Source organism: Bos indicus, chromosome 13 (genome assembly GCF_029378745.1).
Source record: "Bos indicus isolate NIAB-ARS_2022 breed Sahiwal x Tharparkar chromosome 13, NIAB-ARS_B.indTharparkar_mat_pri_1.0, whole genome shotgun sequence".
NCBI lineage: Eukaryota > Metazoa > Chordata > Mammalia > Artiodactyla > Bovidae > Bos > Bos indicus.
The window spans coordinates 73,930,494-74,002,582 of record NC_091772.1 but is presented as its reverse complement, the minus strand read 5'-3'; the positions used below and the strand labels follow the sequence as shown (position 1 = coordinate 74,002,582).

General features: G+C 42.9%; 1 protein-coding gene across 1 annotated transcript; it reads right to left on the bottom strand.

The window, feature by feature from the left end:
- Positions 1 to 11,624: 11,624 nt before the first annotated feature.
- LOC109567707 (trophoblast Kunitz domain protein 1-like) lies at positions 11,625 to 39,211 on the bottom strand. Its single transcript, XM_070800673.1, is given in 21 exon segments — positions 11,625 to 11,830; positions 13,179 to 13,277; positions 14,493 to 14,564; positions 15,906 to 15,989; positions 16,494 to 16,592; positions 17,843 to 17,914; positions 18,999 to 19,082; positions 19,574 to 19,672; positions 20,863 to 20,906; positions 24,054 to 24,082; positions 25,167 to 25,196; positions 25,198 to 25,250; positions 28,011 to 28,109; positions 29,313 to 29,384; positions 30,604 to 30,687; positions 31,193 to 31,291; positions 32,478 to 32,549; positions 33,630 to 33,713; positions 34,215 to 34,313; positions 35,355 to 35,426; positions 39,118 to 39,211. Coding segments are annotated over 21 exon segments (1,746 nt in total).
- Between the last annotated feature and the right edge of the window lie 32,878 nt (positions 39,212 to 72,089).

Below are 72,089 nucleotides of genomic sequence, written 5' to 3'. Positions count from 1 at the left end.
TCTGTCTGTGGTCTCGTGACAACACAGAATGTGATTCTATGTGTGGAATTCTGTCCAGTATGGTCACTCAAGGGGCATTCTGGCACCCAGAGACATGCATGGCACATGATGGATGGTCTGTGAGTGGATGAGAGCAGACTAAAGAACTCTTAGGTGACCAGCAATGTGTTAGCCCAGGTCCTCCTTTACATGCTCATCAGGAGACTTTTATCTACCTGTCAATGCTCCCCCTCTCACATTAGCTCCACTTACATCAGAAGACAGGTATGACACAGGTAAGCTTCCTGCAGCCACTGTGGCAGCATCTCTACTGGAACACACAAGCTCTTTTCTGGCACTGGTTCAAAGAGATGTTGAGCTGGGGAAGAGCAGCACCATCTGCAGCACAAACCCTGATATTCTGGGTAGAAATAAAGTAAATGGAGTGGACAGAAGGGAAGTAGACACATAAACACATCTCCAGAGCACAACCACCCACTGCTCCTCACCTGGTTTCACCAACAGGAGATTCTATCTGCCACAGTGAACCTCAGGGACTAGAGTGGATCTCGGGGAACTTGCAAGATTATCTACCACCCATATACACCCACTGCTGCTAAGTCACTTCAGTTGTGTCCGACTCTGTGCGACCCCATAAACGGCAGCCTACCAGGCTCCCCCGTCCCTGGGATTCTCCAGGCAAGAACACTGGAGTGGGTTGCCATTTCCTTCTTCAATGCATGAAGTGAAAAGTGAAAGTGAAGTCGCTCAGTTGTGTCCGACTCTGAGTGGCCCCATGAACTGCAGCCTACCAAGCTCCTCCGTCCATGGGATTTTCCAGGCAAGAGTACTGGAGTGGGGTGCCATCGCCTTCTCCGATACACCCACTAGGGCTCAGTTTAAGTCTCAGTTCTTCCTTCTCCTAACAATGTGACCTGGGGCTGGAAATTACCCTCTTCTTCACTTGTAACGTGATATCATGTTGCTCATATCCTGGGGCTGTTCTGAATCATTAGAGGCCCTAGATATATATTATTCTCCCAGCAAAATCAAAGTCCTTTGAAATAATAATAATGAGTAATTATGATAATTGACACTTAAATAAATAAAGTCAAATAAAGACAAGAAAGAGTGGGGAAAGGGCTGGACGTGGGTGAGATCAATCAGTGAAAGAAGAGGGCTTTTGCTTACCTCTGAGGAAGAAGGAGACCTAATTGGAATTGGGACAATGACTCCACTCTATGACTGGGGCACTTTCCTGAGGGTGAAATTCTAGAAGATGGCACTACTACAGTCAATTTTATTTCCTACTGTCTTTATTACAGTTGACAGCACGTTTAAAGAACAGTCAGGAACAGAGGAAAATAAAATTCTGTGCTTCTAGAAATTTTGTTTTAGTCTGAGGTGTTCTAATACATTAGCAACAAAGTCACAATGGCTCTCGAAGTACCCAAACCTGGGCATTTCTTAATGCAGATACCATCTTCATCTTTTTACTAAAAAAGAATCCGTGTCTCAGGGAGATGAAATGACTTGCCTAAGATCAGAAAACACAGTGAGTTACTGAAGCCAAACTCTTTTCATTGATATCAAATCATTTTCATTACACAGTTACAGAATAATAATTATTAAAAGTTAAATAACATATTGTATGGCTGCTATTCTTGGATCACTGCCTTGATGTTGCAAAGGGGCTTTTGTAACTCAAAGAATCTATGAGCCATGCCATATAGGGCCACCCAAGATGGACGGGTCATAGTGGAGAGTTCTGACAAAATGTGATCCACTGGAGAAGGAAATGGCATACCACCCCAGTATATTTGCCACGGAACCTCATGAACTATATAAAAGGAGAAAAGCACATGACACTGAACGATGAGTCCCCCAGGCCGGAAGGTACCCAATATACTACTGGGAGAGCTACTAATAGCCCCAGAAAGAATGAAGTCATTGGGCCAAAGCGGAAATGACACTCAGTTGTGGATGTGTCTGTTGATGAAAGTAAATTCTGATGCTGCAAAGAACAGTACTGGATAGGAACCTGGAATGTTAGGTCCATGAAGCAAGGTAAATTGGACATGGTCAAGCAGGAGATGATAAGAATAAACTTTGACATCTTAGGAATCAGTGAATGAAAATGGATGGGAATGGGCGTAATTAATTCAGAAGACCAATTTATCTACTAGTATAAGCAAGAATTCCATAGAAAAAAATGGAGTGGCCCTCATAATCAACAAAAGAGTCTGAAATGCAGTAATTGGGTGCAACCTCAAAAGTGACAGCATGTTCTCAGTTTGTTTCCAAGGAAAGCCATTTAATGTCACAGTAATTCCAGTCTATGCCCCTTCCATCTATGCTGAAGAAGCTGAAGTTGATCAGTTCTATGAAGACCTTGAAGACCACCTAGATCAGTTCAGTTGCTCAGTCATGTCTGTCTCTTTGCAACCCTATGGACTGCCCCGTGCCAGGCTTTCCTGTCCATCACCAACTCCCGGAGCTTGCCCAAACTCATGTCCATTGAGTTGGTGATACCATCTAACCATCTCATCTTCTGTCACCTCCCTCTCTTCCTGCCTTCAATCTTTCCAGCATAAGGGTCTTTTCTAAGGTTCATCACATCAAGTGACCGAATTTGGAGTTTCAGCTTCAGCATCAGTCCTTCCAATGAATATTAGGACTGATTTCCTTTAGGATTGACTGGTTTGATCCCCTTGCAGTCCAAGGGACTCTAAAGAGTCTCCTCCAACACCACAGTTCAAAGCATCAGTACTTCAGTGATCAGTTTTTTTTTTTTATAGTCCAACTATCACGTCCATACATGACTACTGGAAAAACCACAGCTATCACTAGATGGACTGTTGTTGGCAAAGTAATGTCTCTACCTTTTAATATGCTGTCTACGTTGGTCATAGATTTTCTTGCAAGAAGCAACCGTCTTTTAATTTCATGGCTTTTAATTTCACCATCTGCAGTGATTTTGGAGCCCCCCAAAATAAAATCTGTCACTGCTTCTGTTGTTTCCCCATCTATTTGCCATGAATGGTGGGACTGGATGCCATGACCTTAGTTTTCTGAATGTTGAGTGTAAGCCAACTTTGTCACTCTCCTCTTTCATCAAGAGGCTCTTTAGTTCTTCACTTTCTGCCATAAAGGTGATGTCATCTGCATATCTGAAGTTACTGATAATTCTCCTGGCAATCTTGATTCCAGCCTGTGCTTCATCCATCCTAGCATTTCACATCATGTACTCTGCATATAAGTTAAATAAGCACGGCAACAATATACAGCCTTGACTTCTCCTTTCCCAATTTGGAACCAGTCTGGTGTTTCATGTCTGGTTCTAACTGTTGCTTTTTTACCTGAATACAGATTTCTCAGGATGCAGCTCAGGTGGTCTGGTATTCCCATTCTCTTTAAGAATTTTACACTGTTCGTTGTGATCCACACAGTCAAAGTCTTTGACATAGTCAATAAAGCAGAAGTAGATGTTTTTTTCTGGAACTCTCTTTCTTTTTCAATGATCCAATTGATGTTGGCAATTTGATATCTGGTACCTCTGCCTTTTCTAAATTCATCTTGAATATCTGGAGGTTCTTGGTTCATGTATTGTTGAATCCTGGCTTGGAGAATTTTGAGCATTACTAGCTTGTGAAATGAGTGCAATTGTGTGGTAGTTTGAACATTTTTAGCATTGCCCTTCTTTGGGATTGGAATAAAAAGTGACCTGTTCCAGTCCTGTGGCCACTGCTGAGTTTTCCAAATTTGCTGGCATATTGAGTGCAGCACTTTCACAGCATTATCTTTAAGGATCTTAAATAGCTCAACTGGAATTCCATCGCCTCCTCTAGCTTTGTTCATAGTGATGCTTCCTAAGGCCCACTTGACTTCACATTACAGGATGTCTGGCTCTAAGTGAGTGATCACACCATCATGGTTATCTAGGTCATTAAGAGAGTTTTCCTATAGTTCTTCTGTGTATTCTTGCCATCTCTTCTTAATATCTTCTACTTATGTTCCGTCCATACCATTTCTTCCCTTTACTGTGCCTATCTTTCCATGAAATGTTCCCTTGGTAACTCTGATTTTCTTGAAGATATCTCAGGCCTTTCCCATTCTGTTGTTTTCCTCTATTTATTTGCATTGATCACTGAAGAAGACTTTCGTATATCTCCTTGCTATCTGGAATTCTGCATGGATATATCTTTCTTTTTCTCCTTCACCTTTAGATTCTCCTCTTTTCTCAGCTATTTGTAAAGCCTCCTCAGAAAACCACTGTGCCCCATTTGCACTTCTTTTTCTTGGGGGTGGTCTTGATCACTGCCTCCTGTACAATGTCACAAACTTCTGTCCATAGTTCTTGAAACACTCTATCATATCTAATCCCTTGAATATATTTTTTCACTTCCACTGTATAATCATAAGGGATTTGATTTAAGTCATAACTTAATGGTCTAGTAGATGGCACCCCACTCCAGTAATCTTGCCTAGAAAATGCCATGGACAGAGGAGCCTGGTGGGCTGCAGTCCATGGGGTCGCAAAGAGTCGGACACAACTGAGCGACTTCACTTTCATTTTCACTTTCATGCATTGGAGAAGGAAATGGCAACCCACTCCAGTGGTCTTGCCTGGAGAATCCCAGGGACGGGGGAGCCTGGTGGGCTGCCGTCTATGGGGTCACACAGAGTCAGACACAACTGAAGCAACTTAGCAACAGCAGCAGCAGTTCTGCCTACTTTCTTCAATGTAAATCTGAATTTGGCAATAAGGAGTTCATGATCTGAGCCACAGTCAGCTCCTAGTCTTGTTTTTGCTGACTGTAAATAGCTTCTCCATCTTTGGTTGCAAGGAATACAATCAATCTGATTCTGGTATTGACATCTGGTGATGTCCATGTGTACAGTCTTCTCTTGTGTTGTTGGAAGAGGCTGCTTGCTATGACCAGTGCATTCTCTTGGCAAAACCCTGTTAGCCTTTTCCCTGCTTCATTTTGTACTCCAAGGCCAAACTTGCCTGTTACTCCAGGTATCTCTTGACTTTCTACTTTTGCATTCCAGTCCCCTATGATGAAAAGGACATCTTTTTGGTGTTAGTTCTAGAAGGTTTTGAAGGTCTTCACATAACCATTCAACTTCAGCTACTTTGGCATCAGTGCTTGGGGCATAGACTTAGATTACTGTGATATTGAATGATCTGTCGTGGAAACAAACAGATCATTCTGGCATTTTTGAGATTGTACCCAAGTACTGAATATCACACTTTTTTGTTGGCTATGAGGGCTACTTCATTTCTTCTAGGGATTCTTGCCCACAGAAGTAGATATAATGGCCATGTGAATTAAATTCACCCTTTCCAATCCACTTTAGTTCACTGATTCCTAAAATGTCAATGTTCACTCTTGCCATATCCTGTTTGACCACTTCCAATTTACCATGTTTAGTTCACTGATTCCTAAAATATCGATGTTCACTCTTGACATCTCCTGTTTGACCACTTCCAATTTACCTTGATTCATGGACCTGACATTTCAGGTTCCAGAGCAATACTGTTCTTTACATCATCGGACATTACTTCCATCACCAGTCACATCCACGGCTGAGCACTGTTTTTGCTTTGGTTCTGTCTCTTCATTCTTTCTGGAAATATTTCTCCACTCTTCTCCAGTAGCATATTGGGCACCTAACAACCTGGGGAGTTCATCTTTCAGTGTCATATCTTTTTGCATTTTCCTACTGCTCGTGGGGTTTTCAAGGCAAGAATACTTAAGTGGTTTGCCATTCCCTTCTCCAGTGGACCATGTTTTGTCAGAACTCTCCACTATGACCTGTCTGTCTTGGGTGACCCTACACAGCATGACTCATAGTTTCATTGAGTTAGACAAGGCTGTGGTCCATGTGATCAGTTTGATTAGTTTTCTGTGATTGTGGTTTTCTGTGATTCAGGAGAATGTTGGATACCACCAAGAAAAGATACCCCAAATCCAAGAGCAAAGGAAAAGCCCCAGCAAGATGATAGGAGGGGCAAAATCACATTTATAATCAGATTTCATACCCACCAGAGATACTTGGAGGGTTCAAACAAAACCTTGTGCGCACCAGAACCCAGAGACTCCACAGAGAATGTGCCAGGCCTCTTTGAGTGTTTGAGTGTCTCCTGTGGTGGCACAGGTCAACAGTGGCCTGTTTCAGGGGCAAGGGCTCTGCGTGCAGCAGACCTGGGTCACACAGCTTGTGGCATAAGCCCTCCTGGAGGAGGTCACCATTAACCCCACCATACAGCTGCCATACAGCATACAAACTGCAAAACAATTATACCAAATAAATTCTTATACTATTAAGAAAGTTCTAGGACCCACAACAGAATTCCCAATCTGGGGATCTGACAAATGGACTGAGAAGCCCCAGGGAAGGGGGCTTTGGAGGCCAGTGGGATTTGATTATAGAACTTACACAGGACTGGGGAAAGAGACTCTTGGAGGGCACAGACAAAACCCTGCATGCACCAAGACCCAGGAGAAAGGAGCAGTGACCCCACAAGAGACTGACCCAGACTTGCCTGGGAGTGTCCAGGAGTCTAAGGTGGAGGTATGGGTTGACAGGGACCTGTTGTGGGGTCAGGGGCACTGAATGCAACAGTGTGTGCACAACCTTTTGAAGGAGGTCACCATTATCTTTATCACCCCTATTACAGTTTAGTCTCAGGTTGAAAAGAGGGAGGGCACACAGCCCTTCCCATCAACAGAAAATTGAGTTAAAGATTTACTGAGAATGGCCCCGCCCATCAGAACAAGACCCAGTTTCCCCCACAGTCAGTCTCTCCCATCAGGAAGATTCCAGAAGCCTCTTATCCTTATCCATCAGAGGGCAGACAGAATGAAAACCACAATCACAGACCTCCTAGAACTAACACACACACACACACACACACACACAAATGTTCTATTCATCTTTGGGTATAGGAATGCAAATATAGGAAGTCAAGAGATACCTGGAGTAACAGGCAAGTTTGGCCTTGGAGAACAAAATGAAGCAAGGCAAAGTCTAACTGAACTCTGCCAAGAGAATGCACTGGTCATAGCAAACATCCTCTTTTAACAGCACAAGAGACAACTTTACACATGAACATCATCAAATGGTCAGTACTGAAATCAAATCGGTTGCATTCTTTGTAGCTGAAGATGGAGAAGCTGTGTATAGTCAGCAAAAACAAGACCTGGAGCTGACTGTGGCTCAGATCATCAGGTTCTCATAGAAAAATTCAGGCTTAAACTAAAAAAAGCAGGGGAAACTACTAGGCCAACCAGGTCTGACTAAATCAAATCCATTATGAATATGTAGTAGAGGTAACAAATAGATTCAAGGGATTAGAACTTGTGAACAGTGTGCCTGAAGAACTGTGAACAGAGCTCCCTATTATTGTACAGGAGGAAGCAAACAAAACTATTCCAAAGAAAAAGAAAAACAAGAAGGCAAAGTGGTTATCTGAGGAGGCTTTACAAGTAGCTGAAGAAAGAAGAGAAGCAAAAAACAAGGGAGAAAGGGAAAGGTATATCCAGCTAAAGACACAGTTCCAAAGAACAGCACAGAGAAACAAGAAGCCCTTCTTCAACAAGCAGTGCATAAAACTAGAAGAAAACAAAAGAAGGAGAAGACCAGAGATCTCTGCAGTAAAATTGGAAATATCAAGGGAACATTTCACCCAAAGATGGGCACAATAAAAGACAGAAAGGTGGAGACCTAGTAGATGCTGAAGAGATCAAGAAAAGATGGAAAGAATACATGGAAGAACTGTACAAAAAAGATCTTAATGAACCAGATTAATATGATGGTGTGGTGGTCGGACACCCAGAGCCAGATATTCTGGACTGCCAAGTCAAGTGGGCCTTAGGAAGCACTGCTGTTAATGAAGTTAGTGGATGCGATGGAATTCCAGGAGTTATGCAAAACCCTAAAGGATGATGCAATCAAGGTGTTGCATTCAATATGGCAGCAAATCTGGAACACTCAGCAGTGGTCACAGGATATGAAAAGGTTGATCCTCATCCCAATTCCCAAAAAGGATAGTACTAAAGAACGTGCTAACTGTTGGATAGTTGCACCTACCTCCCATGCTGGTAAAGTCATGCTTGAAATCTTGCATGCTGGGTTTCAGTGTTATGTGAACCAATAACTTCCAGATGTCCAAGCTGGGTTTAAAAAAGGCAGAGGAACCAGAGGCCAAATTGCCAACATTCACTGAATAACAGAGAATGCAAGGGAATTTCATAAAAATATGTACCTCTGTTTCATCAACTATGTCGGTGTAACCCTGTTTGTTTAACCTATACACTGAGCACATCATAAGAAACGCCAGGCTGGGTGAGTTACAAGCTGGAATCAAGATAGATGAGAGAAACATCAACAACCTCAGATATGTGAATGATACCAGCCTAATGGTAGAAAGCAAAGAGTAACTAAAGAGCTGCTTGATGAGGGTGAAGGAGAAGAGTGAAAGAGCTGGCTCAAACTAAATATTTAAAGAACTAAGATCATGGCATCTGGCCCCATTACTTCATGGCAAATAGAAGGGGAAAATGCAGAAGTAGTGACAGATTTCCTCTAATTTGTCTCTAAAACCACTATGGATGGTGACTGCAGCCATGTAATCAGAAGATGATTGCTTCTTATTAGGAAAACTATGACAAACCTAAACAGTGTGTTGAAAAGGAGAGACATTACTCTGCCAAAAAAGGTCCATATACTCAAGTCTAAGGTCTTCTCAGTGGTCATGTATGGTTCTGAGACCTGGACCAGAAAGAAGGAGGAGCCTGAAGAATTGATACTTACAAACTGTGATGCTGGAGAACACTCCTGCAGGTCCCTTGGACAGCAAAGAGATCAAACTAGTCAATCTTAAGGGAAATCATCCCTGAATACTCATTGGAAGGGTAAGGCTGAAGCTGAAGTTCCAGAATTTTGATTATCTGATGTGAACAGCCAACTCATTGGAAAAACCCCTGATACTAGGACAGACTGAGGGCAGAAAGAGAAGAGAGTGTCAGAGGATGAGATGGCTGGATGGCAAAGCTGATGCAATTGACGTGAACTTGGGCAAACTTTGGGAGAGGGACAGGGAGGCCTGGTGTGCTGCAGTCCATGGGGTCGCAAAGAGTGGGACACACCTGGTGACTGAACAATAACAGCAACAGCATAGGACTACTATCACTATTATCGTGTCTGACATTCATCGGATGGTTACTCTGCTAACACTTGAACAAAGCATTTAACAAATACATCTCTTTCTCTCGTCACAACCCTTTGAGATTGATAGAGAAAGAGAAAAGCAACCTCTGAGTTCCAAGACCTGAGCTGGTACCACAATGGCCCTTCTGTTCTCCTGCTCAGCATAAACATTTTACAATGCTTCCACGTCAATGAGACCATTCTGGGTTGGTGAAAGATCTACACAAAAATAGGACATTGGATAATCATGTTTGAGCACTGAGCAAAGGAAACATTATGCAACCCATCGATATGACCAAACACCTTCCTGTCTTGAGTGACTGTTAGTTTTTGGCCAAGTACAACTCTAACCCCTGTCTAGTCTTTGCCTCTTAGAGTTAAGATTAAGGTACTCAGAGAACTATCACACTTCCTATATATCATCCATCCAGACAAAGCCAGCCATCTGAAATCTTCCCCAAATTCAACTCAGAAGCCCACATCTTATAAGTTCTTTTTAAAATTGTCTGAAGAGGACTGACTATTGTTTTCCAAGATAATACCACTTCCTTGGTGCAGTGAGTAATAAACCCAACAAGTTCAACTAGAAATGGGAGTATTTTCGTGTTCTCTGGTTAGAAACATTGACAAGTACAAGCCTTCTCCTTATTTTTATAAAGAAAGCAAAGCTCAGAGATGTTGACAATTTTCCCAGGACTGGAAAGATATGAAAAAGAGCACCAACACCCTGTGTGTTCTCCTTTATTCAAAAACTAATACTAATACTTGCTCTGTCCTCTGTGACATAGTGAAACAGATATTGTCTGTTTCCAAAGTTGCCTCCATTCTAAATCTCCCAACATGCTGAGAAAGAAAGCATCATCAAAGACCCTCTGCTTGGGAGAGTGGGATTCCCTGCCATGTTAGGAAATGAATACAGCAGCTAAGTGCCATCACTATGTCTCCATCTCCTGCCTTGAAGGATTCTTAGCATGATGAATAGAAAAATGCAGGCAAAATGCTAACACAGAGCCAGGGATACTAAACAGTAGTTGCCCTTTCTTTACCTGAAGTTAGAAGCCCCCTCCCCCACATGTGACCTCAAGGAATCAGATTTCTTAGAAAAGTGGACAACTGAACCTCATACCCATTCTCTTCTGAGAGTCAGAAGGACAACCTGCCCCCCAGTTTGACTGAACTTAGAAGTAAGGAAGAAAAGCTGTCATGTTGACGTGTGTATCTCCCAGGATTCTGTGCAGCTATTAAAAAGTTGTTTAATGAGTTTGCTTCCTATGCCCAGTAGGGCACAGTCTGTGGAAAGGGAAAGGGGAGGTGCCCACTGTCTGCAGAACAGTGAAAAGGACCACCATTTCCATGGACCCTATTGGGTGAGGTTTGTAGTTACAAACAACAGACTCCACTCCAGTCAGTTTAATTTTGAATGTGCATTTATTAAAATATAACCCATAGTGCTTGAGGCTACAGAAATGAAAAATGCAAATCATTGTACGATCAAGAAACATTTTTAAATGAAACTCTTCTCTCATGACTGATGCTCAGGACTGGATGCTGGAAATACCATCTTGGACACCCACAAGGAGAGCAGTGATGGTGGGGACAGGGATGTAGTTGAGGATGCCGTGAGGATGGGGGTGAAAACAAAAATCCTGTGTTACACTGCAGGCTCTGAATTAATGTCATGAGGAATGTGTTCCTACCTTACTCCTTCCTTACTCAAATAATTATAAACAGCCTCTTTGGTGTCAGGAACTGTGTGAAGTGCTAGGGGTAAAAGGAAGACACGCTCTCACCGTGATGAGAGTCACCTGGATAGAACAGAATTAGACATGTTGACCAATAGAGGAAAGGAAATAGGCACGCTCTGCTGAGGAGGGTAGGGAGAGAAGGACGGTGAGGAGACTGAAGAGGTTCAGATGTAGACACAGCCCACCCCGCAGGAGTCCTCCTCGGACATCAGAGTTTCAGGGACTACTCTTCACATGCCATCTGCAGAAAGAAAGGAACTTGTTGAGCCATCAGTGTAGCCCCAGACCTAGACAATGGTCAACTTAATAGATCCCATATTTTCAAAACAATATGGAACCACATTCCCGAATCACGAACAAAAAGGAAGTGAATTTTCCAAGCCTAGGTGGGGCACTCAGGAGCACTGCAGACCTGCCCCTGGAGGGTGGCTGAGTCAGTGTTCCCAAATGAGAAAGAGGAGCATGTGATCAGGCTCAGATGATCACAAAGAGATATCTGGGGTTGACCTTCTGCCATCCTCTCCCTGGAGAACTCGCTCAGTGTGGGTTTCACAGGACACTGCAGCCTCTTCTCCTGGCAGCAGCGAGGAGGAAGACACTGTGCAGGGGGAATGGTGTGTGGCCCCCTGAGCTCCACCCATTTCCCCAGCCCTTCCCTCCTCCTGTGCCCTGGCCCCTGTCTTACCACAGGGACTGTGCCTTTGGATAGCAGGTCTTCATGCAGTCCTCCAATGTTGGGAAGTTGTTTTCGTTTCCTCCGCAACCGCTATATACAAACAGCTCACAGTGCCCGGTCTGGGCATTGTAGAAGTACCTGGTCATCGAGGCGTTGCAGACACCAACAAATTTAGGCTCCACGCAGAAAGCAGGCATAAAAGCTGGGGAAACTAGAGGGGCAATGGCTCAGTTATGAGGATGGTCATCACTGCTCCGTACAAGGACAACAACTAGAACCACCGGTTTGTTTGCAAGAGAGAATGTTAGGGTTGTGGAGTGTGGTCAAATTGAAATGCCCATTTGAAAACACCCCTTCTGGGACAGAATATGAATGTTGCTAGGGATGACATGATATAGTAATCACATACAAATGTATATCTCCTCATAAAGTCTTCTAAGAAAGATAGGTATAATGCCTTTGATAAGCTGAAGAACATCTATAAGACTTCCGAGGTGGTCCAGTGGTTAAGAATCTGTATTCCAATTAAGTAGTCCTAGGTTCAGTTCCTTGTCAGGAAACTAAACTTTCAAACGCTGTAGACACTAAGGAGGCAGGGCATAAATTCTTTATATTCATGACTGGAACTCTGTTCAAAGGATGTATGTAATATATTTCCCCTCTTCAGATGAGGAAATTGAAGATAACTTTTCCCATGAAACAGAGCATGTGGATGGTAGAGTCAGGACAAGTTACTATGGTGTCACAATGCATCTGATATAATATATGATTCTACCAGGAATTCGGGAAACACAGTTTACTTGTAAGAGTTTCTGGAGCTGGCGACCTACTTTCATTACTTCCTTGTAAGTAAGATAACCTAAGCCCCCAGATCAAACGGCAGACTGAGCCTGGATTTATCCTATCACAAATATGTGGTGTCTTTACCAACACTAAGCAATTCTCCAGACACCCACTGGGTGTCCCCCAGTCAATTGATGTCTGGTATGAAATCTATACAGTTACCCCCACAGGTTAAGCACCCAAGATTGTCCTCACTTTAGTGCAAGCAACGTGGTCCCCACTTAGTTTTGCTTATGACCAAATGGTTAAAATGGAGAGGTCCGTGATCCCAACTCCATGTTCAATAACTGAGTGTTAATGATGACTAAACTTTGGACAACACTTACCTACTGTTCCCAGATGAATATACATGAAACAGCACAGTGAAATGGAGGAGAGGAGTAGGGCCAAGGAACAGTGGAGGTGTGTGGAGCCTCCATTCCCCAATTAGTACAGCACCTTGCAATGGTATTGACCACCCAGAAAACTCTCTGAACCCAAATACTTATGCACTGTTCAGGTTTCAATAGAAAGGCTTATGGAAGGAATCATTGGTCATTGATTTGAATCTCAGTGCCCTTCCCTCTTCCCCAAGGTGCAGACACTGCTGCTGCTGCTAAATCGCTTCAGTCATGTTCGACTCTGTGCAACCCCATAGACGGCAGCTCATCAGGCTCCCCCGTCCCTGGGATTCTCCAGGCAAGAACACTGGAGTGGGTGGTGCAGACACTACAAACCTTTATTCTCCTCATTGAGTGTTGAGTATTCCATATTGAGTGTTGGCAATTCCTCTTGCGTATGGTTATCGAACTGTATTCTGGAAATCATCACCTGACCTATGAAGGAGAGTAAATTTCAAGAATTTCAGGAGGCCTGGTCCATGAAACAGGAAAAGGATCAAACATGGATAAGATAATACCAGTCAAAAGACAACAAGGGAAGGGGTCTGGAGACTTTCGTTATATTTTATCAGCCTTGCTCCCACAGGCTACCCCACAAGGGCTGTTTCTTGCTTTCCCTGCAGTTGCCCTCCTCCATGGTTCAACATCTTTTGATTACTCTTAACACAGGAATAAACATTATTTGATAGAGAAATACTTTTACTTGGCCAAACTATGTAGGTAGACATCTTTTTTCAGATTAAAACATTCTGATGGAAAATGGACAAATCTGTTCATGACAAGTGAATAAAGTCTTTCTATTCATAACTCATCATCCCTTCTAAGAACTAATGTAACATGTTTCCTCGTGTTGATGATTTGCCTCAGGAAACAAGCATGTGGCTGGCCTGGTCAGGACAAGATACTGTCATGTCATGTCACATTTGATACACTATTGATTGGCTAGGACCTCAACAATACGAATGACCAGTGAGCGTTTCCAGGTCCAGGGTCTTACTTTCACTACTCACCTTTCCCCAAGCCTCACCTGAGCCCTCACATCACAGGGGAGGGTGAGCCTGGCTGAGTCTATTTTTCTGACACCAAATACATGGTTTTTCCACCAACCATCCAATTCCCAGCACCCAACAGGCCTCCCATTGTCCATTGACTTCTGATATCATATCTGTGGAGTCAGGGCTGATGCCACAGGTTGAGGTATCAGGAATGCCCTGACCTCAGATGCCAGCCATCTGAGGTCAGGGCATTGAGTGTTCTCGAGTTATCATGCTTCTGACCAAGTGACTGAAACTCGAAATTTCCATGACTCCACCTCCATGCTCAAAAAGTCAATAGAACCAGCGACCAAACTCAGGAAAACTCAATCACTGTTCTCGGACTAACATACAGGAAATAACTCAGAAACCATGAAATGGAGGAGATCCTTCGGACATGGGAGGAGTGGAGGTGGACGGAGCCTCCATGCCTTCCTGAGCAGAGCACCCTCACCTCATGACCATTTCTTCCCACGTCATAAGCTCTCTGAGCCAATATTTATGGATTTTTATTGAGGTTTCACTCAATAGGCATATGTGTTGAATCATCAGCCAGTGGTGACTGACCTCAGGCTCAGTGCCCTCCTCTCTCCCCAGAGGTGCAGAAAGTTCTAACCTTTAAGTGCTTTCTTGACTATCTCAGCCAATCCTGTTAGTATACTGGCTCCCTTTCCGAAAATCTTGGTACCTAAGAAAGACAAACATTTCAAAATTTTCACAACTATTGGACCATGAACAGGACAACATTCAAATATGAAAAATAAAATCATAGGAAAAAGTGGAGAAAGGAAAAGGCCTGGACAATTTGCTAATATTGTTCAAGCCTTGGTCCCATGAGCCAAGGGCTGGTTTTCATCCTTTCCCAGCAGTTCCATTTCTGAGTGGTCAGGGTCCGTGTGATTAATTTTTAAATAGAAGGATGATCATTATTTGACCCATAAGCATTCTTTCTTTTGGCCCCAAGTAAGTAGGTAGAGAAATATTTCATGAACATATCCTTGTGGAAAATGACCAAACATGGCCATGAAATGTGAATAAACTGCTTATATTTATGACTGATAATACGTTCAGTGGAGAAGGAAATGGCAACCCACTCCAGGATTCTTGCCTTGAAAATCCCATGGACAGAGGAATCTAGCAGGCTATAGTCCATGGGTCGCAAAGAGTCGGACACGACTGAAGAAACTTTGCTTCAAGTTCAAAGAACTCATGCAGCACTTATCTGCTGATCACATGAGAACTATAGATGACTTGCCAGAGGACACATGGCATGAGGGTGACAGGGTCCAAACAAGATACACATTGTCACAACCCACTTGATACACTATCCTATTCTGCCCTGAACTCTGAAAATACCAACACCTGGTAACAGCTTCTGGGTGCAGTGTCCCACTTTCATTACTCCCCTGGCCCAGCACTCACCTGAGCTCCCAAAGCACAAGGGAGAGTGAGTTGGGTTTCCTTGACACCAAATATGTGGTGTCTCTAGAAACAACATCCAATTCCCCAAACACCCACTGGGTGTGCAACAACGCAATTTAATTCGGATAGAAAATTGGGGGAGTTAATATACATTCTTCATGCTGAGGTCTCAGAACTGTCCTCGCTTCAGATACCAACCATGTGGGCACATCCCTCATGATTTGACAAAGTGTCTAAAACTGGGAAGTTCCATTACTTCACATCCATGTTCAGTAATTCAGTTAATCTGATGACCAACCTCAGGAAGACAACTCACATGCGGATCTCACAGTAATATTAAGGATAAATCTAGACACACCAAAATGAGTGAGATATGCAAGGCAAAGTGGAAGTGAAGTTGTGGGGAGACTCAATTTCCTAGAGAACACAGGACCCTCATATCACCAACCTCCCTAATTTAACAGCCCAAAAGCTTTCTGAATGCCAACTTTTATGGATTCTTCTTCAGGTTTCATTCAACAGGTATTTTGATTGAATCATTGGCCAGTGGTTACTGTTCCCAAAATCAGGGCCCTCTCCTCTCCCCAGAAATACAAGAAGATCAAACCTTTAATCACACCACCTAGGATACTTTTGACCACATGTACTACTGAACGCTTCTCAAGTACCCGCTTCTGGCTTGTCTCCACACCTATGAAAGACAGAAAATTCCAGATTTCAGGAGGCCTGGTCCATGAACTAAAACAAGGATCAAATATGCATAATAAAATGGTAGTGAAGAGTGGACGAAGGAGGGAACAAATATGGATAATAAACAGCTGTCAAAACAGGACATGGGAAAGGGACTGGAGACTTTCCTAATAATGTCTCAGCTTTGATATCAAGAGTCAACCTACAGAGGACTGTTTCACACATTCCCTGCAGAACACTCATACCAGGTTTTTCTAATTTCTTTTCATGATAGCATAATACTCATTATTTGACACCTAAATATTTTTCCTTGCCCAAACTAAGAAGGTAAAGAAATTTTCTAAGAATTATACATCTTGGTGGAACATGCACAAAACTCACCATGAAACATTTATGCAATGTTGAGGTCTCAAGATATAGGTTTATTGATTGAATCATTGGTAATTGGTCATTGATCTGAATCTCAGTACCCTTCCCTCTTCTGCAAGGTCCAGAAAATACAAACCTTTATTCTCCTCACTGAGTGTTGAGTATTCAATCTTGAGTGTTGGCAATTCCTCTTGTGTATGGTTGTTGAATTGTATTCCGGAAATCATCACCTGACCTATGAAAGAGAGTAAATTTCAAGAGTTTCAGGAGGCCTTGGAATGGAAACAGGAAAAGGATCAAGCATGAATGAGATAATAACAATCAAGACAACAAGGGTAAGGGCCTGGTCACTTTCATTATACTGCATCAGCCTTGCTCCCACAGGCTACCCTACAAGGGCTGAGCTTCTTTCTTTCCCTGCAGTTGCCCTCCTACATGGCTCAACATCTTTTGATTACTCTTAATACAGGAATGAACATTATTTGATAAAGAAATATTTTACCTGGCCAAGGCATGCAGGTAGAGAATCTTTTTTCACAATAACACATCATGTTGGAAAATGGACAAATCTGTTCTTGACATGTGAATAAAGTCTTTCTACTCGTAACTTGTCATCTGTTCTAAGAACTAATGTAGCCCTGTTCCATTCTTTTGGAATCCTGTTCCAAAACTAATGTTTCCCTTGTTCAGATGAGGAAACAGCAGATGACTTGGTCAGGACAAAAGCATGTGGGTGGCCTGGTCAGGACAATATACTATCACATCGCAACTAATTTGATACGCTATATATTGGCTAAGAACTCGACAATACAGAGAACTGGTGAGAGTTTCCAGATCCAGGGTCTTACTATCACTACACACCTCTCCCAAGACTCACCTGAACCCTCACATCACAGGGGAGGCTGAGTCTGGGTGAGTCTATTTCTCCTGACACCAAATGCGTGGTCTTTCCACCAACCACCCAATTCCCAACACCCAACGGGCCACCCACTGTCCTTTGATTTCTGATACCGTGTCTGTGGAGTCAGGGCCGATGCCGCAGGTTGAGGTATCAAGACTGCCCTGACTATAGATGCCAGCCATGTGTTCTTGAGTTATCATGTTTCTGAACAAGTGACTGAAAATGGAACTTTCCACCCTACCTCCATCCTCAAAAACTCAATCAAACCAGTAAACAAACTCAGGAAAACTCTGAATCCCTGTTCTGAGAGTAACGTACAGGAAAAAAACTCAGAAACTGTGAAATGGAGGAGATCTTTAGGACATGAGTGTAGTAGAGTTGGATGGAGCCTCCATGCCTTCCTGAGCAGAGCACCCTCACCTCATGACCGTTTAGCTCCACCTGATAAGCTCTCTGAACCAATATTTATGGATTTTATTGAGGTTTCATCACTCAAGACTCATATGTATTGAATCGTCAGCCAGTGGTGACTGACCGCAGGCTCAGTGCCCTCCTCTCTCCCCAGAGGAGCAGAAAGTCCTAACCTTTAAGTGCTTTCTTGATGATTTCAGCCAATCCTGTTAGTACACTGGCTCCCTGTCCAAAAATCTTGACACCTAGGAAAGACAAACATTTCAGGAATATTGCACCATGATCCAGGACAATGTTCACGTATGAAAATAAAACGATAGGAAAATGTAAGACAGAGGAAAGGCACAGAAAATTTTCTAGTATTGTACAAGCCTTGGTCCATGAACCCACCACAAGGCCTGGGTTTCATGCTTTCCTGGCAGTTGCTGTTCTCAGTGGTCCAGGTCTGTGTGATTAATTTTTATATAGAGGGATAATTATTACTTATCCCATAAATATTCATTCTTTCTGGCCCTAAGTGAGTAGGTACAGAACTGTTTCATGAAGATTTACTGGCATAAAATGACCAAACATAGCCATGAAATGTGAATAAGCTGTTTATATTTATGACTCGTAGTATTTTCCCAGAACTCATGCAGCACTTATTAGCTGTTCAGATGAGGACTATACATGACTTGCTGGAGGACACATGGTTTGAGGGTGACAGGATCCAAACAAGATACACCCTGTCACAACCAACTTGATATATTCTCCTATTCTGCCTGGAACTCTGAAAATACCGATAACTGGTGACAGCTTCTGGGTGCAGTGTCCCACATTCATTACTCTCCTGGCCCAGCACTCACCTGAGCTCCCAAAGCACAAGGGAGAGTGAGTTGGGTTTCCTTGACACCAAATATGTGGTGTCTCTCAAAACAATATCCAGTTACCCAAACACCCATGGGGTGTGCAACAATGCAATTTAATTTGGAGAGGAAATCAGGGGAGGTAACATGCATTCAGCATGTTGAGTCTCAGAATTATCCCGAGTTCAGGGGCCAGCCATGTGCGCCCCTTCGTCATTATTTGTCAAAGTGTCTAAAACTGGGAAGTTCCATTAACCCACCTCCATGTTCAATAACTCAGTTAATCTCATGACCAAACTCAGGAAGATGCTCACATCACCACCCTCCCTGTTTTAACAGCCCAGAGGCTCTCTGAATGCCCACAATTGTGGATTCTTCTTGCGGTTTCACTAAACAGGAATTTTGATTGACTCATGAGCCAGTGAGGACTGTTCCCAGTCTCAGTGCCCTCTCCTCTCCCCAGAGCTACAGGAAGAACACCAACCTTTAAGCACGCCGCCGAGGATACCTTTAACCACAGGTAGTACTGCACGCTTCTCAAGTCTCTGTTTATGGCTAGTCTCCACACCTAGGAAAGACAGTAAATCCAAGAGTTGCAGGAGGCCTGGTCCGTGGACTAAAACAATGATCAAATATGGATAAAAATAGTCATCAACAGTACAAATGAGGGAAAAAAATATGGGTAATATGCAATAGTCAAAATAGAACATGGGAATGGGCCTGGAGACTTTCCTAATAATGTCTCAGCTTTGGTTCAGGAGTCAACCTACACAGGGCTCTTTCTTATATTCCCTGCAGAACATTCATCCCAGCTTGCCTTAATTATTTCTCGTGATAGCAGAAGACTCATTATTTGACACCCAAATATTCTTTGTGGCACAAAGTAAGTAGGTAAAGAATTTTTTTTGATGAATGCATATTGGCAGAACATGTACTAATTCACCATGAAATATTTATGCGCTGTTGAGATTTCACGAAATAGGTGTATTGACTGAATCATTGATCATGGATCTGATCTCAGTGCCCATCCCTCTTCCCCGAGGTCCAGAAAATACAAACCTTTATTCTCCTCAATGAGTGTTGAGTATTCAATCTGGAGTGTTGGCATTTCTTCTTGCGTATGGTTATCGAACTGTATCCCAGAAATCATCACCTGACCTACGAAAGAGAGTAAATTTCAAGAGTTTCAGAAGACATGGTCCATGAAACTAGAAAAGGAACACAGATGCATAATATAATACCAGTCAAAAGACAACAGGGGAAAGGACCTGGAGACTTTCCTAATATTGTATCAGCCTTGCTCCCATATGCTACCCCAAAGGGCTGTGTTTCTTGCTTTCCCTGCAGCTGCTCCCCTCGTGGCTCGGATCTTTTGATTACCCTTAATAATATGGGAATAAACATTGTTTGATAAAGAAATATTTTTACTTGGCCACAGAAAGTATGTAGAGAATGATTTTTTCAGGTTAACACACTGTGTTGGAAAATAGACAAATCAGGTCATGACACATGAATAAAGTCTTTCCTTTCATAACTCTTCATCTGTTTTAAGAACTAATGTAACTTGTTTCCCCTGTTCAGATGAGGAAACCCCAGATGACTTCCCCAGGAATAAGCATGTGGGTTGCCTGGTCAAGACAATATACGATGATGTCACAAACCATATGATACACTATTGATTGGCTAGGAACTCAATAATACAAAGAACGGGTGAGAGTTTCTAGGTCCAGGGGATTACTTTTACTACTCACCGCTCCCCAATCCTCACCTGAGCCATCAAATCACAGGGGAGGGTGAGTCTGGGCTTTTTCCTGACACCAAATATGTGGTTTTTCCAACTACCATCCAATTCCCAACACCGAATGGGCCACCCAGTGTCCATTAACCTTGGATACCATATCTGTGGAGTTAGTGCCAATGCCACAAGTTGAGGTATGGAGAAGCCCAGACTTCAGTGCCAGCCAAATTCAGTGTTCTCAAGTTATCATGTTTCTGAACAAGTGACTGAACCTCGAAATTTCCTCTCTACCTCCATGCTCAAAAGCTCAAACTCAGGAAAACTCTTAATCACTGTTCTCAGAGTAACGTACAGGAAAAAACTCAGAAACACTGAAATGGAGATCTTTAGGGCACAGGTTAGTGGAGTTGGATGGGCCTCCATGACCTTCTGAGTAGAGCACCCTCAACTCATGACCATTTAGCCCCACCTGATAAGCTCTCTGAGCCAATATTAATGGATTTGTATTGAGGTTTCACTCAAGACTTTTATGTATTGAATCGTCAGCCAGTGGTGACTGACCTCAGGCTCAGTGCCCTCCTCTCTCCCCAGAGGAGCAGAAAGTCCTAACCTTTAAGTGCCTTCTTGACTATTTCAGCCAATCCTATTAGTATACTGGCTCCCTTTCCAACAATCTTGACACCTAGAAAAGACAAACATTTCAGGAATATTGCACCATGATCCAGGACAATGTTCACATATGAAAATAAAACGATAGGAAAATGTAAGACAGAGGAAAGGCACAGAAAATTTTCTAGTATTGTACAAGCCTTGGTCCATGAACCCACCACAAGGCCTGGGTTTCATGCTTTCCTGGCAGTTGTTGTTCTCAGTGGTCCAGGTTTGTGTGCTTAATTTTTAAATACAGGGATAATCATTACTTGTCCCATAAATATTCATTCTTTCTGGCCTCAAGTAAGTAGGTAGAGAACTCTTTCAGGAACATTTCCTGGTGTAAAATGACCAAACATGGCCATGAAATGTGAATAAGCTCTTTATATTTATGACTCGTAATATGTTCCCAGAACGCATGCAGCACTTATCTGCTGATCACATGAGGACTATACATGACTTGCCAGAGGACACATGGTTTGAGGGTGACAGGGTCCGGACAAGATGCACCCTGTCACAACCCACTTGATATACTTTCCTATTCTGCCTGGAACTCTGAAAATACCAACACCTGGTAACAGCTTCTGGGTGCAGTGTCCCATTTTCATTACTCCCCTGGCCCGGCACTCACCTGAGCTCCCAAAGCACAAGGGAGAGTGAGTTGGGTTTCCTTGACACCAAATATGTGGTGTCTCTTGAAACAATATCCAGTTACCCAAACACCCATGGGGTGTGCAACAACGCAATTTAATTCAGAGAGGAAATTGGGGGAGGTAACACGCATTCTGCATGTTGAGTCTCAGAATTGTCCCGAGTTCAGGAGCCAACCATGTGCACCCATTTGTCAGTATTTGGCAAAGTGTCTAAAACTGGGAAGTTCTGTTACCCCACCTCCATGTTCAAAAACTCAGTTAATCTGATGACCAGACTCAGGACAACCACTAACATAGGGATCGCACCTTGTTACTACAGATAATTCTAGGCACACCACAATGAGTAGATGTGCAAAGCAAAGTGGAAATGGAGTTGTGGGGAGCCTCCATGTCCTAGAGAACGCAGAACCCTCATATCACCACCCTCCCTGTTTTAACAGCCCAGAAGCTCTCTGAATGCCCCACATTTGTGAATTCTTCTTGCAGTTTCACTAAACAGGAATTTTGATTGAATCATAGGCCACTGAGGACTGTTCCCAGTCTCAGTGCCCTCTCCTCTCCCCAGAGCTACAGGAAGAACATACCTTTAAGCACTCCACTGAGGATACCTTTAACTGAACGCTTCTCAATGCCCTGTTTATGCATTGTCTCCACACCTAGCAAAGACAGTAAATCCAAGAGTTGCAGGAGGCCTGGTCCATGGATTAAAACAACGATCAAATATATATAATAAAATAGTCATCAAAAGTGGACAAATGAGGGAACAACTATGGATAATACACAATAGTCGAAAGGGAATGTGGGAATGGGCCTGCAGACATTCCTAATAATGTCTCAGCTTTGGTTCAGGAGTCAACCTACACAGGGCTCTTCTTACATTCCCTGCAGAACATCTCATCTTGCTCTAATTATTTTTCATGATAGGGGAATAATCATTATTTTAACCCAAATATTCTTTGTGCCCAGAGTAAGTAGGTAAAGACATTTTTTGGATGAATACATATTGGCGGAACATTCACTAAATTCACCATGAAATATTTATGCACTGTTGAGGTTTCACAAAAGACACGTATTGACTCAATCATTGGTCACTGGTCATGGATCTGAATCTCAGTGAGCTTCCCTCTTCCCTGAGGTCTGGAAAATACAAACCTGTGATCTCCTCACTAAGTGTTGCGTATTCAATCTCGAGTGTTGGCAATTCCTCTTGAGTACTGTTATCAAACTGTATCCCGGAAATCATCACCTGACCTATGAAAGACAGTAAATTTCAAGAGCTCAGAAGACATGGTCCAAGAAACAAGAAAAGGAACACAGATGCATGATATAATACCAGTCAAAAGACAACAGGGGAAAGGGCATGGAGACTCTCCTAATATTTTATCAGCCTTGCTCCCACAGGCTACCCCAAAGGGCTGTTTCTTGCTTTCCCAGCAGCTGTTCCCCTCATGGCTCAGATCTTTTCATTACTCTTAATTATATGGGAATAAACATTGTTTGATAAAGAAATACTTTTACTGGCCACAGCAAGTAGGTAGAAAATCACTTTTTCCCCTTAACACACTGTGTTGGAAAATAGACAAATCAGGTCATGACACATGAATAAAGTCTTTCCTTTCATAACTCTTCATCTGTTCTAAGAACTAATGTAACGTGTTTCCCCTGTTCAGATGAGGAAACTCCAGATGACTTCCCCAGGAATAAGCATGTGGGTTGCCTGGTCAAGACATTATACGATGACGTCACAAACCATATGATACACTATTGATTGGCTAGGAACTTGACAATACAGAGAACAGGTGAGAGTTTCCAGGTCCAGGGGATTACTTTTACTACTCACCGCTCCCCAAGCCTCACCTGAGCCATCAAATCACAGGGGAGGGTGAGTCTGGGTTTTTTCCTGACACCAAATATGTGGTTTGTCCAACAACCATCCGATTCCCAACACCCAACAGGCTGCCCAGTGTCCATTGACCTTGGATACCATATCTGGGGAGTTAGTGCTGATGCCACAGGTTGAGGTATCAAGTCTGCCCAGACTTCTGATGCCAGTCAAGTGTTCTTGAGTTATCAAGTTTCTGAACAAGTGATTGAAGCTTGAAATTTCCACTCTACCTCCATGCTCAAAAACTCAGTCAAACCAGTTAATAAACTCGGGAGAAGTCTTATTCACTGTTCTCAGAGTAACGTACGGGAAAAAACTCAGAAACACTGAAATGCAGGGAATGTTTTGGCATTGGTGTAGTGGAGTTGGATGGAGCCTCCATGCCTTCCTGAGCAGAGCACCCTCACCTCATGACCGTTTAGCCCCACCTGATAAGCTCTCTGAGCCAATATTTATGGATTTGTATTGAGGTTTCACTCAAGACTCATATGTATTGAATCGTCAGCCAGTGGTGACTGACCGCAGGCTCAGTGCCCTCTTCTCTCCCCAGAGGAGCAGAAAGTCCTAACCTTTAAGTGCTTTCTTGATGATTTCAGCCAATCCTGTTAGTACACTGGCTCCCTTTCCGAAAATCTTGACACCTAGGAAAGACAAACATTTCAGGAATATTGCACCATGGTCCAGGACAATGTTCACGTATGAAAATAAAACGATAGGAAAATGTAAGACAGAGAAAAGGCACAGAAAATTTTCTAATATTGTACAAGCCTTGGTCCATGAACCAACCACAAGGCCTGGGTTTCATGCTTTCCTGGCAGTTGCTGTTCTCAGTGGTCCAGGTCTGTGTGATTAATTTTTATATAGAGGGATAATTATTACTTATCCCATAAATATTCATTCTTTCTGGCCCTAAGTGAGTAGGTACAGAACTGTTTCATGAAGATTTACTGGCATAAAATGACCAAACATGGCCATGAAATGTGAATAAGCTGTTTATATTTATGACTCGTAATATGTTCCCAGAACTCAGGCAGCACTTATCTGCTGTTCAGATGAGGACTATACATGACTTGCCGGAGAACACAGGGTTTGAGGATGACAGGGTCCGAACAAGATACACCCTGTCACAACCCAGTTGATATACTCCCCTATTCTGCCCTGAACTCTGAAAACACTGATATTGGTAACAGCTTCTGGATGCAGTTTCTCACTTTCATTACTCCCCTGGCCCAGCACTCACCTGAGCTCCCAAAGCACAAGGGAGAGTGAGCTGGGTTTCCTTGACACCAAATATGTGGTGTCTCTCAAAACATCATCCAATTCCCCAAACACCCGTGGGGTATGCAAGAATGCAATTTAATTTGGAGAGGAAATCAGGGGAGGTAACATACATTCTGCATGTTGAGTCTCAGAATTGTCCCAATTTCAGGAGCCAGCCAATGTGCGCCCATTTGTCATTATTTGGCAAAGTGTCTAAAACTGGGAAGTTCCATTAACCCACCTCCATGTTCAATAACTCAGTTAATCTCATGACCAAACTCAGGAAGATGCTCACATCACCACCCTCCCTGTTTTAACAGCCCAGAGGCTCTCTGAATGCCCACATTTGTGGATTCTTCTTGCGGTTTCACTAAACAGGAATTTTGATTGACTCATGGGCCAGTGAGGACTGTTTCCAGTCTCAGTGCCCTTTCCTCTCCCCAGAGCTACAGGAAGAACACAAACCTTTAAGCACGCCGCCGAGGATACCTTTAACCACGGGCAGTACTGCACGCTTCTCAATGCCTTGTTTATGGATTGTCTCCACACCTAGGAAAGACAATAAATCCAAGAGTTACAGGAGGCCTGGTCCATGGACTAAAACAATGATCAAGTATGCATAATAAAATAGTAGTCAACAGTGGACAAATGAGGGATAAAACATAGATAATACGCAATAGTCAAAACAGAACGTGGGATGGGCCTGGAGACTTTCCTAACAATGTCTCAGCTTTGCATCAGGAGTCAACCTACACAGGGTTGTTTCTTACATTCCCTGCAGACATTCATTCCAGCTTGCTCTAATTATTTTTCATGATAGCAGAATATTCATTATTTGACACCTAAATGTTCTTTGTGGCCCAAAGTAAATAGGTAAAGAAATTTTTTTAATTTAAATTTATTTTTTACATGAATGCGTATTGGTGTAACATGCACTAAATTCACCATGAAATATTTATGTGCTATTGAGGTTTCAAGAAACAGACGTTTGACTGAATCATTGATCATTGGTCATGGATCTGAATCTCAGTGCCCTTCCCTCTTCCTTATGGTACAGAAAATACAAACCTTCATTCTCCTCACTGAGTGTTGAGTATTCAATCTCAAGTGTTGGCAATTCCTCTTGAGTACTGTTATCAAACTGTATCCCGGAAATCATCACCTGACCTATGAAAGACAGTAAATTTCAAGAGTTCAGAAGACATGGTCCGTGAAACAAGAAAAGGAACACAGATGCATGATATAATACCAGTCAAAAGACAATAGGGGAAAGGGCCTGGAGACTTTCTTTATATTGTATCAGCCTTGCTCCCACAGGCTACCCCAAAGGGCTGTGTTTCTTGCTTTCCCTGCAGCTGCTCCCCACCTGGCTCAGATCTTTTGATTACTCTTAATAATATGGGAATAAACATTGTTTGATAAAGAAATATTTTTACTTGGCCACAGAAAGTATGTAGAGAATGATTTTTTCAGGTTAACACACTGTGTTGGAAAATAGACAAATCAGGTCATGACACATGAATAAAGTCTTTCCTTTCATAACTCTTCATCTGTTCTAAGAACTAATGTAACGTGTTTCCCTGTTCAGATGAGGAAACCCCAGATGACATCCCCAGGAATAAGCATGTGGGTTGCCTGGTCAAGACAATATATGATGACGTCACAACCCATTTGATGCACTATTGATTGGCTAGGAACTCGACAACACAGAGAACGGGTGAGAGTTTCCAGGTCCAGGGATTACTTTCACTACTCACCACTCCCCAAGCCTCACCCTGAGCCATCAAATCACAGGGGAGGGTGAGTCTGGGTTTTTTCCTGACACCAAATATATGGTTTTTCCAACAACCATCCAATTCCCAACACCCAACAGGCCTCCCAGTGTCCATTGACCTTGGATACCATATCTGTGGTGTTAGTGCCAATGCCACAGGTTGAGGTATCGAGACTGCCCAGACTTCAGATGCCAGCCATGTGTTCTCGAGTTGTCATGTTTCTGAACAAGTGACTGAAACTCGAAATTTCCACTCTATCTCAATGCTCAGAAACTCAATCAAACCAGGAACAAACTCAGGAAAACTCTTAATCACTGTTCTCAGAGTAATGTACAGGAAAAAACTCAGAAACACTGAAATGGAGGAGATCTATAGGGCGTGGGTGTAGTGGAGTTGGATGGGCCTCCATGACCTTCTGAGTAGAGCACCCTCAACTCATGACCATTTAGCTCCACCTGATAAGCTCTCTGAGCCAATATTTATGGATTTGTATTGAGGTTTCACTCCAGAGTCATATGTATTGAATCGTCAGCCAGTGGTGACTGACCTCAGGCTCAGTGCCCTCCTCTCTCCCCAGAGGAGCAGAAAGTCCTAACCTTTAAGTGCTTTCTTGACTATTTCAGCCAATCCTGTTAGTATACTGGCTCCCTTTCCGACAATCTTGACACCTATGAAAGACAAACATTTCAGGAATATTGTACCATGAACCAAGACAATATTCACATATGAAAAATAAAACATTAGGAAAAAGTAAGACAAAGTAAAGGCCTGGAGAATTTTCTAATATTGTACAAGCCTTGGTCCCATGAACCAACCACCCAACAGCTGGGTTTCATGCCTTCCCAGCATTTGCTCTTCTCAGTGGTTTAGGTCTGTGTGATTAATTTTTAAACAGAGGGATAATCCTCATTTGATCCATAAATATTCTTTCTTTCTTGCACCAAGTAAGCAGGTATAGAATTTTTTCATGAACATTTCCTGGTATAAAATGACCAAACATGGCCATGAAATGTGAATAAGCTCTTCATATTTATGATTCGTAATAAGTTCCCAGAATTCATCCAGCACTTATCTGCTGTTCAGATGAGGACTATGGATGACTTGCCAGAGGACACATGGCATGAGGGTGACATGATCTAAACAAGATATATCATGACACAACCCACTTGATACACTATCCTATTCTGCCTGGAATGCTGAAAATACCAATAATTGTCAGAGCTTCTGGGTACAGTGCCCCACTTTCATTACTCCCCTGGACCAGCAATCTCCTGAACTCCCAAAGCACAAGGGAGAGTGAGTTGGGTTTCCTTGACACCAAATATGTGGTATCCTTCGAAACAACATCCAATTCTCCAAACACCCACTGGATGTGCAACAACACAATTTAATTTGGATAGGAAATCAGGGGAGTTAATATACATTCTGCATTTTGATGTCTCAGAACTATCCTCAGTTCAAATGCGAACCATGTGGGTCATTGATCTGAATCTCAGCGCCCATCCTTCTTCCCCGAGGTGCCCAAACTACAAACCTTTATTCTCCTCACTGAGTACTGCATATTCAGTCTTAAGTGTTGGCAATTCCTCTTGTGTATGGTTATAGAATTGTATTCTTGAAATCATCACCTCATCTATGAAAGAGTAAATTTCAAGAGTTTCAGGAAGTTTGGTATATGAAACAGGAAAAGGGTCAAACATGGATAAGATAATACCAGTCAAAAGACAACAAGGGAAAGGGCCTGGAGACATTCATTATATTGTGAAGCCTTGTTCTCACAGGCTACCCTACAAGGGCTGTGATTTTTGCTTTCCCTGCAGCTGCCCTCCTCCGTGACTCTACATCTTTTTATTACTCTTAATAATATAGGAATAAACCTTTTCCAATGAGAAATATTTTTACTTGGCCACAGCAAGTAGGTAGAGAATATTTTTTCAGATTAACGCATTGTGGTGGGAAGTGGACAAATCTGGTCGTGACACGTGGATAAACTGTTTCTATTCATAACTCATCATCTGTTCTAAGAACTCATGTAACATGATTCCCTGTTCAGATGAGAAAACTGCAGATTACTTGCACCAAGACACACATTCAGGAGGCTTGGTCAGGACATGATACTGTCACATCAATACGCATTTGATACACTATTGCTTGGCTAGGAACTTGACAATACTGACAACTGGTGAGAGTTTCCAGGTCCAGGGTCTTGCTTTCCTAACTCACCTATCCTCAAGCCTCACCTGAGCCATCACATCACCATCGTGGGTGACTCTGGGATTTTTCCTAACACCAAATACACGGTTTTTCCAACAACCATCCAATTCCCAACACCCAACATGCCAAAGTCCACTGACTTCTGATACCATCTGTGAAGTTCGGGCCAATGCCACAGGTTGATGTAGGGAGATGGCCCTAACTTCAGATGCTAGCCATGCCCTCTTGAGTTATCATGTTTCTGACCAAGTAACTGAGACTTTCAATTTCCACAACTCTACCTCCATGCTCAAAAACTCAATCAAACCAGCAACCAAACTCAGGAAAACTCTTAATCACTGCTGTCAGTGTACATTACAGGAAAAATCTCAGAAACAGTGACTACGAGGAGATCTTTAGTACATGGGAGGAGTGGAGATGGATGCAGCCTCCATGCCTTTCTGAGCAGAGCACCTTCAACTCACGACTGCTTCTTCCCCCCTCATAAGTTCTCTGAGCCAATATACATTGAGTTTCATTGAGGCTTCACTAAGAGTTCAATATGTATTCAATCGTAAGCCAGTGGTGACTGATCTCAGTCTCAGTGCCCTCCTCTCTCCCCAGGGGTTCAGAAAGTCCTAACCTTTCATTGTTTCGTTCAGTATTTTAGCCAATCCTCCTAGTATACTGGCTCCCTTTCCGACAATCTTGGAACCTATGGAAGACAAAAATTTCAAACATTTCAGAATATTGGAACATGAACCAGGACAACATTCACATATGAAAAATAAAATGATAGGAAAAAGTGAGAAAAGGGAAGGTCAGCGGAATTTTCTAATATTGTAAAGTCCTTGGTCCCATGAACCAACCACACAAGGCCTGGGTTTCATGCTTTCCTGGCAGCTGCTCTTCTCAGTGTTCTAGGTCTCTGTGATTAATTTTTAAACAGAGGGATAATCATCACTTGAGCCATAAATATTCTTTCTTTCTGGCCCAAGTAAGTAGGTACAGAAATGTTTCATGAACATTTACTGGTGTAAAATGACCAAAAATGGCCATGCAATGTGAATAAGCTGTTTATATTTATGACTGGTATTATATTCCAAGAATTCATGCAGCACTTATCTGCTGTTCAGATGAGGACTGTGGATGACTTGCCAGAGGACACATGGCATGAGGGTGACAGAGTTCGAACAAGATACACCCTGTCACAACCCACTTGATACACTCTCCTATTCTGAAGGGAAGTCTGAAAATACCGATAATTGGTAACAGCTTCTGGGTGCAGTGTCCCACTTTCATTACTCCCCTGGCCCAGCACTCACCTGAGCTCCCAAAGCACAAGGGAGAGTGAGTTGGGTTTCCTTGACACCAAATACGTGGTGTCTCTAGAAACAACATCCAATTCCCCGAACACCCACTGGGTGTGCAACAACGCAATTTAATTCAGATAGAAACTCGAGGGAGTTAATATACATTCTGCATGTTGAGGTCTCAGAAGTGTCCTCACTTCAGATGCCAGCCATGTGGGCCCATCCCTCATGATTTGACAAAGTGTCTAAAACTGGGAAGTTCCATTACCCCACCTCCGTATTCAATAACTCAGTTAATCTGATGACCAAACTCAGGAAGACCACTCATATAGGGATTGCACCTTGTTATTAAGGATAATTCTAGGCACACCAAAATGAGTAGATGCGCAAGGCAAAGTGGAAATGGAGTTGTGGGGAGCCTCCTTGTCTTAGAGAACACAAGACCCTGACATCACCACCCTCCCTGTTTTAACAGCCCAGAAGCTCTATGAATGTTCTCTGAATGCCTGAATTCTTCTTGAAGTTTCACTAAACGGGTGTTTTGATTGAATCATTGGCCAGTGAGGACTGTTCCCAGTCTCAGTGCCTTCTCCTCTCACCAGAGGTACAGGAAGAACAAACCTTTAATCACACCACCGAGGATCTTTTTAAACACTTCTCTTACTGAACGCTTCTCAAGGCCATGTTTGTGGCTTGTCTTCATACCTATGAGAGACAGTAAATTCCAAGAGTTTCAGGAGGCCTACCCATGAACTAAAACAATGATCAAATATGGATAATAAAATAGTCATCAACAGTGGACAAATGAGGGAATAACTATGGATAATACACAATAGTCAAAAGGGAACATGGGAAAGGGCCTGGAGACTTTCCTAACAATGTCTCAGCTTTGGTATCAGGAGTCAACTTACTCAGGGCTGTTTCTTTCATTCCCTGCAGAACATTCATCCCAGCTTGTTCTAATTATTTTTCATGATAGAGGAATACTCATTATTTGACACCCAAATATTCTTTGTGGCCCACAGTAAGTAGGTAAAGAAATCTTTTGAGATGAATGCATATTGGCAGAACATGCACTAAATTCACTATGGAATATTTATGCACTGTTGAGGTTTCAACAAACAGGCTTATTGATTGAATCATTGGTCATTGATCATTGATCTGAATCTCAGTGCCCTTCCCTCTTTTGAGAGGTTCAGAAACTACAAACCTTCATTCTCCTCACTGAGTGTTGAATATTCAATCTCGAGTGTTGGCAATTCCTCTGGCGTGTGGTTATCGAACTGTATCCCGGAAATCATCACCTGACCTATGAAAGAGAGTAAATTTCAAGAGTTTCAGGAGGCCTGGTCCGTGAAACAAGAAAAGGAACAAACATGGATAAGAAAATACCAATCAAAAGACAACAAGAAAAGGGCCTGGAGACTTTCTTATATTGTATCAACCTTGTTCCCACAGGCTACCCCACAAGGGCTATGTTACTTGCTTTCCCTGGAGCTGCTCCCCTCGTGGTTCAGATCTTTGATTACTCTTAATAATACAAGAATAACATTATTTGATAAAGAAATATTTTTACTTGGCCACAGCAGGTAGGTAGAGAATTTCTTTTTCAGTTCAACACATTGTGTTGGAAAATGAACAAATCAGGTCATGACACATGAATAAAGTCTTTTCTTTCAGAACTCTTCATCTGTTCTAAGAACTAATGTAACATGTTTCCCCTGTTCAGATGAGGAAACTCCAGATGACTTCCCCAGGAATAAGCATGTGGGTTGCCTGGTCAAGACAATATATGATGACGTCACAACACATATGATACACTATTGATTGGCTAGGAACTTGACAACACAGAGAACGGGTGAGAGTTTCCAGGTCTAGGGGATTACTTTCACTACTCACCACTCCCCAAGCCTCACCTGAGCCATCAAATCACAGGGAAGGGTGAGTCTGGGTTGTTTCCTGACACCAAATATGTGGTTTTTCCACAACCATCCATTCCTAACACCCAATGGGCCACCCAGTGTCCATTGACCTTGGATACCATAGCTGTGGAGTTAGTGCCAATGCCACAGGTTGAGGTATCAAGACTGCCCAGACTTCAGTGCCAGCCATGTGTTCTTGAGTTATCATCTTTCTGAACAACTGACTGAAACTCGAAATTTCCACTCTATCTCAATGCTCAGAAACTCAATCAAACCAGGAACAAACTCAGGAAAACTCTTAATCACTGTTCTCAGAGTAACTCAGAAACAGTGAAATGGAGGAGATCTTTAGGGTACGGGTGTAGTGGAGTTGGATGGAGCCTCCATGCCCTTCTGAGCAGAACACCCTCAACTCATGACCGTTTAGCCCCACCTGATAAGCTCTCTGAGCCAATATTTATGGATTTTATTGAGGTTTCACTCAAGACTCATATGTATTGAATCATCAGCCAGTGGTGACTGACCTCAGGCTCAGTGCCCTCTTCTCTCCCCAGAGGAGCAGAAAGTCCTAACCTTTAAGTGCTTTCTTGATGATTTCAGCCAATCCTGTTAGTATACTGGCTCCCTGTCCGAAAATCTTGACACCTAGAAAAGACAAACATTTCAGGAATATTGTACCATGATCCAGGACAATGTTCACATATGAGAAATAAAACGATAGGAAAATGTAAGACAGAGGAAAGGCACAGAAAATTTTCTAATATTGTACAAGCCTTGGTCCATGAACCCACCACAAGGCCTGGGTTTCATGCTTTCCTGGCAGTTGCTGTTCTCAGTGGTCCAGGTCTATGTGATTAATTTTTAAATAGATGGATAATCATTACTTGCCCCATAAATATTCATTCTTTCTGGCCCCAAGTAAGTAGGTAGAGAACTGTTTCATGAAGATTTACTGGTGTAAAATGACCAAACATGGCCATGAAATGTGAATAAGCTCTTCATATTTATGACTCAAAATATGTTCCCAGAACTCATGCAGCACTTATTAGCTGTTCAGATGAGGACTATACATGACTTGCCGGAGGACACATGGTTTGAGGGTGACAGGGTCCGAACAAGATACACCCTGTCACAACCCAGTTGATATACTCTCTTATTCTGCCCTGAACTCTGAAAACACTGATATTGGTAACAGCTTCTGCGGGCAGTGTCCCACTTTCATTACTCCCCTGGCCCAGCACTCACCTGAGCTCCCAAAGCACAAGGGAGAGTGAGTTGGGTTTCCTTGACACCAAATATGTGGTGTCTCTCGAAACAACATCCAGTTATCCAAACACCCACGGGGTGTGCAACAATGCAATTTAATTCAGAGAAGAAATCGGGGGAGTTAACATACATTCTGCATGTTGAGTCTCAGTATTGTCCCGAGTTCAGGAGCCAACCATGTGTGCCCATTCGTCAGTATTTGTCAAAGTGTCTAAAACTGGGAAGTTCCATTAACCCATCCCCAGGTTCAATAACTCAGTTTATCTCATGACCAAACTCAGAAGACACTCACATCACCACCCTCCCTGTATTAACAGCCCAGAGGCTCTCTGAATCCCCACATTTATGGATTCTTCTTGCAGTTTCACTAAACAGGAATTTTGATTGACTCATGGGCCAGTGAGGACTGTTCCCAGTCTCATGCCCTCTCCTTTCCCCAGAGGTACAGGAAGAACAAACCTTTAAGCACACCACCGAGGATACCTTTAACCACAGGTAGTACTGCACGCTTCTCAATGCCCTGTTTATGGATTGTCTCCACACCTAGGAAAGACAATAAATCCAAGAGTTGCAGGAGGCCTCGTCCATGGACTAAAAACAACGATCAAATATGGATGATAAAATAGTTGTCAACTCTGGACAAATGAGGGAACAACTATGGATAATACGCAATAGTCAAAACAGAATGTGGGAATGGGCCTGGAGACTTTCCTAATAATGTCTCAGCTTTGGTATCCAGAGTCAACCTACACAGGGCTGTTTCTTATATTCCCTGCAGGACATTCATCCCAGCTTGCTCTAATTATATTTCATGATAGAATAATGCTCATTATTTGACACCCAAATACTCTTTGTGACCCAAATTCTAGGTAAAGAAATTTAAGATTAATACATCTTGGTGGAACATGCACAAGATTCACCATGAAATATTTATGCACTGTTGAGGTTTCAAGAAAGATACTTATTGAGTGAATCATTGGTCTTTGATCATTGATCTGAATCTCAGTGCCCTTCCCTCTTCCCCAAGGTGCAGACACTACAAACCTTTGATCTCCTCACTGAGTGTTGAGTATTCAATCTCGAGTGTTGGCAATTCCTCTTGTGTATGGTTATCGAATTGTATTCCCAAAATCATCACCTGGCCTATGAAAGAGAGTAAGTTTCAGAAGTAAATTTTCAGCCTGGTCCAGTATTATCTTAATAATACTGGAATAAACATTATTTGACAGAGGAATATAATTATTTGGCCACAGCAAGTATGTAGAGAACTTTTTTTTCAGATTAACACATTGTGGTGGGAAATGGACAAATCTGTTCGTGACACATGAATAAAGTCTTTCCTTTCATAACTCGTCATCTGTTCTAAGAACTCATGTAACATGTTTCCCCTGTCAGGTGAGGAAACTGCTGATGACTTGCCCAGGAATAAGCATGTGGGTTGCCTGGTCAAGACATTATACGATAATGTCACAACCCATATAGTACACTATTGATTGGCTAGGAACTCGACAATACAGAGAACTCGGGAGAGTTTCCAGGTCCTGGGTCTTACTTTCACTACTCACCTCTCCCCCAGCCTCACCTGAGCCCTCACATCATAGGAGAGGGTGAGTCTGGGTTTTTTCCTGACACCAAATACATGTTTTTTCCACCAACCACCCAATTCCCAACACCCAGTTGGCTGCCCACTCTCAATTGATTTCTGATACCACATCTGTGGAGTTAGTGCTGATGACACAGTTTGGGATACGAAGACTGCCTTAACTTCAGATGCCCACCATGTCTTCTCAAATTATCATCTTCCTGAACAAGTGACTTAAACCTGAAATTTCCATGATTTCACCTCTATGCTTAAAATAACTCAATCGAACCAGTCCCCATTCTCAGGAAAACTCTTAATCACCTTTCTCAGATTAATGTCCAGGAAAAATCTCGGAAACAGTGAAATGGAGGAGATCTTTATGGCACAGGAGGAATGGGGTTGGACAGAGTGTCTGTGTCCTCCTGAGCAGAGCACCGTCACCTCACAACCATTTCCTCCCACCTCATAAGCTCACTGAGCCAATATTTATGGCTTTATATGAAGTTCCAGTCAATAGTCATATGTGTTGAATCGTCAGCCAGTGGTGACTGACCTCAGGCTCAGTGCCCTCCTCTCTCCCCAGAGAAGCAGAAAGTCCTAACCTTTAAGTGCTTTCTTGACTATTTCAGCCAATCCTGTCAGTATACTGGCTCCATTTCCAATAATCTTAGTACCTGTGAAAGACGGAGATTTCAAAATTTTCAGGAATATTGGACTATGAACCAGGACAACATTCAAATATGAACAATAAAACGATATTCAAATGGGACAAAGAAAAAGGCCTGGAGAATTGTCTAATATTGTACAAGCCTTGGCCCCATGAGCCAACCACACAAAGGGTGGGTTTTATGCTTTCCCAACATTTCCTCATCTGGGTGGTCCAGGTCTGTGTGATTAAATTTTAAATAGAGGGATAATTATTACTTGGCCCATAAATATTTTTTCTTTCGGCCCCTAGTAAGCAGGTAGAGAAATCGTTCATGAACATATCCTAGTGTAAAATGACCAAGCATGGTCATGAAATGTGAATTAGCTGTTTATATTTATGACTTGTAATATTTTCCAAGAACTCATGCAGCACTTATCTGCTGTTCAGATGAGGACTATGGCTGACCTGCTGGAGGACACATGGCATGAGGGTGACAGGGTCTGAACAAGATACAACCCAACTGATACACTATCCTATTCTGCCAGGAACTCTGAAAATACCGGTAACCGGTGACAGCTTCTGGGTGCAGTGTCCCACTTTCATTACTCCCCTGGCCCAGCACTCACTTGAGCTCCCAAAGCACAAGGGAGAGTGAGTTGGGTTTCCTTGACACCAAATATGTGGTGTCTCTAGAAACAACATCCAATTCCCCAAACACCCACTGGGTGTGCAACAACGCAATTTAATTCGGATAGGAAATCGGGGGAGTTAACGTACATTCTGCATGTTGAGGTCTCAGAAGTGTCCTCACTTCAGATACCAGCCATGTGGGCCCATCCCTCATGATTTGACAAAGTGTCTAAAACTGGGAAGTTCTGTTACCCCACCTCCAAGTTCAATAACTCAGTTAATCTGATGACCAAACTCAGGAAGACTATTCACATAGCGGTCACACCTTGTTATTAAGGATAATTCTAGGCACACCAAAATGAGTAGATGTGCAAGGCAAAGTGGAAGTGGAGTTGTGGGGAGCCTCCATGTCCTAGAGAATACAGGGCCCTCACATCACCACCCTCCCTGTTTTAACACCCCAGAAGCTCTCTGAATACCCGCATTTATGGATTCTTCTTGAGGTTTCATCAAATAGGTATTTTGCTTAAATCATTGGCCAGTGGGGACTGTTCCCAATCTCAGTGCCCTGTCCTTTCCCCAGAAGTGCAGAAAGCTCAAACCTGTAATCACACTGCCAAGGACACTTTTAACCACATTTACTACTGAACGCTTCTCAAGTTCCCATGTGTGGTTTGTCTCCAGACCTATGAAAGACAGTAAATTCCAAGAGTTTTAGGATGCCTGGTTTATGAACTAAAACAAGGATCAAATATGGATAATAAAATAGTAGTCAACAATGTACAAAGGAGGGAAAACATATGGATAATACACAATAGTCAAAAGGGAACATGGGAAAGGGCCTGGAGACTTTCCTAATAATGTCTCAGCTTTAGTATCAGGAGTCAACCTTCAACTGGTTGTTTCTTACATTTCCTGCAGACAATTCATCCCAGGTCTTTCTGATTATTTTTCAGATAGAGGAATACTCATTATCTGACACATAAATATTCTTTGTTTCCCAAACTAAATAGTTAAAGAAATTTTTTTAGAGTAACACATCTTGGCAGAGCATGCACAAAATTCACCATGAAATGTAATTCAATTTTTATTTTAATTAATTAAAATAAATAATTTAATGAATTAAATGTAATTCAATTTTTATTTTAATTAAATATTTAATTTAATTAATTAATTTAATTAATTGTTTTAATAAATTAATTGTTTAATTAAATTAAAATTAATTAAATTTTAATTTAATCTTTTCAAAAAGCCATGTAACATGTATCCCCTGTTTTGGTGAGAAAATTGCAGATGACTTGCCCCAGGACATGGCATGTGTGTTTCAGGGCCAGGACAAGATTCTGGCATGTTACAACCTATTTGATACAGTCCTTGATTATCCCAGGAACTCTGAAAATACAGATAACTGGAAACAATTTATGGGTGCAATATGTACTTCCATTGCTCCCCCTCTTTGAAGCATCACCTGAACCGCCAGTCACAGGGGAGAGTGATTCTGGGTTTTTCCCTCACACCAAATATGTGGTGTCTCTACCAACAGCAGCCAATTCCCCAAACACCCACTGGGTGTTCAACAAGTCCATTTACTTCTGATGGGAATCGATGGAGTTACTGCAGATTCTGAAGGTTGGGGACTCAAGACTGTCCTCAGTTCAGATGCCAGCCATGAGATCCTGAGTCAATCATGCTTGTGACCAAATAACTAAAATGGAGGGGCAGGCAAGTCTATGACCCCAACTTCAAATTCAACAACTCAACAGAACCGGTGGCTGAACTTCGGGAAACCATTGCTTACTATTCGCAGATTAATGTACAAAATATAACTTGAAGCAGCAAAATGGAAGAGATGTGCAGGGCAAAGGGAGAGGGAGATGTCCCCAGCCTCTGTGCCCTAGTGAGCACAGCACCCTCACTTCAACTTCCTATATTCGCCAACCCACAAGCTCTCTGAGCCCAGAAATACATAAGGTATTTCTCCCTAGGGTTCACTAAGCAGGCATGTTGGTTGGATTATCAGCCACTGTGATTGATCTCACTCTCAGTTTCCTCCCTTCTCCTCAGAGGTGCTGGAGTGGCAGCTGTTGAAAACTGTAAACATTAAATGGGTGCTTGTGGTTTCTTGGACACAAACCACACCTCAAGGTTACCTTGAGCTGCCTTTTGTTACTCATCTCATAACATCTAAAGTAAGGAAACCTCAAGAGTTTTAGGAGACCTGGGCCATTAGCTAAGAGATGGTTCAAATTTTAAGCTTTTTATTACTATACAGGGTTTCCCTGGTGGCTCAGCTGGTAAAGAATCCACCAGCAATGCGGGAGACCTGGGTTCAATCCCTGTGTTTGAAAGATCCCCTGTAGAAGGCAAAGGGATCCCATTCCAGTATTCTGGCCTGGAGAATTCCATGGATGATAGAGTTCATGGGGTCTCAAAGAGTTGGACACGGCTGAACAACTTTCACTTTACTTACTTTTATCACTGCACTACAGCGAGGTTCACAGACATGGCAGGGAACAAGAATAGAGATTCTCAGAAATGGGGCCCCTGATCTGGCAGAATTTTGAGACACATATATAGATATAGATATAGATAGATAGATGGATATAAAATTCTAATAAATACAAAAGTTTAATAAATATCCTCATGAGAGTCATGATGTCAGTGGAGTTAAAAGTCTGCAACTAAAGACTTCCCTGGTAGTCCAATAGAAAAGAATCCACATGCTAATGCACAGGACTTGGGTTCTATCCCTTGTTGTGAAGATTCCATTTGCATTGCGGCAACTAAGAAGGTGAACTGCAACTACTGACCCAGATGCCTAGAGCCCCTGATCTGCAACAAGAGAAGCCACCCCAATGAGATTCCACACTCTGCAACCAGAGAGAAGACTCCGGAACTAGAGAATACTCTTGAAAAGGAGGAAGACCAGTGCTGCCAAAACCAAAGAAACAAACAAAAATCCTGGCCAGCATGACAGAGAAATCCAAAGACGGTTGGCAACACCCAATCCACACCTGCCCCACCCACTTTCATGGACTTCCATTGTTTTCCCGAAAGCTGTAGAAGAGAGGTGAGGCCGGACCTACCTTCATCCTGGATATGGTGTATATTCAGTGGGGTGCTGTCCACCAGGATAACCAGGAGGACGAGAAGGGCTGCGGAGAGGCAGAGCTGTCTCATCTTGGTAGCCTTCCAGGAGGGCTCCTGAGGATGCTGAGGACAGACTGAGCTTTTAATATGCTGGCTGAGGGGTGGGATCAGGTGATGAGGAGGGGGGTGGGCAAGGGGAGGAGCTGTTTATTGCGTAATCTCCCTACCTAACCATGCCTCCTGCTTCTGTCTGCAGGGGTCAAATATCCAGTAAGAACAATTCTCAGACTTGATGATGCCTGTGGGTCTCATGTAAACACAGATTGTGATCAGACAGATGGAGGGATCATCCCAGCCCCTAGAGCAGTGCCTGGCATGTGATGGATGATAAGTAAGTGGTTGAGAGTAGATCAGAAGACAGATAAGTGACTAGCAATGTGTTAGCCCAGGTTCTCCATTTCAGCCTTCTGCATGAGTCATCTCACCTGGATCTCAATGCCCTGACCCCCATCACCTACCTCAGATGACAGGTGTGATACAGGTCACCTTCCTACAACCATTGCCACAACTTCTCCCGTGAATGGACACATGCACTTTACCAGGCATTTGTCCAGGCAGGAACTTAGCTGGTGAAGGTGAAGTCAACCTGGGCTCTAACCCTGTTTATGCATCAAAAAACGAATAAGGGGAGAGACTGAGGAGAAGCAGGGAGCTGATCATGTATTCACAGCATGACCCACAGTTGTCCCTCATCTGGTTTCATCAACTAAATAGTTAAAAAGCTAAGATCATGGAATCTGCCATTATTTCATGGCAAATAGAAGGGGAAAATGTGTAAGTAGTGACAGATTTACCCTAATTAGGCTCTAAAATCACTGTGGTTGGTGACTGCAGGTGTGAAATCAGAAGAAGATTCTCTCTTTTTAGCAAAGCTATGACAAACCTAGACAGTGTGTTGAAAAGTAGAGACATCACTCTGCCAAAAAGTTCCATATAGTCAAGTCTATGGTCTTCTCATTGGTCACATATGCTTGTGAGATCTGGACCAGAAAGAAGGCAGAGTGCCAAAGAATTGATGCTTTGGAACTGTGGTGCTGGAGAACACTCCCGAGGTCCCTTAGACAGCAACAAGATCAAACTAGTCAATCTTAAGGGAAATGAACCCTGAATACTCATTGGAAGGTCTGATGGTGAAGCTGAAGCTCCAGTATTTTGATCATCTGATGTGAACAGCCAACTCATTGGAAAAGTCCTTGATGCTGGAAAAGATTGAGGGCAGAAGAAGAGGGTGTCAGAGGAAGAGATTACTGGATGGCATCACCGATGCAATGGACATGAACTTGGGCAAACTTGGGTGGTGGTGAGAGACAGGGAGGCCTGGTGTGCTGCTCTCCATGGGGTCGCAAAGAGTGGGACACACCTGCGTGACTGAACAACAGCAATAATGTGGTATTACTATCACTATTATCATATCTGACATTCAGTAGATGGTTACTCTGCTAACATTTGAACAAAGCATTTAACAAATACATCTCTTTCACTCTCATCACGATCCTTTGAGATTGATAGAGAAAGAGAAAAGCAACCTCTGAGTTCCAAGACCTGAGCTGGTACCACCAACAGCCCTTCTGTTCTCCTGCTCAACATAAACATTTTACGAAGCTTCAACATCAGATGAGACCATACTGGATTGGTGAAAGTTGGATAATCATGCTTGAGCACTGAGCAAAAGAGCTACATTACACAAATCACCAATATGATCAAACATCTTATCTTGTGTGAGTGTTATTTCTTGGCCAGGTACAGATCAAACCTCTATCTAGTCTTTCCTTCTTGAAGTTAAGATTAAGATACTCAGAGAACTACTCCATTTCCTAAACATCATCCATCCAGACAAAGCCAGCTTTCTGAAACCCTCCCCAAATTCAACTCACAGAAGCCCATGTCTTTTAATTTCTGTGGACGAGGGAAAGCAGGGAGCTGAACCTGTACCAACAGTCACCCCTCATCTGGTTTCACCAACAGGAAAGAGCTGTCTGCCTGAGTGGACATCAGGGGACCTCGGAAGACCACCAATAGCCACCCCCTTCCTCCTGCTCTCTCCCTCAGTGGTAACGGGGACATAGGACCTCGGTTTGGGTACCAGCTCTGCATTTTCCTAACATTGTGCCTGAGGGTTTAAGCCTCTCAGAACCCCGTGTCTTCAGGTGTTACCTGAGATCCATGTGGCATACTCATGTGGTTGCCATGGAAGCAATGGATGCAACAGACATATATTCCTTCTCCCTAGAAGTCAAAATCTTTGTAGTAGTAACAATAACAGTAATGAGTAATTACTCTAATTAAAATTTAAATTCTTCATTGTAGCAGGCATTATCCTAGACACATGAAACATAAAATTCATCTAATCCTAAGAAATCTTTAAAGAAAAGGGGAGAAACTGTTGACATATCTGCGTGTTACTGAGGAGGTACCTGAGATAACAAGAAATAAAGTAATTTGCTTAGATCATAGCTTGTAGAGAGAGGATTTGGGCCCAGCGATCTGACTTAGAGTCTGTGCACATGCATTCTGCTGCAATGCAAGCTGTAAATTAGAATGCACACATGTCACACCCACCATCCCTTCACTCACTCTAGTTTATTACTTGTAGTTACAAACATAGAGCACCATTGAGAATGGCAGGAGCTCTCAATACCAAGCTGGCTTAGTACACATGTGCACCAGGAGTAGGCGACTCACAAAAGAAGCCGCTGTGAATGGAGAGTCCCTCTCTCCTGAGACATTCCATGTGCATGATTTCATTTAGCCTCATGTCAATCCTACAATATCTGGGATTCTCATACCACAGTGTCAAGCAGAAAGGAGAGGCTCAGATAGGTAAAGCCACTTGCTCAGGACACACAACCCACGGATGGTACAACAAGGATTCACATTCAGGAGGCGCTCTGGCCCTGCCCCTCTTCCTGCCTCAGTGTCTGTATCTGAGACCACAGAGTGGCTGAGACTCTCCCCAAAAGAAACTCCTCTTTTGTCTCCTCTCCTCTCTCATTGGTATGTCTTTTTCTCCCATTGTCCTCCTTACTCTGGTCAAAATTAGACGCCCCCAGTTCTGCAAGCCCCCTGATGGGCCAGTTCTGACTCCACCTCCATGCTCCCTGCTCATGTAAGTGTAGTCTCTAATTAGAAACCTGCAGTCAGGCCTCTTTAGAGAAATTGCAGGACAGGAACAAACAGTGGATGTACACTGGATGAAGACAAGTGATGCCAACCCTCTGGGACCCCAGGTCATATCTCTGCTTCTGTTCCTCAGTATCTCCATCTGAATAATGGGAGTCTTCAATTCCATGCTATCTAAGGCCACATCTTCAAATGGATGGAATGCACCGGGGCAGAGATAAGATTTTAGATATTTCAGATGCTGTGCCGTCGGAGAGGTACTTTCACATCTGAGTAATGGGTGATTGTTTTCTTGCTACATGACACAGAGGACCTGACTTTTTAAGCCCCATGGTATATTTTTTTTGAAATTATATCTGAGATTAAAAGGGAGCGTAAACTAGAGGTTACATGTCTGGCTAGACTATATGTAATATAAGTTCACAGAGGTGATTTTACAATTTTAGGCATTTATAAGACTTCACAATGGGAGATTTAATTTAAAAAATTTCTATCAGTGCAGGACAAGTAACCCAATTGGCATTACAGTCCTGGTATTTAATAAAGACTGTGGGTCTCGATGTGAGTGAGCATCAGAATCCCTTAACCATTTGGCTAAACACAGATTTGAGATCTTCACCCCCAGACTTTGGATTCAGTAGCACATGGTGGGACCTGAGTAGCTGCATCAACAAGGTTTCCAAGGCACTGAGGGTGCTGCTTAAGGGACCACACTTTCAAAACCCTGAACTAAGCTAACACGAGTGGCTCTCTTTTCAGGAGGGGCACATTCTCTCCAGTTTCAATCATCCCCAGCGTTTCTTATGGTCCACCTGCCTCCACCCGACTCCAAATACTTAAATGCACATTACTCACTTGTCCTGGAGGGCATTTAAAATTGTGACCTGTGAGGTGGGTTCATGATAAGTGTTGATAAAAAGATAGCTTGCTCTTCTTTAACAATCTTATCAATTAACTATCATTATTCCTTTTTCAGAGATGAAGATACCGAACTACAGCTATGGAAAAATAACTTTCTGGAAGACAAACAGCTGAAAATCAGGAGAAAGACATTTGGCTGTTTGTCAAGTGTCACCAGATATTTTAAAATCACTAACAAACAAACATATGAACACCACCCAGGCAAATCTATTTGGTATTAACACAGATGATGCATCAAAGATTTTGGGCATGACTTCATGAATGTCACATCATACTCGCAAGAATATCAGGTGGTCCCAGCCTCTCTGGCAGCATCCAGGCAGCCACGTTCCCAAGGCTTTCAAAGTGCTGGTGGGGTGGAGGATGAAGGTGAGGATGCAGTGATGGAGAAGATTACAGCAAGAATCAGGAATTCAGATTTCAGGCTCCACGTTCACTCCAGACTGGAGGAGCTTTTCTCCTGCATTGTTTCCATCTGTACTTTAATATTCATGGACTGTACCCTTTGTGCCTGGAGCCGTGCAAAGTTCTAGGGATAAAGGGAAGATTTGCTCTCATGGTGCTTAGAGCCAACTAATTGAGACAGAAGTAAAGCAAGTACTCATATGGGAGAGAGGAAAGAGGCAGATTTCAGCCGAGGAAGGTTTAGTTGAGAAGCAAGAAGGAAAGGTTGAATAATGTCACAAGCAGTCAGAGCTCAGCCCTGACCAGGTGCTCCTTGGACTTCAGTTTCTCAGGGTAGACCAGTTTCCATGACCTCTGCAAAAGAGAGGAACTTGCAGATTGAATCTCTGAAGCCCCAAACCTGGACCCTGTGTACCTGGATAGGACCTAGGCCTTCCTAAAAATGAGCAACAACAGTCCTCTAAGGATCACAATGACCACCAAGAAGGAAGTGAATTTTTGAAGCCAAGGTGGGGGACTCAGTAGACTACTGACCTGCTCTGGAGGTAGCTGACTTACCATGACAGTGCTTCTAGGGCTGACTTTTGCCAAGCTGGTCCCTGGAGGACTTGCTCAGCCCATAACTTCTGAGGACACTGCATCCATTTCTCCTGGGAGGTAGCGAAGAAAATAGTCACTGTGGGCAGTTGTGAGGAGTGTGTACCCTCCTGAGCTCCACCTTTTCCCCTAGCCCTTGCCCTCTCCCCATGCCCTGCCTGCTGTCTTACTCAGGATAGGATATCACCTTCTGGGGCCTTAACACAGCCTGGCCCCCATTGTAGTCTTTGATTTTAACAGTTTAGCTACCATATACAAAGGTCTCTTAAAACCTGGACTTGGCAATGTAGAAGTGTCTGCTTATTTTGGCCTTGTAGGGACCTATGTACAGTAGTTCCAGACAGATGTCAGGCCACGGGGCTGTAGGAATGGGAGGATCTCCATGAAATAGGACAATGTTCATTATAGCTGGGTCTAAAAGGCGAACAACAGAAAATATCAGTTTGTTTGCACTGAGAGTGGTAGGGATGCAGGGGTGTGAAAACTCAGAGGGATGGGTTGAGGAGGGAGATGGGAGCGGGTTCAGGATGGTGGCAGGGGGGACACATGCACATTCATGGCTGATTCTTGTCAATGTATGGCAAAAGTTACCACAATATTGTAAAGTTAGTTAGCCTCCAATTAAAATAAATTAATTTTAAAAATTAAAGAAAATACCAGTTTGCTTCCAATAGAGAGTGGTAGGGGTGCAGGGCTGTGAATGTGAAAAGGCTCTTTCATATCCTGCTTTGTAGGACATTATTACTAATGTTGTTAGGATTCAGATAAACAGGGTAATATTGTAAATATTTACATATCATTACTGAATATTTATATATGAATTGGCATGTTGCCAATGATTAGCTGCAAATAGAACAAGAATAAAGGATACATATTAAGGATATTCTCCATATGTTGATCAAGACTGGAGCTAGACAATGGTCCACGAGTTTATAACCACTCATGAGTTTACTGGTCACTCTCCACACTGCAGTCACAAGCATCCTGTTTCAAAGTGAATCATATTCCATGGCTCCAATGACCAGTCCCTCAGTGACCCCCTAGCTTTCTGAGAGTCATATTCTGATTCTTAAAATTCTACACGCCTCTTCATGACTTGTCCCCAGGCCCTCTGTTTCATCTCGTCCACTCCCCTGCCCCTCAACCCTCTCAGCCTCAGCCACTCTGGTCCTGGCTGCTGCTCAAACTTTCAGGCACTTTTTTGGAAGGAGCTGATCAAAACCTCCTTATCACAGAGCTTTTCTCTGATGCTTGCCAGCCACCTTTACCCCCATCACTCTCTTTCTTCACAACACTCATCATAACCTGGCATAGGATTTTCCCCATTCTTTACTGTGTGTTTCCCTCCATTATTGTGTGTATATTATTTTCCTATATTTTGTTTAGAGTTGTTTCCCTACCGAAAAAACTATGGTCTCAGAATCAAAAAGATACATTTTGATAAGTATTTCTCAAGTAAATTACTCTCCTGTTTTGGACTCATGCCAAGTGTATCATCATTGAAGAGAGTGGATAGAGTAAAAATCCTATTAATCTCTATAATAATGAGGCATATATATATATGTATACGTACGAGTGCAACAGTCATGTATATCATTATAGAAAATTAAAATATACTCTGATAGAACAGCAAGGGGAAGGGCATTCGGCCTTGACTAACATCCTATCAGCCTGGGGAAAGCAATTTTGGCCCCAAGAGCAAACTCAACAAAGTATGGCATTTCTTGCTTTGCCTGCAGTTGCCTCTGAAGAGAAGACCCTCAGCTGTCATGCAACTCTCTGATTAATTTCATCACAGGGATATGATCATTATTTGACACATATGGCTTTTTTTTTTTTTTTTTTCGATATGTCATGGAGAAAAATAGGTCGACAAGACTTTCAGATGAAAATTTTTGCTGGAAAATGGACACAACTGATCACAAAGGTGTAAATTCTTTGTCCTCATGACTGGTAATCCTTCTAAAAATCTGTAAAACATGGTGCCCCTGCTCTCATGAAAGAGCTGCAGATGGGACTATCCCAGGACACACAGCATGTAGGTGGCAGGATGAGGACAAGATGCAATCTGTTAAAACCCATTTAATCAAGTCCCTGATTCTGTCGGCAATTCTGAAAATGCAGAGAACTACTGAGGGGTTCTAAATGCTCTGTTCAGCACATTATAGTCCCCTTACCCCGGATCTCACCTGAGACACAAATGGAAGAAAACAGTGAGTCTGGGTTTTGTCCCTGACAACAAACATGTGGGGTCTCTGCCAACAGAACCCAGTTCCCCCACACCCACTGGGCATCCAGCAGTCTATTCACTTTTGACACTAAATCTGCAGAGGTGACCCAGACCCCACATGGTGAGGGCTCCATCCTTGAGGACAGCCCACACTTCCAAGTATTGATCACAAGCCTTGGGGTCACTTACACGTGTGGCCAACTGACTGTTAATTCAGATATTGTTTGACCCAACTCCCATGCTGAACAATTTATCAGGATCACTCACAGAAATGGGGACCTTTTACTTATGGTCCCCTCTTATATAAAGTCCGCACTGAATAAAATAAAACTCCAAGACAGCAAAAGGGATGAGAAGCATAAGGCAAAGAGGAAGAAGGAAATTCTGAGCGTCCATGCCATCTCAAGACACTCCTCCCTTAAACCATTGATGTTATTACCCCTCTTAAAGTCTCTGAATGCAGTGTTCAAGGGTTTTAATTGAGTTTGAAGTGGTCAGTTTGACTAAATCTTTGGCCATTTCTCGATGGAACTCAGTATCCATTCTCTCTCCCCCAGAAGACCAGGGACTGAAAATTCAAACCTTCTAATCATATGATGGCATATTCTGGAGTCCAGGTGTGCATAGATACTATCTAAGGTCTGATCCTTCACAGATTTCAGTACTTAGAGAAAGACAATAAATTTCAAGAGTTTCCGGATTCCTGGGGCATAAACCAGGATAAGGATCCTGGATATTTTAACTATCCTAAATGGCATTTAGAGACAAGGTAGAGACTAGGAATAGACAGTCTCAGAGATGAAATTCATGATTTTGTAAAATGAGGTGGGATAATTTTATTAAAAGCAGAACACATATTGATACTTTTTGAGAGTCAAGAAATGTACTGGAGTTCAACTGCTCACTTCCCAGAAGAAATCCAGAGAGGGCTGGCAGCATCCTCCATACCTGTATTCCCACCCCTTCCATGCACTCACCTTCTTTCCCTCCAGTCTGTAGAGGAGAGGTGACCTGGGACATACCCCAGACCTGGTTGCTAGTTTCATTCCCTGGAATGCTGGCCAGAATGGTGCCCAGGGAAAATGAGCAAGGCTTCAGAGAAGCAGATTCTGCTCATGTTTGTGACCTTGCAGAAGGGATCTATGGAAAGACAGATGTTCACAGATCTGTTTACATCCCAGCAGATGGGTAAGAACAGATGAGAAGGAGGGAAGTGAAGAAATAGAGGATTTGGGGTCAGTCATGTACAACACGTAATCTCTCCACATTCCATTGTCCTGTGTCTCCCTATGCTTGTGTGTTTGCTCAATCACTTCATCTTGTCTGACTCTTTGACACCCCATGGACTGCAGCTCACCAGGCTCCTCTGTCCTGCTTGTCTGCTCAGGGCAAATGAACAGTGACTTCAGTCTTCAAATTTGACTCTCTCTGTGGTCTCATGAAAACACAGAATGTGAATCTACAGGTGAAATTTTGTCCAATATGGTCCTCAAGAAGCATCCCAGCACCTAGAGCACTGCATGGCCCGTGAAAGATGGTCTGTGGGTGAATGAGAGCAAATCAAAGGACTGCTAGGTGATCAGCAGTGTGTTAGGCCAGGTCCTCCTTTACAGCCTCAGGCAGCCGTCTTCATATCTACATGTCAGTGCCCTCACATTAACCCCATTTATTTCAGAGGACTGGTATAACACGGGTAAGTTTCCTGCAACTGTTGTGACAGCACCTCTACTGGACACACAAGTTATTTACTTTGAACTGGTTCAAAGAGATGTTGAGCCAAGGAAAAACATCTCTATCTGGGCCACAAACCCTGACATTCTGGATAGAAATAAAGGAAAGGGCATGGGCAGAATGGAAATGGAAGAATAATGTGTCTCCAGAGCATGACACCCACTGCCCCTTGCCTGGTTTCACATAACAGGAGAGCTATGTGCCAGAATGGACCTCAGAAGCTAGAGTAAATCTCAGGAACTGGAAGATTGCCTACCACCAATACCCCAACCCACAACTCAGACTCTACACTGTAGTTTTTGGAACCGAGGAACCCTGGCCCTGACATTGGTCCAGGCAGGAACTTAGCTGGTGAAGGCGATGTCATCCTGGGCTATAACTGTTCATGCATCAAAAAGCAAGGGGAGGGAACAGAGGGGAAGAAGGGAACTGAACCTGTATCTACAGCATGACCAACAGTCATCTATCATCTGGTTTCACCAACAGGAGAGCTGTATGCCTGAGTGGACATCAGGGGAACTTGGAAACACTGGTAGCCACCCATTCCTCCTGCTCTCTCTGTCACTGATGATGGGGCCATGGGATCTTGGTTTGGGTACCAGCTCTGCATTTTCCTAACTTTGTGCCTGAGGATTTAAAACTCTCAGAACCCTGTGTCTTCAGGTGTCACATGAGACCGATGATGCCCACATGATGTGGTTGCTGTGGAAGCAATGGATGCAACAGGCTTTCCTTCCCCCTAGAAGGCAAAGTCTTTTGTAGTAGTATTACTCTAGGTAAAACTTAAATTCTTCATTGTATCAGGCAATATCCTAGATACATGAAACATATAATTCATCTAATCCTAAAAATCCTTAAAGAAAGGGGGAAAGTGTTGACATATCCTCATGTGGCTTTCTTCTCAGGAGGGGAGCATTCTCTCAAACTTCCACAAGCCCCACCATTTTGCATGGTCCACCTGCCTCCACCTCACACAAAATACTTCCATTCACATTACTAATTTGTCCTGGAGGTATTTAAAATTGTGACCTGTCATGTGGGCTCACAGTAAGTGTTGATAAAAAGATAGCTTGCTCTTTAACAATCTTATCAATCAACTATCATTATTCCTGTATTAGAGATGAAGATACCAAACTACAGCTACAGAAAAGTGACTTGCTGCAAGACAAACAACTGAAAATCAGGAGGAAAACACTTGCCTATTTTTCAAGTATTCCCAGATATTTCAGTTTCACTAACACACAAACAAACACCACCCAGGCAAATCTTGATACTAACACAGATGACGCATGAAAGATTTCGGATGTGATTTCATGACTGGCAATCACATTTACAAGGAAACGAGGTGGTCCCAGCCTCTCTGGCAGCATCCAGGCAGCCACGTACCCAAGGCTCTCGAGGTGCTGTTGGCATGGAAGATGAAGGTGAGGATGTATTGACAAAAAAGATTACAACAAGAGTCAGGAATTCACATCCAGGCTCTTCTTTTCCTGCAGTCATGAAGAACTTTTCTCCTGCATTATTTCCATCCTTACTTCAATATTAATGGACTGTATCCTATGTGCCTGGAGCTGTGCAAAGTTCTAGGGATAAAGAGAAGACTTGATCTCATGGTGCTTAGAGCCAACTGGATGAGACAGGAGTAAAGCAAGTAGTCCTATGGAAGAGAGAAAAGAGGCAGATTTCTGCTGAGGAAGGTAGGGTTGAGAAGCAAGAGGGAAAGGCTGAATATTCTCACAAGCCATGACTGGCTGGTCCTTAGACTTGAGCATCTCAGGGGAGCCCAGTTCCCATGGTCTTTGCAAAAGTAGAGGAATTTGCTGATTGAATCTCTGAAGCCCCACACCTGGACACTGTGTACCTGGTCAGTACCTAGGCCATCCTAAAAATGAGCAATAACAAGTCCTCCCAGGATCGCAGTGACCACCAGAAAGAAGTGAATTTTTGAAGCCAATGTGGGGAACTCAGTAGCACTACCAACCTGTCTCTTGCATGGCTGAATTACTCTTCCCATCTAAGAAAGGGGAGCATGAGAATGAGCTTCAGATCACCAGAATGGTGCTTCTAGGGCTAACCTTTTGCCAAGCTGGCCCCTGGAGGACATGCTTAGCCCATGATTTCTTTTTTTTAAATATAAATTTATTTATTTTGATTGGAGGCTAATTACTTAACAATATTGTATTGGTTTTGAAATACATCAACATGAATCCGCCATGGGTGTACACGTGTTCCCCATCCTGAACCCTCCTCCCACATCCCTCCCCATACCATCCCTCTGGGTTATCTCAGTGCACCAGCCCATGCATTCTGTATCATGCATTGAACCTGGACTCACAATTCGTTTCACATATGATATTATACATGTTTCAATGCCATGCTCCCAAATCATCCCACTCTCGCCGTCTCCCACAGAGTCCAAAAGACTGTTCTATAACTTGTGTCTCTTTTGCTATCTCGCATACAGGGTTATCGTTACTTTCTAAATTCCATATATATGCGTTAGTATACTGTATTGGTGTTTTTCTTTCTGGCTTCAGATCAGATCAGTCGCTCAGTCGTGTCCGACTCTTTGCGACCCCATGAATCGCAGCACGCCAGGCCTCCCTGTCCATCACCAACCCCCAGAGTTCACTGAGACTCACGTCCATCGAGTCAGTGATGCCATCCAGCCATCTCATCCTCTGTTGTCCCCTTCTCCTCCTGCCCCCAATCCCTCCCAGCATCAGAGTCTTTTCCAATGAGTCAACTCTTCGCATGAGGTGGCCAAAGTACTGGAATTTCAGCTTTAGCATCGTTCCTTCCAAAGAAATCCCAGGGCTGATCTCCTTCAAAATGGACTGGTTGGATCTCCTTGCAGTCCAAGGGACTTTCAAGAATCTTCTCCAACACCACAGTTCAAAAGCATCAATTCTTCGACACTCAGCCTTCTTCACAGTCCAACTCTCACATCCATACATGACCACAGGAAAAACCATAGCCTTGACTAGATGAACCTTTGTTGGCAAAGTAATGTCTCTGCTTTTCAATATGCTATCTAGGTTGGTCATAACTTTCCTTCCAAGGAGTAAGCGTCTTTTAATTTCATGGCTGCAGTCACCATCTGCAGTGATTTTGGAGCCCAGAAAAATAAAGTCTGACACTGTTTCCACTGTTTCCCCATCTATTTCCCATGAAGTGATGGGACTGAATGCCATGATCTTCGTTTTCTGAATGCTGAGTTTTAAGCCAACTTTTTCACTCTCCACTTTCACTTTCATCAAGAGGCTTTTTAGTTCCTCTTCACTTTCTGCCATAAGAGTGGTGTCATCTGCATATCTGAGGTTATTGATATTTCTCCCGGCAATCTTGATTCCAGCTTGTGTTTCTTCTAGTCCAGCGTTTCTCATGATGTACTCTGCACATAAGGTAAATAAACAGGGTGACAATATACAGACTTGATGAACTCCTTTTCCTATTTGGAACCAGTCTGTTGTTCCATGTCCAGTTCTAACTGTTGCTTCCTGACCTGCATACAAATTTCTCAAGAGGCAGATCAGGTGGTCTGGTATTCCCATCTCTTGAAGATTTTTCCACAGTTTATTGCGATCCACACTCTGTATAATAGGCTCCAGTTTTATCCACCTCATTAGAACTGATTCAAATGTATTCTTTTTAATGACTGAGTAATACTCCACTGTGTATATGTACCACAGCTTTCTTATCCATTTGTCTGCTGATGGACATCTTGGTTGCTTCCATGTCCTGGCTATTATAAACAGTGCTGCGATGAACATTGGGGTACACGTGTCTCTTTCAATTCTGGTTTCCTCAGTGTGTATGCCCAGCAGTGGGATTGCTGGGTCATACGGCAGTTCTATTTCCAGTTTTTTAAGGAATCTCCACACTGTTCTCCATAGTGGTTGTACTAGTTTGCATTCCCACCAACAGTGTAAGAGGGTTCCCTTTTCTCCACACTCTCTCCAGCATTTATTGCTTGTAGACTTTTGGATACCCGCCATTCTGACTGGCATGAAATGGTACTTCATTGTGGTTTTGATTTGCATTTCTCTGATAATGAGTGATGCTGAGCATCTTTTCATGTGTTTGTTAGCCATCTGTATGTCTTCTTTGGAGAACTGTCTGTTTAGTTCTTTGGCCCATTTTTTGATTGGGTCGTTTATTTTTCTGGAGTTGAGCTGCAGGAGTTGCTTGTATATTTTTGAGATTAGTTGTTTGTCAGTTGCTTCATTTGCTATTATTTTCTCCCATTCTGAAGGCTGTCTTTTCACCTTGCTTATAGTTTCCTTTGTTGTGCAGAAGCTTTTAATTTTAATCAGGTCCCATTTGTTTATTTTTGCTTTTATTTCCAATATTCTGGGGGATGGGTCATAGAGGATCCTGCTGTGGTTTATGTTGGAGAGTGTTTTGCCTATGTTCTCCTCTAGGAGTTTTATAGTTTCTGGTCTTACGTTTAGATCTTTAATCCATTTTGAGTTTATTTTTGTGTATGGTGTTAGAAAGTGTTCTAGTTTCATTCTTTTACAAGTGGTTGATGAGTTTGTCCAGCACAACTTGTTAAAGAAATTGTCTTTAATCCATTGTATATTCTTGCCTCCTTTGCCAAAGATAGGTGTCCATAGGTGCGTGGATTTACCTCTGGGCTTTCTATTTTGTTCCATTGATCTATATTTCTGACTTTGTGCCAGTACCATACTGTCTTGATGACTGTGGCTTTGTAGTAGAGCCTGAAGTCAGGTAGGTTGATTCCTCCAGTTCCATTCTTCTTTCTCAAGATTGCTTTGGTTATTTGAGTTTTTTTGTATTTCCATACAAATTGTGAGATTATTTGTTCCAGCTCTGTGAAGAATATCGTTGGTAGCTTGATAGGGATTGCATTGAATCTATAAATTGCTTTGGGTAGTATACTTATTTTCACTACATTGATTCTTCCAATCCATGAACACAATATATTTCTCCATCTATTAGTGTCCTTTTTGATTTCTTTCACCAGTGTTTTATAGTTTTCTATATATAGGTCTTTAGTTTCTTTAGGTAGATACATTCCTAAGTATTTTATTCTTTTTGTTGCAATGGTGAATGGAATTGTTTCCTTAATTTCTCTTTATATTTTCTCATTATATAGGAATGCAAGGGATTTCTGTGTGTTGATTTTATATCCTGCAACTTTACTATAATCATTGATTAGTTCTAGTAATTTTCTGGTGGAGTCTTTAGGGTTTTCTATGTAGAGGATCATGTCATCTGCAAACAGTGAGAGTTTTACTTCTTCTTTCCCAATTTGGATTCCTTTTATTTCTTTTTCTGCTCTGATTGCTGTGGCCAAAACTTCCAAAACTATGTTGAATAGTAGTGGTGAGAGTGGGCACCCTTGTCTTGTTCCTGACTTTAGGGGAAATGCTTTCAATTTTTCACCATTGAGGATAATGTTTGCTGTGGGTTTTTCATATATAGCTTTTATTATGTTGATCAGCCCATGATTTCTAAGGACGCTGCAGCCACTTCTCCCAGGAATCAGCGAGGAAAATAGTCTCTGTGTGCAGTTTTGAGGAGTGTGTACCCTCCTGAGTTCCACTTCTTTCCCCAGCCCTTCCCCTATCCCATGCCCTGCCTACTGTCTTACCCAGGATAGGACAGCACCAGCAGGGGTCTTAAAACAGCAAGGCCACCACTGTAGTCTTTGTTCTTAATATTTTAGCTACCATATCCAAAAATCTGCCAGAACCTGGACGTGGCATTGTAACTGTGTCTGCTTAGTTTGGCCTTGCAGGGACCCGTGAATGGAGGCTACAGACAGATGTCAGGCCACAAGGCTGTAGGAATGTGAGAATCTCAGTGAAATAGGAAAATGGTCATTACAGCTGGGTCTAAAAGGTGAAATACAGAACATACCAGTTTGTTTGCAATAGAGAATGGTATGGGTGTGAATGTGAAAAGACCATTTCATATCCTGCTTTGTAGTACATTATTATTAATGTTGTTAGGCTTCAGATTGACAGAGTAATATTGTAAATAATTACATATCATTACTGACATTTATACATGATTTGGCATTTTCCCACTGCTAAGCTACAAATAGAACAAGAAAAAGGTACATATTAAGAATATTCTCCATATAATACAGTGATCTGTAGATGTATATAGTTGTAAGATTCCAGTATAAAAAAGAAACTGTGGAGGCATCATGATTTAATGGAGAAATGACTGGAAGAAAACCTCCCACTGTGTTCACTTCGTTTACATCATGGGCACTAGAATTAAGGAATATTGAGGGAATATTGATCTTCTGGTTTATATAAGAAGTATTAGTTTGATCTTCTAACTGGTCCTGGAACTGAACACCAAAAACTACTGGATTTTCTTAGAGGTGACAGCACCAAGGGAGTCTTTTATGATGTGAGAGAGGTAATCAGCAAAGCCTCAACATAACCTTAGAAAGGAGGTTGTTTGCTTGGGTAACTAACAGCTGATTTGGTGGTTGATTTGTTTTTATTTTTATATATTTTTTAATTGAAGGAAAATTGCTTTACAGAATGTTGTTGCTTTCTGTCAAACATCAGCATGAATCAGCCATAGGTATAGGTTTTAATTTCAGCCTCTGCTTTTCCTTCCCCCAAAACTCAGAGAGACAAGGGTTAGAATGGTGAATACATCACAAATGGCTAAAGACTGAATGAATCCTGATTTGTGATGAAGCCGCCACAGAAATCTCAACAGAGCAAGTGATTCATGTAGTTCTAATGTACTGAATTCAATCCAGGCAACAAAATGGATACACACTTCATCATGGCTCACCTGGAAAATGCAGCAGCCCACCCAGGGGCCTCTGCCTTGGCCCTTTGCCCCCTAGAAGCCACTTTCCATTCTACAGCAACAAAGATCCTGTTTCAAAGTGAATCCTATCCCATGGCTCCCATGACCCGTCCCTCATTGACCCCCTTGCTTTCTGAGAGTCAAATTCTGATTCTTAAAGTTCTACAAGCCTCTTCATTACTTGCCCTCAGGCCCTCTCTGTCTCATCTCCTCCACTTCCCTGTCCCTCAACCCTCTCAGCCTCAGCCACTCTGGTCGTGGCTGCTGCTCAAACATTCAGACACTTTTTTGGAAGCATCTGTCCAAAATCTCCTTATCACAGAGCATTTCCCTGACCCTTGCCAGCCTCTTTTATCCCCATCTGTCTCTCTCTTCACAACACTCATCATAACCTGGCATAGGATTTTCCCCAACTTTATTGTGTGTTCCCCTCCTTTATTGTGTGTATATTATTTTACTATATTTTGTTTATAGCTATTTCCTACTTAAAGACTATGCTCTCAGAATCAAAAATATACATTTGAGTAAATATTTCTCAAGTAAGTGACTCTCCTGTTTCATACTCATGCCAAGTGCACCATCATTGAAGAGAGTGGATAGAGTAAAATTATTCTATGATGATGAGGCCTGTCCATATAATTATGCATGTAACTGTCATCTATATCATTATAGGAAAATAAAATGTAGTCTGATAGGGGCACAAGGGGAAGGGCATTGATTCTTGACTAAGATCGTACCAGCCTGAAGAAAGCAATCCTGGCCCCAAGAGCAAACTCAACAAAGTACTGCATTTCTTCCTCTGCCTGCCATTGCCTCTGAAGAGAAGACCCTCAGGTGTCACTCAACTCTCTGATTAATTTCATCACTGGGATATAATAATTATTTGATGCATATGTTTTTTAGGATATGTCATGGAAAAGGTAGATAGGTTGACAAGTCTTTCAGATGAAAATTTTTGGTGGAAAATGGACACTTCTGACCACAAAGGTATGAATTCTTTGTACTCATAACTATTAATCCTTTCAAAAAATCTCTAGAAATTTGGTGCCCCTGCTCTCATGAAAAAGTTGCAGGTCAGACTATTGCAGGACACACAGCATGTAGGTGGTAGGATGAGGACAAGACACAATCTGTCACAACCCATTTAATCAAGTCCCTGATTCTGTCAGCAATTCTGAAAATGCAGAGAAATACTGAGGGTTCTAAATGCTCTGTTCAACATATTATAATCCCCTTTCCCTGAATCTCACCCCAGATACAAATGGAAGAAAACAGTGAGTCTTGGTTTTGTCCCTGACAACAAACATGTGGGGTCTCTGCCAACAGCAACCTATTCCCTCACACGCACTGGGCATCCAGCAGTCAATTCACTTCTGAAACAAAATCCACAGAGGTGACCCATATCCCACATGGTGAGGGCTCCATCCTTGAGATCGGCCCACACTTCAAGTGTTTATCACAAGCCTTGGGGTAACTTACACCTGTGACCAACTGACTGTTAATTGAGATATTCTTTGACTGAACTCCCATGTTGAATAAGTTATCAGAATTGCTCAGAGAAATGGGGACCTTTTACTTATCAGTTCAGTTCAGTAACTCAGTCGTCTCCGACTCTGCGACCCCATGAACCCCAGCACGCCAGGCCTCCCTGTCCATCACCAACTCCCGGAGTCCACCCAAACCCAGGTCCATTGAGTCGGTGATGCCATCCAACCATCTCATCCTCTGTCATCCCCTTCTCCCCCTGCCCTCAATCTTTCCAGCATCAGGGTCTTTTCAAATGAGTCAGCTCTTCGCATCAGGTGGCCAAAGTATTGGAGTTTCAGCTTCAACATCAACCCTTCCAATGAACACCCAGGACTGATCTCCTTTAGGATGGACTGTTTGGATCTCCTTGCAGTCCAACGGACTCTCGAGAGTCTTCTCCAACACCATAGTTTAAAAGCATTAATTCTTCTGCCCTCAGCTTTCTTTATAGTCCAACTCTCACATCCATACATGACCACTGGAAAAACCATAGCCTTGACTATATGGACCTTTGTTGGCAAAGTAATGTCTCTGCTTTTGAATATGCTATCTAGGTTGGTCATAACTTGCCTTTCAAGGAATAAGCATCTTTTAATTTCATGGCTGCAATCACCATCTGCAGCGATTTTGGAGCCCAGAAAAATAAAGTCTGACACTGTTTCCACTGTTTCCCCATCTGTTTCCCATGAAGTGGTGGGACCAGATGACCTGATCTTAGTTTTCTGAATGTTGAGTTTTAAGCCAACTTTTTCACTCTCTTCTTTCACTTTCATCAAATGGCTCTTTAGTTTTTCTTCACTTTCTGCCATAAGGGTGGTGTCATCTGCATATCCGAGGTTATTGATATTTCTCCCAGCAATCTTGATTCCAGCATGTGCTTCCTCCAGCCCAGCATTTCTCATGATGTATTCTGCATATAAGTTAAATAAGTATGGTGACAATATATAGCCCTGATGTACTCCTTTTCCTATTTGGAACCAGTCTGTTGTTCCATGTCCATTTCTAACTGTTGCTTCCTGACCTGCATACAGATTTCTCAAGAGGCAGGTCAGGTGGTCTGGTATTCCCATCTCTTTTAGAATTTTCCACAGTTTATTGTGATCCACGCAGTCAAAGGCTTTGGCATAGTCAATAAAGCAGAAATAGATGTTTTTCTGGAACTCTCTTGATTTTTCGATGATCCAGTGGATGTTGGCAATTTGATCTCTGGTTCCTCTGCCTTTTCTAAAACCAGCTTAAACATCAGGAAGTTCATGGTTCACATGTTGCTGAAGCCTGGCTTGGAGAATTTAAAGCATTACTTTACTAGCATGTGAGATGAGTGCAATTGTGTGGTAGTTTGAGCATTCTTTGGCATTGCCTTTCTTTGGGATTGGAATGAAAACTGACCTTTTCCAGTCCTGTGGCCACTGCTGAGTTTTCCAAATTTGCTGGCATATTGAGTGCAGCACTTTCACAGCATCATCTTTCAGGATTTGAATTAAATCAATTGGATTCCATCACCTCCACTAGCTTTGTTTGTAGTGATGCTTTCTAAGGCCCACTTGACTTCACATTCCAGGATGTGTGGCTCTAGGTGAGTGACCACACTTTCGTGATTATCTGGGCTGTGAAGATCTTTTTTGTATAGTTCTGTGTATTCTTGCCACCTCTTCTTAATATCTTCTGCTTCTGATAGGTCCATACCACTTCTGTCCTTTATTGAGCCCATCTTTGCATGAAATGTTCCCTTGGTATCTCTAATTTTCTTGAAGAGATCTCTAGTCTTTCCCATTCTATTGTTTTCCTCTGTTTCTTTGCACTGATCACTGAGGAAGGCTTTCTTATCTCTCCTTGCTATTCTTTGGAACTCTGCATTCAGATGGGTATATCTTTCCTTTTCTCCTTTGCTTTTCACTTCCCTTCTTTCACAGCTATTTGTAAGGCCTCCTCAGACAGCTATTTTGCTTTTTGCATTTCTTTTTCTTGGGGATGGTCTTGATTCCTGTCTCCTGTACAATGTCACAAACCTCCATCCATAGTTCATCAGGCACTCTATCTATCAGATCTAGTCCCTTAAATCTATTTCTCACTTTCACTGTATAGTCATAAGGGATTTGATTTAGGTCATACCTGAATGGTCTAGTGGTTTTCTCCACTTTCTCCAATTTCAGTCTGAATTTGGAAATAAGGAGTTCATAATCTGAGCCACAATCAGCTCCCAGTCTTGTTTTTGCTGACTGTATAGAGCTTCTCCATCTTTGGCTGCACAGAATATAATCAATCTGATTTTAGTGTCAAAATCAGACTCTACAAGAGTCTTCTCTTGTGTAGAGTCTTCTCTTGTGTTGTTGGAAGAGGGTGTTTGCTATGACCAGTGTGTTCTCTTGGCAGAACTCTATTAGCCTTTGCCCTGCTTCATTCTGCACTCCAAGGCCAAATTTGCCTGTTACTCCAGGTGTTTCTTGACTTCCTAGTTTGCATTCCAGTCCCTTATAATGAAAAGGACATCTTACGGGGGTGTTAGTTCTAGAAGGTCTTGTAGGTCTTCATAGAACTGTTCAACTTCAGCTTCTTCAGTGTTACTGGTTGGGGCATAGACTTGGATTACCATGATATTGAATGCTTTGCCTTGGAAATGAACAGAGATCATTCTGTCGTTTTTGAGATTGCATCCAAGTACTGCATTTTGGACTCTTTTGTTGACTATGATGGCTACTCCATTTCTTCTAAGGGATTCCTGCCCACAGTAGTAGATATAATGGTCATCTGAGTTAAATTCACCCATTCCAGTCCATCTTAGTTCGCTTATTCCTAGAATGTCGATGTTCACTCTTGTCATCTCCTGTTTGACCACTTCCAATTTGCCTTGATTCATGGACCTAACATTCCAGGTTCCTATGCAATATTGCTGTTTACAGCATCAAACCTTGCTTCTATCGCCAGTCCCATCCACAACTGGATGTTGTTTTTGTTTTGGCTCCATCCCTTTATTCTTTCTGAAGTTATTTCTCCACTGATCTCCAGTAGCATACGGGGCACCTACTGACCCGAGGAGTTCCTCTTTTAGTGTCCTATATTTTTGCCTTTTCATACTGTTCATGGGGTTCTCAAGGCAAGAATACTGAGTGGTTTGCCATTCCCTTCTCCAGTGGACCACATTCTGTCAGACCTCTCCACCATAACCCGCCCATCTTGGGTGGCCCCACATGGCATGGCTTAGTTTCATTGAGTTAGACAAGGCTGTGGTCCATGTGATCAGATTGCCTAGCTGTCTGTGATTGTGGTTTCAGTCTGTCTGCCCTCTGATGCCCTCTCTCAGTGCCTACCATCTCACTTGGTTTTCTTTTACCTTGGATGTGGGGTATCTCTTCACAGCTGCTAAAGCCAAGTGCAGCCGCTGCATCTTACCTTGGATGTGGGGTAGCTCCTCCCAACCTTTACTTATGGTCCCCTATTATAAAATATAAAACTCCTAGAAAGCGAAAGGGAGGAGAAGCATAAGGAAAGAGATAGTAGGAAATGCTGACCCTCCACACCATCTCAGAACAAGCCACCCTTACAAAACCTTGATGATATTACCCCTTTGAAATTCTCTGAATGCAGTATTCGTGGATTTTAATCGACAGTTTGAAGTGGTCAGTATGACTGAATCTTTGGCCATTCTTGATGGAACTCAGTATCCATTGTCTCTTCCCTAGAGAGGCTGGGGACAGATAACTCTAACCTTCTGATCATATGATGGCATATTCTGGAGTCCAGGTGTGCGCAGATACTATCTAAGGTCTGATCCTTCAGAGATTTCAGTACTTAGAGAAAGACAATAAATTCCAAGAGTTTCTGGATTCCTGGGGCATGAACCAGGACAAAAATCAAATATGAATATTTTTACTGTTCTAAATGACATTTAGGGACAAGGTAGAGACTAAGAATAGACAGTCTCAGAGACGAAATTCATGATTTTGTAAAATGAGGTGGGATAATTTTATTAAAAGCAGAACACATATTGATACTTTTTGAGAGTCAAGAAATGTACTGGAGTTCAATTGCTCACTTCCCAGAAGAAATCCAGAGAGGGCTGGCAGCATCCTCCACTCCTCTCTTCTCACCCCTTCCATGTGCTCACCTCCTTTCCCTCCAGTCTGTAGAGGAGAGGTGAGCTGGGATGTACCCCAGAGCTGGTTGCTGGTTTCATCCCCCAGAATGCTGGCCAGAACGGTGTTCAAGAAAATGAGCAGGGCTGCAGAGAAGCAGAGTCTGCTCATGTTTGCAGTCTTGCAGAAGGGCGTCTATGGGAAAATGGATGTTCACAGATCTGTTTACACCCCAGTAGATGGGTATGAACAGGCCAGAACCAGGGGAGTGTGGAAATGGAAGATTTTGGGTCAGTCACATACAATGTGTAATCTCCCAACCTCCCATTCTCCTGCTTCTTCCTGTGTTTTTGTGTCTGCTGAGTCACTTAGTATTGTCTGACTCTTTGACACCCATAGACTGCAGCTCCTCAGGGTCCTCTGTCCTGCTTGTGTCTACTCAGGGCAAATGAATAGTAACTTCACTCTTCAAACGACTCTGTGGTTTCATGAAAACACAGAATGTGATTCTACAGGTGGAATTTTGTCCAGTATGATCCTCAAAAAACATCTCAGCACCTAAAACACTGCATGGCACGTGAAGGATGCTTTGTGGCTGGATGAGAGCAGATCGAAGGACTGCTAGGTGATCAGCAGTGTGTTAGGCCAGGTCCTCCATTACAGCCTCAGGCAGCTGTCTTCATATCAACATGTCAGTGCTCTCACATTAACCCCATTTATTTCAGAACAGGTATGACACAGGTAAGCTTCCTACAAACGTTGTGGCAACAACAAATATCTACAACAAATATCTCTACTGGAACACAGAAGATATTTACATGGAACTGGTCCAAACAGATGTTGAGCCAGGGAAAAGAATCTCCACTGGGGCACAAACCCTGTATTCTGGGTAGAAATAAAGTAAAGGGAGTGGGCAGAAGGGAAGTAGAGACATAAACATGTCTCCAGAGCGTGACCACCCACTACCCTCCCTTGGTTTCATGTAACAGGAGAGCTACCTGCCAGAGTGGGCCTCAGGGGCTCGAGTGGATCTCAGAACCTTGGAAGATGAAGTACCAGCAATCCACCCAACCACAACTCAGGACTCTACACTAGTGGTTTTTGGAACCAAGGAACTCTGGCCCTGACATAGGTCCAAGCAGGAACTTACTGGTCAGGGTGATGTCGTCCTGGGCTATAACTCTGTTTATGCATCAAAAAGCAAGTAAGGGGAGGGAGCAGAGAGGAGGAAGGGAGCGGAACCTGTATACACAGCATGACCAACAGTCATCTGTCATCTAGTTTCACCAACAGGAGAGCTGTCTGCCTAAGTGGACCTCAGGGACCTTGGAAGAACACCAGTGGCCACCCCATTCCTCCCGCTCTCTCCCCAGTGGTGATGGGGCCACTGGACCTTGGTTTGGGTGCCAGCTCTGCATTTTCCTAACTTTGTGCCTGAGGATTTAAAACTCTCAGAACCCTGTGTCTTCCGGTGTCACATGAGACCAATAATGCCCACATGATGTGGTTGCTATGGAAGAATGGATGCAACAGGCATATATTCCTCTCCCTAGAGGCAAAGTCCTTTGTGGTAGTAATAATAACAATGATGAGTAATTACTCCAGGTAAAACTTAAATTCTTCATTGTAGCAGGCATTATCCTAGACACATGAAACATATAATTCATCTAATCCTAAAACTCCTTAAAGAAAGCGAGCAAACTAGTGACATATCCTCGTGGGGCTCTCTTCTCAGGAGGGGAGCATTCTCTCAAACTTCCACAAGCCCCACCATTTCGTATGGTCCACCTGCCTCCACCTCACATTACTCCATTCACATTACTCACTTGTCCTGGAGGGCATTTAAAATGGTGACCTGTCATGTGGGTTCACAAGAAGTGTTGATAAAAAGATAGCTTGTTCTTCTTTAACAATCTTATCAATCAACTATCATTATTCCTGTATTAGAGATGAAGATACTGAACTACAGCTACAGAAAAGTGACTTGCTGCAAGACAAACAGCTGAAAATCAGGAGGAAGACACTCACGTGTTTTTCAAGTATTCCCAGATATTTCAATTTCACTAACACACAAACAAACAAACACCACCCAGGCAAATCTTCTTGATACTAACACAGATGATGCATCAAAGATTTTGGATGTGATTTCATGACTGGCAATCACATTTACAAGGAAATGAGGTGGTCCCAGCCTTTCTGGCAGCATCCAGGCAGCCACGTACCCAAGGCTCTCAAAGTGCTGGTGGGGTGGAGGATGAAGGTGAGGTTGTAATGATGAAGAAGATTACAGAAAGAGTCAGGAATTCACATCCCAGGCTCTACTTTCACTGCAGTCATGAGGAGATTTTCTCCCGCATTGTTTCCATCCTTACTTCAATATTTATGGACTGTATCTTTTTTTTTTTTTTTTAACAGGCAGCGATGTATTTATTGGAAATGAACTAGACATTACATTAACCAAATGAAGATGTAACAATGCATGAAGCATAATTGGTGCAACATTTAAAAGATCACAAAATAAAAAGAAAATTCATTTTCAAAAGAAACATTGTATCCAAGGTGAGCCCTGAACACCATAATACAACTGATAACATTGACTGTGAAGATCCAGAATAAAATTTAAACTGAACAACTGAAAGAAAAAGTTTCTTTTCCCAACTTGAAGGCTCCCTGGCTACCACCTGTGTTTCATACACACCAGATAATTTTCATCACCAGACAGTAATCAGATGATATTTATCATATTCCTCATAAGAAAATACCTCTCCTACAAATAGAGAAATTTGAGGGAAATCCAAGCAACAAAACGGTCGGTGGCCCCGACTGATTAGGTCAGCATTTTCTAGAATCTAGAAATTACATTAACTTTACTAGTAAGACTTCATTTTCTTCTGAGAAACTGCCTGGATGAGAGGGCGTGCTGATTGTAATATTACATTTACTACACGGCACTGAGTCACTACATTCCACTGAGTAACTGGGCGGTCAGGGGGTGGGAGGGGGTGTTCAGATGCTTATCCATTCATCAAATGTTTCTGAAACCTTTAGAGCTTTACTTTTCTACTCTGTAATACACTGTAGCTTGTGTATAACAAACTTCCTTTGAAGAAAATTATCCCAGATAATCCATCTGTGATAATACAAGCACTGCAAAAAGCAGTGATGAAAAATATTGTTTGCAAAGGCAAAATTGCTGCATCCACTTTCCGAGGCACTGTCATAGAATCATCTCTGAAATGGAGAAATTCCATGTGTAAGTTAAAAATTGCTTTCCTTCCATTCACCCAGCATGCATGAATGTCTTGTTATAATCTCTCTGTAGACTGAGAAAGTCAGGAGTCCAAATGCAGAACTGTAGGTTTTAGAAAGGCTTTCTCCTTCCCTTCCCATAGATTTCAAGTTTGTTTTAAACATTCCACAGTTCTCATAAACACTCATGTGAAAAGGGGAGGATGATTACAACCTTATCAGAACTGTCAATTGACAAAAAAAATATCTCAACACAGTATCTCATCTTCAGAAAACCAATCATAATTGCATTTCCTTACCCTCCGTTTAAGGTAGAGGGAACAAAGACAAGAGTTCCCACATTTTAGTGGGAAATGGCAAATCCTTGTCACTAACTATGGCACCACGTAGTTCATTCAGGAGAAATTTCAATAAAAAGGTAGAAAGTTAATCTAGACAATTTATGTATGCTCAGTCGCTCAGCCGTGTCCAACTCTTTGTGACCCCATGGACTGTAGTCGGCCAGGCTCCTCAGTCCATGAGATTTTGCAGGCAAGAATACTGGAGTGGGTTGCCATTTCCTACTCTTATGGGCGTGGAGCTGTGCAAATTCTAGGGACAAAGGGAAAACTTGGTCTCATGGTGCTTAGAGCCAACTGGATGAGGCAGGAGTAAAGCAAGTAGTCCTATGAGAGAGGAAAGATACGGATTTCTGCTGAGGAAGGTAGGGTTTAGAAGCAAGAGGGAAAGGCTGAATATTCTCACAAGCAGCCAGAGAGCAGCCCTGACTGGGTGCTCCTTGGACTTCAGCATCTCAGGGGAGCCCAGTTCCCATGGCCTATGCAAAAGAAGAGGAACTTGCTGATTGAACCTCTGAAGTCCCATACCTTGTACCTGGACAGAACCTAGGGTACATTTCTAGGACCTCATCCTAGAGATGAGCAACCACAGTGCTCTCAGGATCACAATGACAAACAAGAAGGAAGTGACACCGGAGCACTGCAGACCTGCTTTGTAGCTGGCTTACTTACTCTTCCCATCTAAGAAAGGGGAGCATGAGAGTAAGCTTGTATTATAAGGATGGTGCTTCTAGGGCTGACCTTGTCCCAAGCTGGCCCCTGGAGGACATGCTCAGCCCATGATTTCTAAGGATACTGCAGTCACTTTTCCCAGGACACAGTGAAGAAAATAATCACTGTGGGTGGTTTAGAGAAGTGTGTACCCTCCTGAGCTCCACTTCTTTCCCCAGCACTTCCCCTCTCTTTATGCCCTGCCTGCTATCTTAACCAGGATAGGATAGTACCAGCAGGGGTCTTAACACAGCGCGGGTGCCACTGTAGTCTTTGTTCTTATCATTTTAGCTACCATATACAATACTGCCTGAAACTGGATGTGGCATTGTAGCTGTGTCTGCTTAGTTTGGCCTTGCAGGGACCCATGAATGGAGGCTCCAGGCAGACTCAGGCCACAGGGCTGTAGTGATGGGAAGATCTCAGTGAAATACGAAGATGGTCATCACAGCTGGGCCTAAAAGGTAAAATACAGAAAATACCAGTTTGTTTGCAATAGCGAGTAGTATGGGTGTGAATGTGAAAAGGCCATTTCATATCCTGTTTTGCAGGACATTATTATTCCTGTTGTTAATTTCAGATCGACCGGGTAATATTGTAAATAATTGCATATCATTACTGATATTTATACATTAATTGGCATGTTTCCACTGATTAGCTGCAAATGGAACAAAAATAAAAGATACACATTAAGGTTATTCACCATATTCTGATCATGACTGGAGCTGGACAATGCTTCACCAGTTTATAATATATGACCTCTACATGGGTATAGTTGAAAGTTTCCACTATGAGAAACAGTGTGAAGCTGTCATGGTTTAATGGAGAAGGGCATGAAAAAAAACCTCCCACTATGTCCACTTTTTCTACGCCATGGGCACTGGAATAAAGGAATATTGAGGAATACTGATACTGTGACTTATACAAGAAGTATTAATTTGGTCTTCTAACCAGTCCTGGAACCTATCTCCTAAAATGATTGGATTTCCTAAGAGATGGCAGTATCAAGGGAGTCTTTTATGATGTGCAGAAGGTGACCAGCAAAACTCTAACCTAATCTTAGAAAGGAGGTTGTTTGCCTGGGTAACGAACACCTGATTGGGAGGTTGAGTTTTTTTTTTTTCTTAATTTATGTATTTTTCATGTAGGATAATTACTTTACAGAATTTTGTTGTTTTCTGTCAGTCATCAACATGAATCAGCCATCAGATCAGATCAGTCGCTCAGTCGTGTCCGACTCTTTGCGACCCCATGAATCGCAGCACACCAGGCCTCCCTGTCCATCACCAACTCCCAGAGTTCACTGAGACTCACGTCCATCGAGTCAGTGATGCCATCCAGCCATCTCATCCTCTGTCGTCCCCTTCTCCTCCTGCCCCCAATCCCTCCCAGCATCAGAGTCTTTTCCAATGAGTCAACTCTTCACATGAGGTGGCCAAAGTACTGGAGTTTCAGCTTTAGCATCATTCCTTCCAAAGAAATCCCAGGGCTGATCCCCTTCAGAATGGACTGGTTGGATCTCCTTGCAGTCCAAGGGACTCTCAGGAGTCTTCTCCAACACCACAGTTCAAAAGCATCAATTCTTCGACACTCAGCCTTCTTCACAGTCCAACTCTCACATCCATACATGACCACTGGAAAAACCATAGCCTTGACTAGACGAACCTTTGTTGGCAAAGTAATATCTCTGCTTTTGAATATGCTATCTAGGTTGGTCATAACTTTCCTTCCAAGGAGTAAGAGTCTTTTAATTTCATGGCTGCAGTCACCATCTGCAGTGATTTTGGAGCCCAGAAAAATAAAGTCTGACGCTGTTTCCACTGTTTCCCCATCTATTTCCCATGAAGTGATGGGACCGGATGCCATGATCTTCGCTTTCTGAATGTTGAGCTTTAAGCCAACTTTTTCACTCTCCTCTTTCACCTTCATCAAGAGGCTTTTTAGTTCCTCTTCACTTTCTGCCATGAGGGTGGTGTCATCTGCATATCTGAGTTATAGATATTTCTCCCGGCAATCTTGATTCCAGCTTGTGTTTCTTCCAGCCCAGCATTTCTCATGATGTACTGTGCATATAAGGTAAATAAACAGGGTGACAATATACAGCCTTGACGAACTCCTCTTCCTATTTGGAACCAGTCTATTGTTCCATGTCCAGTTCTAACTGTTGCTTCCTGACCTACATACAAATTTCTCAAGAGGCAGATCAGGTGGTCTGGTATTCCCATCTCTTGAAGAATTTTCCACAGTTTATTGTGATCCACGCAGTCAAAGGCTTTGGCATAGTCAATAAAGCAGAAATAGATGTTTTTCTGGAACTCTCTTGATTTTTCTATGATCCAGTGGATGTTGGCAATTTGATCTCTGGTTCCTCTGCCTTTTCAAAAACCAGCTTGAACATCAGGAAGTTCACGGTTCACATATTGCTGAAGCCTGGCTTGGAGAATTTTGAGTATTACTTTACTAGCATGTGAGATGAGTGCAATTGTGTGGTAGTTTGAGCATTCTTTGGCATTGCCTTTCTTTGGGATTGGAATGAAAACTGACCTTTTCCAGTCCTGTGGCCACTGCTGAGTTTTCCAAATTTGCTGGCATATTGAGTGCAGCACTTTCACAGCATCATCTTTCAGGATTTGGAATAGCTCAACTGGAATTCCATCACCTCCACTAGCTTTGTTCGTAGTAATGCTTTCTAAGGCCCACTTGACTTCACATTCCAGGATATCTGGCTCTAGGTCAGTGATCACACCATCGTGATTATCTGGGTCATGAAGATCTTTTTTGTACAGTTCTTCTGTGTATCCTTGCCACCTCTTCTTAATATCTTCTGCTTCTGTTAGGTCCATACCATTTCTGTCCTTTATTGAGCCCATCTTTGCATGAAATATTCCTTTGGTATCTCTGATTTTCTTGAAGAGATCCCTAGTCTTTCCCATTCTGTTGTTTTCCTCTATTTCTTTGCATTGATCGCTGAAGAAGTGTTTCTTATGTCTTCTTGCTATTCTTTGGAACTCTGCATTCAGATGTTTATATCTTTCCTTTTCTCCTTTGCTTTTCGCTTCTCTTCTTTTCACAGCTATTTGTAAGGCCTCCCCAGACAGCCATTTTGCTTTTTTGCATTTCTTTTCTATGGGAATGGTCTTGATCCCTGTCTCCTGTACAGTGTCACAAACCTCATTCCATAGTTCATCAGGCACTCTTATCTATCAGATCTAGGCCCTTAAATCTATTTCTCACTTCCACTGTATAATCATAAGGGATTTGATTTAGGTCATACCTGAATGGTCTAGTGGTTTTCCCTACTTTCTTCAATTTAAGTCTGAATTTGGCAATAAGGAGTTCATGGTCTGAGCCACAGTCAGCTCCTGGTCTTGTTTTTGCTGACTGTATAGAGCTTCTCCATCTTTGGCTGCAAAGAATATAATCAATCTGATTTCGGTGTTGACCATCTGGTGATGTCCATGTATAGAGTCTTCTCTTGTGTTGTTGGAAGAAGGTGTTTGTTATGACCAGTGCATTTTCTTGGCAAAACTCTATTAGTCTTTGCCCTGCTTCATTGCGTATTCCAAGGCCAAATTTGCCTGTTACTCCAGGTGTTTCTTGACTTCCTACTTTTGCATGCCAGTCCTCTATAATGAAAAGGACATCTTATTTGGGTGTTAGTTCTAAAAGGTCTTGTAGGTCTTCATAGAACCGTTCAACTTCAGCTTCTTCAGCGTTACTGGTTGGGGCATAGACTTGGATTACTGTGATATTGAACGGTTTGCCTTGGAAACGAACAGAGATCATTCTGTTGTTTTTGAGATTGCATCCAAGTACTGCATTTTGGACTCTTTTGTTGACCATGATGGCCACTCCATTTCTTCTGAGGGATTCCTGCCCACAGTAGTAGATATATGGTCATCTGAGTTAAATTCATCCATTCCAGTCCATTTCAGTTTGCTGATTCCTAGAATGTGGACATTCACTCTTGCCTTCTCTTGTTTGACCACTTCCAATTTGTCTTGATTCATGGACCTGACATTCCAGGTTCCTATGCAGTATTGCTCTTTACAGCATCGGACCTTGCTTCTATCACCAGTCACATCCACAGCTGGGTATTGTTTTTGCTTTGGCTCCATCCCTTCATTCTTTCTGAAGTTATTTCTCCACTGATCTCCAGTAGCATATTGGGCACCTACTGACCTGGGGAGTTTCACTTTCAGTATCCTATCATATTGCCTTTTCATACTGTTCATGGGGTTCTCAAGGCAAGAATACTGAAATGGTTTGCTATTCCCTTCTCCAGTGGACCACATTCTGTCAGATCTCTCCACCATGACCCGCCCGTCTTGGGTTGCCCCATGGGCATGGCTTAGTTTCATTGAGTTAGACAAGGGTGTGGTCCTAGTGTGATTAGATTGACTAGTTTTCTGTGAGTATGGTTTCAGTGTGTTTGCCCTCTGATGCTCTCTTGCAACACCTACCGTCTTACTTGGGTTTCTCTTACCTTGGGCATGGGGTATCTCTTCACGGCTGCTCCAGCAAAGCGCAGCCATTGCTCCTTACCTTGGATGAGGGGTATCTCCTCACCGCCGCCCTTCCTGACCTTCAATGTGGGATAGCTCCTCTAGGCCCTCCTGCGCCTGCGCAGCCACGGCTCCGGGTAACTTCGGCAAACACACACATAGCAGCCTTGCCTTCAGGTGAAGATTTTAAGTATCCAGTCTCAGTTCCTCATCTTTCATCGTTGTCAGTGAGTCCAAGCTCCCTCCGAGACGAGTTGTTCAGGCAAACAATGAGACTGTATTCAGACTCAAGAGGAGGGCAGAGGTCTTCCTCTGTCCTCCTCTTGAGTCTGAATACAGTCTCGCTGCTTGCCTGAATCAGCCATAGGTATGTTTTAATTCTCACCTTCCGCTTTCCCCTGTTTCCAAACCTCAAGGAGAGGCAAGGGTTAGAAGTGTGAATACATCACAAATGCCTAAAGATTTAATGAATCCTGATTTGTGATGATACCTCTACAGAAGTCTCAACAGAGCAAGTTGTTATTCTAATGACCTGACATCAATCCAGGCAACAATAGGGATACACACTTCAGCATGTCTCACCTGGACAATTCAGCAGTCTGCCAGAGTCCTGTCTCTGCCCTTCGGCTCCTAGAGGCCACTCTCCACACTACAGCCACAAGGATCCTGTATCAAAGTGAAACTTTACTCTGGACGTGGATGCTGGTTTCATTCCCTGGAATGCTGGCCAGAATGATGTCCAGGAAAATGAGCGAGGCTGCAGAAAGACTGCATCTGCTCATGTTTGTGGCCTTGCAGAAGGGCGTCTATAGAAAGAAGGATGCTGACAGATCTGTTTACATACAACCAGATGGGTAAGAACAGGCCAGTAGGAAGGGAGTGTGGAAATGGAGGATTTGGGGTCAGTCGTGTACAACGTGTAATCTCCCCACCTTCCATTGCCTGTGAATGCATGTCTGCTGAGTCACTTCATCTTGTCTGACTCTTTGACACCCCATGGACTGCAGCTCGCCAGGCTCCTCTGTCCTGCTTGTATCTACTCAGGGCAAATGAACAGTGACTTCTGTCCTCAAACTTGACTCTGTCTGTGGTCTCATGAAAACACAGAACGTGATTCTGCAGGTGGAATTTTGTCCAATATGGTCCTCAAGAAGCATCCCAGCACCTACAGCACTGCAGGTCACGTGAAGGATAGTCTGTGGGTGGATGACAGCAGATCAAAGGACTGCTAGGTGATCGGCAGTGTGTTAGGCCAGGTCCTCCTTTACAGCCTCAGGCAGCCGTCTTCATATCTACATGTCAGTGCTCTCACATTAACCCTACTCACTTCAGAAGGCAGGAATGACACAGGTAAGTTTCCTGCAACTGTTGTGGCAGCATCTCTGCTGGACACACAAGCTGTTTACTTGGAACTGGTCCAAAGAGATGTTGAGCCAGGGGAAAGAATCTCCACTGGGGCACAAACCCTGATATTCTGGGTAGAAATAAAGTAAAGGGGGTGGGCAGAATGGAAGTAGAGACATAAACACGTCTCCAGAGCATTACCACCCACTGCCCCTCACCTGGTTTCACCAACAGGAGAGCTACATGCCAAAATAGACCTCCAGGGCTAGAGTGGATCTCAGGGACCTTGGAAGGTTACTTACCACCCAACTACCCCAACCACAACTTGGGACTCTACACTAGTGGATTTTGGAACCGAGGATCTCTGGCCCTGGCGTTGGTCCAGGCAGGAATGTAGCTGGTGAAGGTGTTGTCATCCTGGGCCATAACTCTGTTTATGCTTCAAAAAACAAGTAAGGGGAGAGGGCAGAAGGGAAGCAGGGAGCTGAACCTGTATCCACAGCATGACCCACAGTTGTCCTACATCTGGCTTCACAACAGGAGAGCTGTCTGCCTGAGTGGACATCAGGGGACCTTGGAGGAACACCAGTAGCCACCCCATTCCTCCTGCTGTCTCCCTCACTGGTGATGGAGCCACAGGACCTCAGTTTGGGTACCAGCTCTGCATTTTCCTAATTTGATCCTGAGGATTTAAGACTCTCATAATCCTGCGTTTTCAGGTATCACATGAGACCTGTGCTGTCCGCATCATGTGGCAGCAATGGATGCAATAGGCAAATATCCCTTCTCCCTAGAAGGCAAAATCCTTTGTAGTAGTAATAATAACAGTAGTGAGTAATTACTCCAGGTAAAACTTAAGTTCTTCTTTTTAGCAAGCATTGTCCTAGATACATGAAACATATAATTCATCTAATCCTAAAAATCCTTAAAGAGTGGGGGAAACTGGTGACGTATCCTCGTGGGGCTCTCTTCTCAGGAGGGGAGCATTCTCTCAAACTTCCACTAACCCCACCATTTTGCATGGTCCACCTGCCTCCACCTCACACAAAATACTTCCATTCACATTACTCACTTGTCCTGGAGGGCATTTAAAATGGTGACCTGTCATGTGGGCTCACAGGAAGTGTTGATAAAAAGATAGCTTGCTCTTCTTTAATGATCTTATCAATCAACTATCATTATTCTCATTTTAGAGATGAAGATACCGAACTACAGCTACAGAAAAGTGACTTGCTGCAAGACAAACAGCTGAAAATCAGGAGGAAGACACTCACGTGTTTTTTAAGTATTCCCAGATATTTCAATTTCACTAACACACAAACAAACAAACACCCAGGCAAATCTTGA